Source organism: Pantherophis guttatus, chromosome 6 (genome assembly GCF_059756535.1).
Source record: "Pantherophis guttatus breed Tessera chromosome 6, ASM5975653v1, whole genome shotgun sequence".
NCBI classification, from domain to species: Eukaryota; Metazoa; Chordata; class Lepidosauria; order Squamata; family Colubridae; genus Pantherophis; species Pantherophis guttatus.
The window spans coordinates 53065068-53137156 of record NC_142068.1 but is presented as its reverse complement, the minus strand read 5'-3'; the positions used below and the strand labels follow the sequence as shown (position 1 = coordinate 53137156).

General features: G+C 34.6%; 1 long non-coding RNA gene across 1 annotated transcript; it reads left to right on the top strand.

Annotated features, from left to right (window-relative positions):
• The first annotated feature begins 16681 nt into the window (after positions 1-16681).
• On the top strand, positions 16682-41706 carry LOC148113117 (uncharacterized). Its single transcript, XR_015728653.1, has 3 exons — positions 16682-17194; positions 20003-20058; positions 40497-41706. It is a non-coding gene; the product is annotated as an uncharacterized LOC148113117 (long non-coding RNA).
• Positions 41707-72089: the final 30383 nt, after the last annotated feature.

Here is a 72089-nt window from a genome sequence, read left to right as displayed (position 1 = left end):
CTCTCTCTCTCTCTCTCTCTCTTTTTTTAAGGTTGAAAGTTAAAGCAATTCACAGGTTAAATCCATCTTTGTACCCACCCACTCCTGAACACTGGGGGGGGGGGTGTATCTAAATCTTTATTGCTATTTTAATGAAATTTCACTCAGAGAGGATTTGAAAATAAAATACATTTCCTGCTGGAGATCATAGGCTGTGAGCATAAGCAAACATATAGCCTTTGGCTTGGCTCAGCTTTATATAATCACTTATGTTCCAACAAGCAGCTCTTATTGGCCACGGTTTCTCAGCACCTGCAGTTAGAAGAGCTCTAGGCAAGTCCAGCGCTTCATTCAGATGTCCCTTATTACAGCCATACCTATTCCTTGTAGCCACAGGAAATCTGATGCTTAACCCATATGTTTTTAAAATTAAAAAACATAAGACGACAGACAGTGTTTCAAAAAGAAAGAGGACAAGGAATACATTAAGGTATGGAAAATGTTGTATAGCACATCTTCCTAGTTTTACCTATTTATGTGAAACTAAAAGCAAGTCAATTAACAAATACTAAAAGAGAAATGTATCAGTAGAATGGTCATTAAAAATTGTTTCAAGTTTCTTTTTAAAACTGAATGAAAAAAGAGAAAGGACAAAAGAAATAAAAAGGGATGAAAAATTACTGGCTAGCATCATATTAGAAATACTTTCCAAATTTGGTGTAGAAGCATTTTTACAGTTTCTTGCACTTACGTTATAATGCTGTTACTATTGTCTCCAGGTAAAACTAATATACATATATGAGATGCTAGATTAGAACAGGATGGATTTTCTAATTTTAAAAAGTGTTCCATTAAACCTTATATAATCTAAACCTAGATTATAATACTTTATGCCAGTGGTGAAATCTAAAATTTTTCACCACCGGTTCTGTGATAGTGGCTTGGTGGGTGTGGCTTGGCGGTGACCGGGTGACCATGTCCAGCATGATGTCACTCATGTCACTCTTTCTTTCTTTCTTCTCTCTCTCTCTCTCTCCCTTCCTCTTTCTTTTTCTTCCTTCCTTCCTTCCTTCCTTCCTTCCTTCCTTCCTTCCTTTCTTTCTTTCTTTCTTTCTTTCTTTCTTTTCTCTTTCTTTCTTCTCTCTGTCTCTCTCTCCCTCCCTCCCTCACATACACACGCTGGTCTGAGCAGTGACAAAACATTCTAAAATGTTTTACTATCTGTTTGGTGGGTGTGGCTTATTTTGTGGGCATGGGTTGGTGGTGGGGGTAATGTGACTAGATGGGCATGGCCATCTTTTTTTTTTTTAACTTTTAAAAGCATTTTTTTCAGCCGAAGAGGTTGCAGAAAAAAATGCTTTTAAAGGCCTCTGACGATCCCAGCTGAACCATGCGATCATCAGAGGCTTTTTTTTTAACTTTTAAAAGCATTTTTTCAGCCAAAGAGGTTGTAGAAAAAATGCTTTTAAAAGTTAAAAAAAAAAGCCTCTGATGAGGTGGGCGGGGTAAGCGAGCTGTGACCGGGCCGGGGACCGGTTCGGGGGCGTGGCCAGTCAATGTTATTACCAGTTCTCCGAACTACTACAAATTTTTACTACCGGTTCTTGTGAACCGGTGCAAACCGGGAGCAACTCACCACTGGTGTGTTGTCAGTCTCTTATGCAGATCAGATCAGATGAATTAATTCTACTTTAATGTTAGATTAAAATACTTTAACTGGAAGTACAGATCTCCAACTGTCTCTTTTTATTACATGATTACTTAGGGCAAATTCTTTCCAAGTTTTTTTCTCTGCCTAGTAATCTGTTGCAGGATTCTTTTCCTGCTGTCTGATTGTTCCTATCTCTTCCTCTCCTCCCTCTCTCCCATCTTCCAAGATCATTCTACCACGTGTGTTTAATACCAGGTAGCTCCAAATGCATCTGGTATTAGATTTTCATGCAATTTCTTACTTTGATTTAAAATAAAAAAAAAATATTGTGCTGTACCACGGGTTTGTCAGGACATGATACGATATTTGATAAATATATCAATTGGCAGATGTGGGGAATGATGATTTTGATGAGGGAATTCTATGGTTTTTATGTGAAGGATAGGGGATGGCAGCGTCAGTCTTCATTCTTGGGTCTTCATTTTGTACTGTTGGAGTGAATGGAACAGAACAATACTACAAAGAACACCAGAAAGGTCAGATAGATAAGATGAATAATCAGTTAGTTCTCTGAAGAGAAAGATCATGTTGAAAAATACCCCCAACTATGCTTAGCAAGATCTCAAATGTCTTTAAAGAGCTTCTAGTGCAAAAAGAATGAGTTTCCTATGACAGGCATACGTTTCCTTTTTCAGAGGTGGACCAACACTGGTTGTTTTCACTGTTGGAATTTGATTGTTGTGAGCCTGTGATTTTTTTTTCTGTTTAAAATAAAATATAAAATCCCAGAATACATCCTGCAATGCACCTCCAGGGCTGGTGTTTAAAGCTTTGTTTAGACACTCTAAATTTGCCTTGTCTTGGACAGGTGTTGGAATGTCTCTGTCAAAGAATTTGGTGAACATCTTTTCTTCTTTCTGATAAAAGAGAATAGGATAGTTTCCTTTTTTGTAGAGTGATCTAAGATCTTATCTTTTTTTTATACTTTACACACACAGAGGCACTGTTCTAAATGAGAGGAAGGATTGTTTATTTTTTCTGTTTAAGTGTAGGATTTAGTACTTGGTTATTTGGACTCAAAAATCTGCTGCAACTGAATATATTATCAATGTCCATAAATCATTATTCTCAAAATTCATGGTAACTAATTTTAAGATGCTGTAAATACCAAAGTGATTTGTACAAAATCTTAATAGGATGGGGTAGAAGGAACATTAATACAATGGTTACATTAATGTCTAGAAGTAAATGACATGAATTCCTGCATATAAATCTCTTTGTACAACTTCCTGTCCTGATCTATTCTCCATTTTTGGAGAAAATGATTTATCACTATATCATATTCAAATGAAGAGATGCAGGCAGTGACTGAAACCATTATTGGCCTGTCACTTTTCAACAAAGCTGCACAAAACACTTACTACCTTTCTAACAAATGAATATATTTATATATTAGGGAAAAATCCATACACAATTTTGTTACCAGTATTAAAAATATTAGCTTTAGAAAAAAGTAAGATTTTAAATTTATTTTAAAAATTGATGCAGAAATAAGAGTGATAGAACAAAATGTCAAACTTAGTGAAAAGTAGGCTTCTTTTAAGCATCTCTCTCTGTGGAAGCCTACTTTCACTAAGTTTGACATTTTGTTCTACCACTCTTATTTCTGCATCAGTTTTTAAATAAGTTGAAAATCTTATTTTTTCTAAAGCTAATATTTCTAGTAACAAAATTGTGTATGGACTTTTCCCTAATATATACATTTCTGCAACCAATTTCCCTCAATATAATGTAATTTTACAAGGTTTTTACATACATACATACATTGTTTTGTGCTTTTTAGTAGGAATTTCTTGACTGGACAACTACACCATGCAGTTCTAAAAAATATTAAAGAATAATGCTATACAACACTACAACACAATTTGATTTGAGTTAGGTCTATACTCAACTGGAGCAATTGGGATATAGACATAGCTGTCCTTTAAATTGCTGTGAAAGTCTAGGAAATACAATATTGTAACATGCTAATGGAAGGATGTCTTTGGGGCATCATTATTTCTTACTTCAATCTACTCTAGACTGGACAAAATTGGGAAAATCGTTCATCCAATTTCCATATACACAGATTTGATAGAAAAATTCAAAGGACACTTGTACAAACTAGCATAAGCAACAATGGAACAATGTATTAAATCAATAGCCTATTTCAGAAAGCTCAGTGTCAGTGACCCATAGTCTTTCCTTAATATTGTATCTACTTTCCTACAACTTTATGCCTACATAAACCATTTGTACTTGGTTGCATCTCTCATTATGTTTGTGGGGTGGCGTTGACTGGAGAAAACAAGGTGCTAGCAGATTCTGTTCAGGGCTGCCAGCTGAAGCAAAGCTTATTTTTGTGGTATCATAATTCTACTCTCATGGACATTTATAGACAATACTTTTTAGTTTCATATCTACAAACCTAACCTGTAAACCATCCTTTTTGAGGTCTATACCAATTATAGATAATCACCTCAATGGTTCCTCATTCTTCCAGGATTTCCCACCATTGTATCTGTTTCACTGAGATGGTGGTAGCCTTTCACTGAAGAAATTACTCTAACCAGTGGCTTTTGATTCAACCCAATGAATCTGGAAGTTTTGACTTCTTAAACAAATATTTATTTATCATATTTAGAAACTGCCCGTCTCCATCATAAAGATATTATTGCTTTCTGCTAGGGTTTTAGAATTACATTCTTTACTAACAAACAGTTAAACATTTGCAACACTGTAGAAAAAAAGAATTTTTCATATCCAGTTAACTGCTTCCCAGAACATCAATAGTAAGAATGCAAAGGAAATCTGATGTGACTTGTTTTTAATTGTGAAAAGTCTTTTTACAGAATCCACCTATTCCAGATCTATGAGCAGCGAATTGAAAACTTCTGGTAAGCTACTTATATCTACTCAATTAATGCAAGATGAATTATGATATACTGTATAATTTGACTTCTAAGCAACTATCAAGACAAATTACTGCTAGTTGTTCAGAGAATAAGCTATTATGTTGGCAATTTATATTATCTTGTGATCATGTAGTCTAGGAAAGCATGGTAGATTACCTCACATACATCATTTGTCTCTTAGTTATACAACATAGAATAGCTGGGGCCCTGGTGAGAGAAACATGGTGAGTTTTAGGTCAAAGCATTCCTGCAGAGATCAGGAAGGGGTGGAAGACACCATGGGAGTGGCTGGATCTGATACAGTCCCTTGACTGATTGGAAACAGCAGAGCTGTTGGTGAAGAGAAAAGCAAAAGGAATGGAAATTTGGGCTGGTGTGATATGGTGGGGAACTGTGAAGTCAAGGAGTCAGAGCAACTCTGAAAAAATTGGTGAAAAGGCAAAGCCTAGTGTTGGGGGGGGGCTTGGTTCCTTACCTGCTTCATTCCCGTGAAACTTGGGTGGGAGCACATTGGTTTGGCATTCCTTGGGGTACTATTGATCTGAGAATAAAGAGCTGGAATTGGTTCCTGAATAGGTGGGATAAGGTGTTGGGATGCTGCTAAGAATGCCAGACTGACAAACACTTAGTCCAATTAGAATCTCTTTGTGAAGTTGAAGAACTGGACAAGAACCTCTGAGCTGTATGTTTGGCCATCTGCTTGTTTTATCCTTCCTGGATTAGGAAACACAGAAGGTAACCTGTGGTGGGTTTATGCAAAAGTATCAGCCTCTTTAAGGGAGTGGATATTCCCCTACCATTGAAGAAAGTGAGTGGTACATCACTGGACTCCTGTGTTCTGGATGAATTATCATCCAGTTTTGAACCTTCCTTTTATAAGAAAAGCTGTTGAGAAGTTAGTTGGATGGCACTTGGACGAATGGATAATAATCCCACTCCAAGTGCCATCCAACTAATAATAGGATATAATATAGACACAGCATTGCTCATGCCTATGGATAATCTGTGTGGGATCTGGGATGGGGTGGTGCTTCTTAAACTCAGAGTCTTTTAATACTATTGATTATGATATCGTGCTGGACTGGTTGTAAGCATTGGGAGTTGGGACTGGAAGAGCAAAAAAACAGCTTTGGTCCTGAATATCTTTCATTTAACTTTAATAAAGGTTGACAAATTCTAATATTGTCATCTGAAGGATCACAAAGTACCCATAAATGCACAAAAGTGCCAATGTACAAAAATGAAGTGTAGTATTTAGTATAGTATGTAAATTTATTTCCACAGTATAACAGCTGGATTGATTCTGCCTCAAAAGAAAATAAAAATCCTGAGGCTTTTAACATCTGCCTTTGTAGAAACTACTGAAATTAGTATTATAGGGGTCATATAAGAAGTTGCAAAAATAGCTATTGGCAAAGAACTGTACTTTTTGATAAAGTCATTGGTTGCTTTCTAGATCTTGATTTCTTACTGAATCCATTGACTGAGGCAATGTCTCCTGAAACAGAACTTTGGTATGGCAATGTATTATTTTAGTGGCACATTAGAAATACATTGTTAATATATTGCTTAATAAACCTTAATAAACATGTTTTTTTTCCGCAGAGATGTTAAGCTATCTATCACCAGAGTGATTTTTCCCCCTTTCTCTTATTTTAGGCTATAGCTTAATGGAGTGAAATACTTTCCCCAGCAGATTTCCCCTACAAATTGCTTTTCAATAATCTAAGCATAGCCATGAGGATAACTTGCTCACAGACCTCTTCTGCATAACAATGGGAGCTCACAAATGTGTCACCAGCAATTATAATTCCAGTTTAGACAAGTGATGGAATGAAAGATATGGTAGTTCAGCCTAATTAGTGACAGAGTTGAACTATAGCAGAGATCAGCTTTTCTCTGGGCTGGCTGAAATGAGACATGCACAGTGGAAAAAAGAGTTAAGAATGGGCTATTATTTGAGTTGAAATCAAAGATGGTAAGGAGATGCCAGCCCAATTTGCAATTTTATGGACCAGAGGGGAAGGAATTGGACTGATTCCATTGCTTCATGTTTACTACAAGGACCTCCCACCCTTTTGTCTGGAACTGCTGCCATGGGAAGAAATTGTTATACACATCACTGAGCTCATCTCTACCTATATATAAAAATCTACCTATAGGTGACATACCATTTTATAATAGCATGAGTTATAACAGGACAGTTCAAAGTCCATCACTGGTAAGTGAAGTAGAACTTAAATATTGTATGAAAAGATCCAAGACATGTTGCTTTTCTAAATTCCCCAGCATCAAACTGCTTCCTTAGTCTTATACAACTGTTCTGCAAAAGGAAAAAAAATATTCACAGATGAAACCTGCTCACAGAAAACTGTAGTCATAGTTAAAGCTGCTCCTAAATTTTGCCTTCTGTCAAAGGCTCATGGTAGAATATATAATTCCCATTTAATTTCATAGTAAGTCCAACATGGAATGAGCTTTTGTTTATAGATATACATTAGTTTGATATTCTGCCAATTGTTATATACTTAGTATGGTTATTGCCCAGTACAAATACAGAATCCAAGCAGTGCTGTAGTAAGTTTCCATAAGCTTCTGAATTCCCCAGATCTCCATTTCCCTCCCTTCTTGCATAATTATTCAAGCTTGTTGCTTCTAATAGCTGGAAAAGGCAAATTTGTAAGGAAGATATCATTCAATAAATAAGTTCTTTCTGATTAATTCTAGTCAGCAAAACTGTATAAGTTGTAATTTACACAGTGATGGAGTTCACATTGTGCTAAATAATAGTGTGTTTCATTATGATTGCTGAATAAGCCATAGTTGCACTTATTAACACAAAAAGGAAAGCCAGGACTTTGAAATTACAATAATTGAGTTAATACAACATACTGAATCAAAACCATGCAGTCATAGTGTAGCTTAGCATAATGTTGGAGCCAAATATCTGGTCTACAGTATCAGTCTTAGGGACTTTGTTTAGGAAATTATAAAAGTACTCCTAGTTTAGCAGAATAGACCAAAGTGTTATCTTTGGGAAAAATGCAAAAAATATGCTGAAGGCATAGAAGCCATCATATCATTGATGAACAAAGCTTAGAGCAATTTGTAAATCAATATTCAAATGTTTAACACATCACATTTCCATTTTAGGTCTAAATTGATTGAAACAGAGCTAAACAAATGTGCTTGCATGGCAAACTAAGCATCCTTATGTAATAAAAACCCAATTAAAATTTTAAAATAAAACTTGGATACAGCATTCTCTTCCTCATTAGGCTGAAAAACAATAACATAATTCTTCATTGTCATGCTAGGATTGAAAGTTAGTCTCATTCAAAATCCAAGCCAAGTACTTTCAAATTATGTTTTATGAATGGAACGAGGAGGTAGAAAACAGGAAATCAGGAAGCAGCAGATCCAATGTGTATGTGGTGATAGTGGCAGACAGGTTTTGGACCTGTAACTAATGTGGCAATACACTCATTTTGTCCTTCTGCCATTCTTTTTTTGGGGGGAATTGATTTGAAGTTGCCATGATTAGAAAAGGTAAGGAAGCAGAAGAGAGAAAACATTGTTGAAACAATGCTAACATATAATTAAGATGGGATAAAGCAACTGGGTGAGTCTTGTTCGAAATGATCTATACCTATTGACGCAATGAGAGCTAATGAACCAAATCTGAAAGCATCAGCATTGGATTTTGACAAATGTGTATGTTTTCCTATTGAGAGAATAGAAAATGATTATAAATGGCCAACTGGGCTTCTGTTCAGGCATGGACATTTCAAAACACCGATTTTAGGTTCTGGATTGGTTCTTGGCAGTGTAAATTATTTCACACTTCTGCTTCCAAATCAATTGGGCATCTCCTCTGCTTAAGCAATGCTGGAATAAAATCTTTTCCACTCCAGATACTTTCTCAGTATTTGAAACTGTTGTAGAGCTTTCAAAAATAGCTAGGTCTTGTGTTTGAAAGTGAATGGCCACAATATTTTAAATACACTTTGTTACTGTTCAAACTTTCATTTTTGAAAAGTCTTTATGGAGACTGCATTTATTTCTATCTACTAAAGTTTTAATAATCTTTATCCAAATGTGATTAGATATCTCTTAGAATGAGAGTCCAGTTCAGCAAAACACCATGATGAGAAAAAGGAAATTCAAGATAACAAACAGAATATTTGATTATGGATTAAAGAAGTTTTGTTTAATAAAAATTGTAACTGATATAGAAAATATTTAAAAAATATGCAGGACAAGAAATTAAGTATTTCCTAAAAAAAACCTTACAATTAGAAAACTTGTGCATCAATAGCAAATGTATCAGCCATTCTCTGGTATCTACTGTACGTGGGTAACTTGCATGAACGTGTTAGAAATTCTGTTTAGAACAAACAAAGCACAGTCACCATATTGTTCTTCGGGAGAGGGGGCGGTATAAAAATTTAATAAATAAATAAATAAATAAATAATAAAAAATATGCGTTACTGCTTAACTGTAACCGGAAACAGGAAACTATTTAGAACAAAAGAACATAGAGTATATACCATGTATGCAAATTTATAAACTCTACCATCTAGTGGTTGGCTGTAGTTGTTGCACAAAGTACATTCTAACAATGTATTCCAACAGAACATACATTTTTAAACTTCTTGGTGACAGCATTACTGGTGCCTGAGAATCGAGCCCACATTCTTGTAGGCTGATCTAGTGCTCCTCTGTATTTTGCAGTTGAGAAATGGAAGCCTGAAATGGCTATCTCAGCTACTGGATTTTAAAAGTTAAAGCAATGGTACATATACTACAATCATGCTAAATCACATCATGGCTTAGCTGAAACAAACATAATTTTGCCCATAGACATCCCCTCAGAGATATTTCAGAGAAAGTCACCAGAAACAGGCAATGGTTTCTTTTTCTTCTTTTTCATTTAATAAATTATTAGGAAACTCTCAGTCTTCTAGAGAGCTATCACAGGTTTCAGTCTTCTAGGCATTATTGTTAAGAATACACAGCCATATTTCAGTCACTGCTCTGTCTATGAATAGTTAAGTAAATCACGGTTTAAATGTAGCTGAAATCCGGGATTGGGAGGTGGAAATAAAACATATAAAGAATATTCTGCTACATAGATTTTGTAGAACTTTTCTTCAATCTGTTTGGTGAAACTTAAAAGCTTTAAATTCAGTATAAATTCTAAATTCCTGAAAGATTACAGGAACAGAAGACCAAATCTTTATATAAGACAATGCATGAAATTATACATTTAATTAGATAATACAATGTCTCAAAATGGGTTGAATAGATATTTACATGGTAATTCAGTGGGTTGATATCCAGTATAGCCTATGTTTCAATATTCAGTGTGACTACCAAACAAATACAAAAAACAAAGCAAAACACAAAATTAAGAGAGAAGGAAGTAAGGAAGGAAACATATCTGAATGTAATAATTCCTGAATATAATAATCTCAACATAGCATGAAAGTACTCAGAGTTGTATGGCTGAGACATTTATTTTATAATATTACTATAATTTATATTTATTTTTTCCTAGCTAGAGAAAGCATGCTGTAAATTATAACCCAGTCATGGAGTCACATGCCAGTCCCAACTCTGTAAAAATGGGCAGAGTTGAAGTAAGTTTTGGCAATCTATTTTATAAAAACCTTGACAAGAAAATGTTATGGAAAGACTCTCAAATGAATCAGATATGGTGCCCAATGATTAGGACCCCAAGTCTAGAAGATATGAGACAGCCTACTGAAGAGGAGGTAGGATTGCAATGAGTAGTTAAGCATTAATAATGCACTTGGGGCAAATATAATAGTAATCTCAGTTGTTAATGTAGCCACTGGTGAAAGCAAGGGTCTGATTTGTACAAAGGCACATTGGATAGCCTGGTGGCACAGTGGTTAGAATGCAGTATTGCAGGCTAACTCTGCCCATAATCTGGAATTTGATCCTGTAGGGACTTGAGGTTGACTCAACCTTCCATTCGTCCAAGGTTGGTAAAATGAGGACCCAGATTGTTGATGCAATCTGTTGACATTGTAAGTTGTTCAGAGAGTGCTGTAAAGCAGCATAGAGTGGTATATAAGTCTAAGTGCTGTTACTATTGCTATAGCAAGGCAGAATCTCTGAGGAATGGCCCAGGGTACTTGGGATATCATCAAATAACTGATGGCCATGTTGAAAATTAACCTTCTTGGCATGAGCATGTTACACTGGATAGGCAATATATATCTCCAGTCTTTGGAATTTTTAATCTATTATTCAGGACATGACACCAGGAAAATGAATGGAGTTCTCAATTACCACAGGTAGGAATGTCTTATATCTTAACCACTTGAGTTAGTCCCAGCTCAGTCACTTTTGTACCCAGGTTCAGACCATGAATTGTTGGTGACTAAGATCAGTCAAATTATGCAACATAAAAAACACTACCAAAGAAGTTTGGCATCGCTAAAATTCCATCCATGTATCTAAATGAGGTGAAAAAATTAGTGCTGGACACTGCTGAAAAGATGACTGACAAACTGGCAAGAAATTCAGTCAACCATCACTGAAACACAGTTGAACGCACATCATACGAGAAGCCAGAGAAAGAAGCGCAAATGGCTCTCAGATGAAACCATCAAAATAGCTGAGTGAGAAAAAGCAGCCAAAGCAACTGGAAAATGGGAGGAAACAAAGAGAATGAAGGCAGATTTTCAAAGAGCAGCAAGATAAAAAGAAGGCAAAGTTTACTGGTATCAGTGTTGCAAACGGCTATAAGAGGACTTCATGAAGGGCCATACCAGGAATTGTTTGAGCAGGTCAAAGGGATTTGAATATTATTTATTGTTCATAAAAATCATCATCAAAAACAGACAATGGAAATAATTGTCTGACTGACAAGATGTCAAGAACAGATGGCGAGAATATACAGAACAGCTGTATTCCACCAACAAAGAGGCTCAGACTTCTCAAGATGATAAGGAAAGGCAAGCAGAAATCGAACCAGCCATCCTTTAGGAGATAATTGTGCAGGCGAAGAGCCACATGCCAAACAACAAGGGCCCAGGTGTTGATACCATCCCTGCAGACTTGCTGAGTTCTGTGACACTCACGACCATCACATCTTTATGCCAAAAAGTTGGAAAATGAACACATAGCCAGAAGATTTGAAACAATCAGTGTTTATTATATTACCCAAAAAGGGCAACTCCAAGGATTACTCCAATTACTGCACAAGTGCGCTCATCCATCACCATAGCAAGGTTCTTCTTAAGATCATACAACAACATGTGGCACCAACCATCAAAAAGCAATTACCAGATGTTCAAGATAGCTTCAGAAGGGGTCATGGCACTCATGACTACAAATTAGAAATCTCCTCTGGATCATGGAAAGAATCTCAAGAATATCAAAAGAACATTTACACCTGCTTTGTTGACTACAAGAAAGCCTTTGATGGTGTTGATCATGTCAAGCTAGAAGACCTGGGGATGTCAACACAACTTTTCAAGTAGGTGCAGTTGCTAGAGACAGTGGAGACACTGGTTCAAGATAGAGAAAAGAGTGTGGCAAGTCTGCATTCTTTCATCTCTCTTATTTAACCAGCATTCCAAAGTGATCACAAGGAAGCTGAACTTGAGAAATCAAAAATCAGAGTAAAAATCAGCAGAAGGACTATTGGCAATCATCAATATGTTGATAACATAACTTTCCTTTCAGAAATCAAAGAAAGTCTGAAAAATCTGATCAAAGGATTAAATAAGAAAGTGAGAAATTTGGCCTCTTTATCAACATCAAAAAGACCGGACTCATGACCACTGAAAAGAATGGAAATGTCACAATAATAATTGATGGTGAAGAGATTGAATTCATGCAAAGGAAATGCTCTTTCCTAGGATTGCAGACTGATGAAACCAGTGGATACAGTCCAGAAATAAAGCATTGAATCACACTAGGTTGCACAGCAAGGATAAGCATGAATCAAGTATGGAAAACCAAAGGTATACATGTAGATTAGTATTCACTATTGTCTTTCTCATAGCTATCAACAGTTGCAAAAGTTGAACCATGACAGGAGAAAAATCTATTCATTCAAGCTGCGGTATTGGAAAAGTTCCTACAAACTCCTTGGGCAGCAAAGGTGACAAATAAGTACTTGAATGTATAAAACCAGACATATCACTGGAAGGCAAAATCACAAAATTCTGCCTTGCTTATTCATGTAACTCAATTCACTCAGTTTTTCAAACTCAATTGAAAAAGCACTTATGCTTGTGGTGACCAAAGAAAATAGGCAACTAAAAAGCATAGTGGTTAGATACCATCAAAACTGACACGAGGCACTGCATAAAACTGAAAATTGAAAAGAAACCAACAAAATAAAAAAAGATGGAGAGAGTCAGTCCATAGGATCAATGAGAATTTGATAAGATTGAATGGATGACACCACCATCATCATCAATTCAACCTTAATAATAACAGAGGACTAAAAAAGAAATAACATAATCACTAAATGGGGGAAAGAAACTAACAATAACCAATTAGAATAGTCTAGATAACTCTTAATTGTACATTTTCTTTTTCTGTCTTTGACCTTAAATCCAGATGATGATGATGATGATGATGATTTTAAATCTGTAGCAGGTATGTAATTAATGGTCACAATGTTTTAAAATATTTGATATATGTTCTGCTATGCCCATCTTAGTAGCTTTCATGGCTGCTAAGCAGAATTTAGTTACTGAATGTCTAACATTGATCTGATATCCTGTCAAGAAAAATTATCTGTCTGTCTGTCTGTCTGTCTGTCTATCTATCCATCTACCTATCTATCATCCATCTATATATTGATAGATTGATAGATTGATAGATATAAATATAGGTATAATAGGTATAGATATAAATCTTTTTTCCATAGCAAGTTTTTGGTTGTTTTTTTTTTTTTGCAGGATCCTATGGAAATTACAGCCTTTACTGTAAGGATTTTATAAACTAGACAATATCATTTTTTCATACGCATAGCTTCATGAGATGTATAGAGATACATCACAATATTTCTGATCAGAGTTTCTAAGGGCCTTCTACAAGATAAAACACAGTAATATAAATAAATTAAGTAGTATACATCAGTAAAATCTTCAGTGTTGATAGTTTTACAATTGTATGTGGCTCTTATGGTTTATATACTTTCTCTGGCAGTATTTTTTTAATAATATACCCTGTTATCAAGTGTCTGTTCTAGTTGATCATAAGGATTTATGCTAAATCACATATTTGCACAGAAACATTGGATATGAGACCAACAAATCCTTCTCCTTGTTATGTGGAAACTATATGGTATATACTAATGAGATTCAGAGAAGGGAGCTCACCACTTCTCTGGAAAATAGATTTCACTGTCAAACTGCCCTGATATTTGAAAAATTTCCTAACATTCAACCGAGAACTGAATCGGTTGAAGTTTTAAGCCATTATTCTATGGCTACATAGCTACAATTTTAAGCCATTATTCTATGTTCTATTCTCTGGAATAATTGAAGGGGTATTTTTGGATTTCTTCTGTGTAGCACAACCTTTCTTCATTTTTGAAGGTAAAATATATTTACCAGGTTTTACATTTCCTATATGTTTTTCCATCTGTCATCTTCCGAGTGGTTTTATTCTCAGGTTTATTCTTGAGAAACTAATGTTTTTAAAGCAACTAGAATGCTTTAAGCAATTCTCCTCTCTTTCATGCCAATTTTGTTGCAATTTATTGTATCTCTTTCTAGCTATCTCTTATGCTCATAAAGTTGTCAGTCTGCTTCATAGTCTCTATAAATTGTCATCAAAACTGTAGACGATTTGCTACCAAATCATTTAGACAAGGGAGTCAGTGGTCCTTCCATCTTAAGATAGTTTGAAGATTCACCCTCTTAGCACACTTCATGGGTGACATGTGCCATTTCCTTTTTTCAGTCCTAAAATTCTGCAAATCACTATGGAGAATTCCTAAAGCCACATTTTATAAGAACTTTGAAAGAAACTTGGCAGATACCAGACACATTGTGAATCGTTCCCCCACATCCAATCATTCTCAAGCAGGAACATGCAGGAGTGTAAGCTGAGCTCATAGAGGTCAGTAATGGCCTTCATTTAACCTCTCCCATATGACTTCACTTTCCCAGTCTGCCAGTCTGTAACTTCTCTCATTATTGGAACTAATTGCATGAGAACAAATCAAGAGATGGCAGAACATCTGGTTTGCATACTGTACATGCCACTGTAAGTTAACCTTTCACACTCTGCCAAAAACTATGTGAAAGTATGTTAGAAGTGCAGCTGCATGTGGAATTTCGCACAGAGAAAGTATCTATGGATAGAAAGGAAGAAGGAAGGATACATTCCTTTTATTTATGTTATTTTTCAGAGAGAAAGAGAGTTCTAACATTTCCTTTGTATCAACAATAACTTTGGGGGGGGGGTTATTAAGTTTAGATCAGAAGACCGTTTTTTTTAAACCTGTTGGAAATTTTTAGTAACTGGAAAAGTTTCCTCTAGTGACTGTTGCCCAGTTTTATTTAATGAATCATGCTTTTTATTTACCTGTTAAAAATATATCCCAATGAACATTTTCAGAGTCCAAAGTGGCATCTTCTCTTATTTTAAGCTCATAATAACTACCCTGTGATCTAGATTGGACTGACAGAATATGACTTACTGAAAGCCATCTTTTGAGCTCTATGGTCAAGTGTGAACTTAAACAGAGCTATGCCAAGTTTAATACCTTATTGACTCAACTATACTCTCCGAAAATAAATTTAGAATGATGTAACATGACGTGGAACAAAAATACAAAGAGAAATACAGTATAACATGCTGTTTTGCATTAACAAATAGAAGAGAAGGCTTAGTCGAATAACAGGAATATAAATTTCATAGAAATATATGTATTTATGTAATGTATCAACTACTTTGCCTCAGTGATACTACACTTATGTGAAAAAATAATTATTGTTTTTGTTTCCATAAGGAAATCATATATCTCTCTATTCAAAGAAAGTCTTTTGTAAATTCAGGACAATTGTAGCTTATTTTATGATTGAAGTAAATGCCTGCAAATAAGATAAATAAACGAAGGAGTAAAGCTTTTTCATAGCTTTTTAAAGAATTTAAATCTATTTACAGTGGGAAAGAATTTTATGCCTCGAACATAAAAAAATATTATTGTATTGGAAGATGAATTGGTGAACAAACAAAGGTCAGTGTGAGTTTATAAAGTACATGTATTTCAAGCAATATGAACTGAGCTGAGTCAAATTTCCTTGCAAGCTAAACCAAGCCCATAAGCAGCAGTGTTCAGGCTTATAGTATAACAGGGAAATTAAAGAAGTTGTAGGGAGAGCACAGCTGGGTGTCTCAAGGGAAAAATTTGCAACCAGTCTAGGAAGAGGAAAGGGAGTTAGGAGTTAGGGAAAACAACAAAAGCCATTGTTAAATAAAGAGAGAGACATATGTAGTCAGACTGCTCATTTTTCTTCCTGTCTTCTGGGTTTTCATAAAATCAGTGAGTGGATCTTAACACTGATATAATTCTTTCCGTGGGGAATATCAGATAAAATTGAATGCTGAATCAATTACAAATATTGTTAATTTGAATAACTGCTGAATTAACTTAACAAAAGCATTTTTTGGTTTTGTCTATTTGGAGACAAGAATTAGAGTATTGTTCCAAAGAAGGATAGCATATTAAGGAAATGTAGCTGTCCACTAAAATGTTAAAAGTTAGATCCATTAAAGAACAAATGTTGGTTTTCTTGATCAATAGATCAATATCCTGCTAACATTTTACCAGTTGCTCCATTGTTCATTTTGTTCTATGGCCTCTCGATTGTGGAATTTCCCTATAGGTCACCTTCAGAATGATTCAAATACTTGTAAAAAGGACAGCTTGATACCTGGTGCTTCCCTGAAACAATTCCCTTGGGTGGTTGGCTCCTGAGCAACTACCAAGTCAATTGCTCAGGGGCAAGTACCAATTGCCCAAGGGCACTAAGATTTATACTGTAAATACTTAACCATTGCTATTCAGGCATCTCTCTTTCCCTCCCTCTCTCCCTCTCCCTCTCCCCACCTCTCTCTGTAAGGCCTAAGGCAGAAACAAAATCCTAACATCACAGAAAAACATGAAGTCTGTGGGTAAACCATAGCTGACAGCTGATCTCTGGACTGAGTTCATGTCTCCAAGGGTCCCAGGACTCCCTCGGCCATATACTGCTATTGCAAAAGTGAGTTATCCATCAATAGAAGGAGGAGTAAAATTTTAACAAAAATTGTCAGCATTCATTTGCTAGATCAGATATTACAGAATAGCAACATACATTTTTATCTGAACAGTCATTTATAAGTGCACCCAGAATTGCCCCTGATCTTGGATTCAACTTAGAAAAAATATGAAATAATTGCAGAATAGATCATTGTGAACTGTACTACTGTTGCTGCTCTAATTGTTTGTAACTACAATATTGTTGAGGAGAAGGATTGCATGGTCCTGGGGAAATTCCATCAAGTGGGGGTGCTACTTCAGCCACGCTACTCTCATAGGGAGCCAACAACTATTCAGAAAAGGTTGGTTTTCTTTGTCCAACTTCATTATAAGATATCAGTTTGCCTTGTGAGCGTCATCTAAGGATGCCCGATCAGCTGTAATACTTTCTCAAGTAGTTCAAAAAATCTATGAGATTATTTTTTAAAAAAGAAATTTGCAGATCTCTTGGAAACATGGAACCATTTTTATTCTAAGGCTAAAATCAAAAGTCATGCTATAATTTTTTATCCTCTATTTATTTTTATTTTTACAATTGTAATGTTTTTTAAAATGCTTTTTATATTGTAAACTGCCTAGAGTTGTTGGATATGAGATACATGGCAAATGAATTTTATAAATAAATAAATTGAAATCAAATGTTTGGTTTTGGAACTGAATTGTTGTTTCTTTGGTGTGGAAATTTCATTTTTAAATTGATTCTTTGTTTTTCATAAATTTAAAGCAACAGCAGTGTTAGCTGTCTGATTAACTGTTTGATACTATGTTTATCTTAAGATATCTTTTCCAAATCAACCAATATTTAGGAATGCTAGAAAACCAATCAAATCTAGGAATACTGCTAGTGAATTCTGCACCATTAAGAATGTTTTGGATGGTCTTCATCCACAAGTTTTTATTCTTTAATTTCAGGGATTTCATGGTATTGAGTTATGGGAATGTTTCCTCTGTCTACTCACCTTGAACGTGTCTAAATTGATTGAGTCAAATTCTTCAATCCCAGCTCAAATGTTTTTAAGAAGGTTGAGTAGGAAAACAGCAGAACAATGAAAATATTCTTTGCCATTCTATTGAATGTAAGCACTTCTATTTTTCAGACTGGAAAAATAAACCCTTTTCACTATACTTTCGGCATAGCCAAATAATTAAAAATAAGAACCTCACTCAATAATCACAGCAGTCCAATACATGTTTATTCAGAAGTCAGTTCTATTGACAAGCTAGATGCTTGCAGTCTTTCAAAAAACAAAAACAAACAAAAAAACTCCTTTAAAAAATCCTGAAGCTCTGCATCTGCAGGTGCAAATCAGTTTCCTAAAACATGATTGATGGGCTTTGTCTTCAGCAATTTTAGAGAAGTTTTTCTTCCCTTCCGAGTGAGCTTCTCTGTGTTTCAAGGATTAAAGCTATTCTTTAAACAACAAGAATGATTCACTGCAGAGCACTCTTACATTCCTTAAATACAGCTTGTTTTTTACATTTCCATTCTTCTACTGGCTCCACATTGAACACAGGAAGCAAAGAGAAGTTAGGCAGAATGTTTGCAATTAGATTCTGCACTTAGAGGGAGCGTGGAGGAAAATAAAGAAATAGGAGGGCAGAAAGGGTCATGTTGTTTCCAGGCTGAGTCCAATGAATTTTGCAGCTGTACCAGAAAATCCCAAATTCCTACCTAATTCACTACCCACATGTGCAAACTCACAGACAAACACACATGCGGCGGGTGGGGTGGGGGGGAACCATTGCTATACATCACATTTCTGCATTTGGCATTTTAGTTTTGTACATTTTAATTGAATGGTTTTTAATGTAGAAAACTTGATGGAAAGAATGTCACTGGTTTTCTCTGAATAACTGTATGGGAAATTTTAGTCTGCAAATATTTATCCCAGGATAGCACATGAGTTTTATTAGTTTCTGCTATATCCAGCATGTACTTTTCATGTGGGGAGTTATGCCAAATATTGTAAATATTTATAAAGTATTCCGTTTTGATAGTATTTATTCAGGTATAAGTGATTCTAGTTATTAGACTTATTACAAATAGGGAAAGGCTCAAATACAACATGAACACTGACTAAAAACCTGACTAAATGGAAACATTGTGACATAACCATATCAATGGGCATAGATATACATTATCCATTAAAGTAAACATAGCTTCAACTGATCTGTTTAACTTTTTGTCCTGGAATTTTAGAAAATGTATTTTAAGAATAAGAAATTATTTCTGCATTCTTTCTTTAAAATTTTTCTTATTAAACATTTTTTTAAAAAAACAAAAAAGAATTTTTTACAATTTTCTTCTTTTCAACAATTTTGTATCAGTAATTATTTCTTACATATCCATTTTTAGTTACACATTGAGCTTCAATTTACTTGATTCCTTTTTGTACAGAAATTCTCCTTAACTTGAAAAACTGCAGAGTTGTGAAGTTCCACTATGTTTGGTCCAGTGTCAGTGTAGGCTGCTTCTAGCTGGAGCTGTTGGTGCAGGTCAACTATTGATATAGTAACACTGACAATTCATCATTTTGAAGGCATTCTTCGCTCATAGAAAATCCCTCATAATGATTTTTCTGGTGATTGATTGATTCATGGAAAGCCATTGGGGCTCAATGACACTGGGCAGATAATTGTGTTTCAAGGCATAGGACATTTTGTTCTATGCCTCAAGATGTTTGTCTCTCTTCCAAAAATTTATGGATCTGTTTGATTTCTTTGTGATTATGTTAACATAGGCAAGTTATTATATTTTGGCATTGATCTAATAGCCAGGAAAAGTTATAACTTTTTGTTGTTGTTGTTTTATTATATTTTTAAAGCAAACAAAGAAGCAGGTAAAATTGTTATCAACTTTGTGGTATTTTCCTATTTGCAAGCTTATTGAATTTTAAACATCGAAGAGGAAATAGCTGCGGTCATCATAATGACCATATATCGTCTTGAGGAAACATACAAAAAGGGTATTTTTATCTTGGTTTTTCTAAATACATAAGCAATGACCACAATATTAAAGCTCCATTTTTAGCTAATATTAGAGAGTTCCTTACTTTGGTCATTATTGTACAGTACTTCTTTTAAATCTTTTCTATTCCTGTTTCCATAAGGGAGTGCTGGAAGAAGGCTTGGATCAAGATGTCATCAAGATTTGTAGAATATGCAGGTATCTCCATTTAATCCTGAAGTGGCAGTTGCAAATACTAGACTAGTGCCTGGATGAAAGTTAATAAATTGCAGCACTGGTTTGGATGGATTGCATTTGTTCCAAAGGTGCTTTTTCAGGAGGCAACTGGATTTTCTTGTTTTTCTTTGAAGACGTTTTGCTTCTCATCCAAGTAGTAAAACGTCTCTTCAAAAAAACAAGAAAGTCCAGTTACCTCTTGAAAAAGCGTATTTGGGACAACTGTGACCTGGATGACTGAGAATCTCCATAGACATGGATTGTGTTTGTTTCTTCACTCATCAGTCTCGATGTTGCCTTCAAGGTAACAGCACTATTTATAAATGAATAGGTCAGAGACTTGGGAATCCTCCTGAACTCAGGGAAATTACTGGTAGGACCATTGCAGCTTTACCTGCAGCATCAGGATCTCACAATAGTGATTCTTGCCTTCATAATTTAGACTAATACGAAGTGTTGTATATGGGAATATTTTGAAGACCACTTGCAATTAGCACATCTGGCAGAAGTTATTATCCAAGGGCACACTAATCATGAAATGATTGTCAGTATTGTTGGCTTACAAGTACGATTTTGCACTTACCTACTGTAATTCACCAATTGGAATTGGTTCATCCAGTCAGTTTATCCTGAGATAAGCTCTTGACTGTCCTATTTTATGCAACCAGAAATTTTACAACTGTTGCCAAGTTCTAAAAACTGCTTAAGATAAAGCTGATACGCAAAGCATTTGGTTGTTATTATTATCGTTTATATTTTTTTCATGTATATCAATAATTATATTCAATGTATCACTATTACTTAGGCATATTATATGATATCAACTTTGTACCAATTTAATTATAATATGGGCTTGGGGATCTATTTTTATCATGGATACTTGAATTAATTGATTGTAAAGTGGCTAGGAGTCCCTGGTATATTTGATGGTATATAAACAAATTAGTATAACTGAAAACATCAGTTGTAACTGAATGTTCCCTCTGCATCACAGTTGTAACTTTATTAAATTATGTCCTAATGGCACATTTTATTTAATGCCTTTTGAGAGTATCCTTTCCTCCCCCCCGCATTAGCTCATAATACCAATAAATACTATTTAAGGTGTTGCACTTTACATAAAGGGAGTCCTGAAATCTTCCTTAGTGCTATTATTCAATTATTTTCAATTTAGATTCTTTAGACAGGACTATGTACTACCTACACTTAGGTTAGTTAAATTACCACCAGTTGACTCATTTCTATCATTCACAGCATGTTTGGTTATTTTCTTTTCCATCCAAATAATTTGTAGTAAATGTATCTGGTGTTTGAGATTAATGACTCTGGTTAAAAAAGTTGTTAAGTATCCCAAGCACTTTATTGATTGCTTGATTGTATACCTTCAAGTCATTGTTGAGTCCTGGTGACTGCCTGACAAGGGCTTTCAGATTTCAGAGATGGTTTGCCATTTTCTTCTTCAAGTTACATTTGGAATATGACCAAGTTATGACACTTTCATTTTCTTTGCTGCAGCATTAAGTGAATAATTTGTCTATATCAGGACTGTCAAACTCGTGGCCCATGGGCCAGATGTGGCACATGCTAACCATACCCAGGTTTAGCAAAGGGCAAAAAAGTCCCAATATGTCATGTGCCACCGCTGTGACGATGTGAGTTTGATACCCCTGGTCTATATCTTGTGCTTGAATTAGAAATGGCTATTGTTGCGGCATCACAGATACTAACTATGATGAGAAAACTGTTTTCTCAAGATGGCTACTAGGTTACCAACTGTAAAAAATTACATTTCTCTATTTTCCTAAGTAAATTGCTTCCAGGGCAATGTTTGGGTTTTGGAGAGGAAGGAGATAACAATAATGTTAGACAACCATGAGCATCTCCATCGATACCATTAGAGTAGTGTGGGAATCAGATACTTGAAACACGTATAGATTGAAAGTAATTCAGATTCTGCTTATTCCCCTCACAGGAGGATAATAGATGTCTCAATCATAGGTGTTTGTAGCGAGGACAAGAAAGGCAACTGACAATATGTGCATTGCAATCTCATAGTGCAAACCATGTGTTTTGTGCCAGATATCAGAACACAAGTATGAGAAGCTGGGATTTACATCATAACATTGCAACCCACATTTCTCTATTGCTTTTTTATTCAGTTTGTGCTAAAGACATATGGTCTTGATTAATTTTGAAATTAACCAAATGTTGATGTCTTACAAACAGCCCAATTTGCACAATCTGGTTCAGATAAAGTGAGTTGTCTATCACTATCTGAGAAAACTCTATTGTTTCTTTGAATGTCATAAAAAGTTACAATTGAAAAGCAAGCATAGGAGTATTTTAATGAAAATCTTGCAACAGGATATAATACATAAATGTAAATAATAATCTAGGATCAGAATAGGTTTTGGTATATGTGCAGCCATTATCCAAGCTCACTGTTAGAAGTGCCTTCAGAATAGATTCAAAGCACATGAAAAACATGCTAAAAATCCATAGAAACCACTAAGCTTCAGAATGATAGGATTTATATTTTTTCCCTAGTTCAATAGTTACTTGAACAGATATATGTATTTTTATAAAATACTGGAAGTCTTTTATGATTTTTTTATGAAAAGAAGAAAAAGTGAAATGGTGATTTCTGGATTTTTTACTTGAAAAAAGTTTTGAATATTGGATAGAAGGGAACCTTATAACGGAATTTCAAAGAGGGAGAAAGCATAATATGTTTGTTTGTAATTATAAAGAAAATTGGAGATAGCTTCTTTAATTATCCTAAAGATGTTTTTCAAAAGGCAACTGGACTTTTTCCCTTGAAAATGTTTCACTTCTCATCCAAGAAGCTTCTTCAGTTCAGTTCTCTTTTCTTTTTTGTATTGTATTAATATTGTTTTTTGTACTTTTTCTTCTACCTTTTTTCTTCCTAATTTTTCTAATTTCTACCTTTTCTTAATATGATTTCATGCTTATCTTTTATGAGGAATATTCTTGGCATCTGTCAGATAAAATCATTTGACTTCACTGTGAACTGAGCTCTGGCTGGGCAGATCTTTTGAAACTGACTGAGAGATAGCTGAACCAGTGATGGGTTTCAATTTTTTTTATTACCAGTTCTGTGGGTGTGGCTTGGTGGGCGTGGCATGGCTTGGTGGGCGTAGCAGGGGAAGGATACTGTAAAATCTCCATTCCCTCCCCAATCCAGGGAAAGGTTACTGCAAAATCCCCATTTCCTCCCAATCAGCTGGGACTTGGAAAGCAGAGAATAGATGGGGGTGGGGCCAGTCAGAATTTTTACTACTGGTTCTCCGAACTACTCAAAATTTCTGCTACCAGTTCTCCAGAACTGGTCAGAACCTGCTGAAACCCACCTCTGATCTGAACCCTGTTATCTGGAAGGGGTTTAAGTCAGTTGATCCTGAGGAACTAGACAGAGCTCACCTACCTATGTTCTGGATCCAATGCCTCTCCTGATTGGTTAAGGCCCCCAGGAGGTGACGTGTGGCTGGATTCCAGCAATGTTTAATGCCTTTTTGAGGGATGGGCTGGTTTTGCCTGCCTTGAAGGAGATGGTGGTGTGGTCCTTTTTCAAAAGACTATCGTTGAACCCATCCATATTAGGTAACTTTTGTCCAGGCTCCAATCTTCCCTTTTTGAGGAAGATTGTTGAAAAGGTGGTTGTTATGCAGCTTCAGAGGCTCTTGGATGAAGTGGATTGTTTGGACTCTTTTCAGTTTGGGTTCAGGCCAAGGATATCATCGAGATAGCATTAACTGTATTTGTTGAAGACATTTGGAGGTCTCCAGCTTGGATGGTGCAACTGTCTTAGCTGTTCTGGGTCTCTTGATAGCTTTAAATATCATTAACCAGCTTTGGGGGTTGGAAATGGAAGGCACATGTTTGTGGTGTTTCTTCTCCTCACTCCATGACTGGTTCCAGGCAGTGATGGTGGGTGAGCAAAGATCAAACCCTAGACTCCTACAGTGTGGGGTACTTCAGTTCTCAGGTCTCTCACCTCTTCTCTTTATCATCGACATGAAACTGCTAGGTGAGGTCATCCAACAAGGGATATGGTATGCTCAGTGTGCTGATGATACTTGGCTATGCATCTCTAGTCCTGACCAGACAGGTGATCCCATTGTAGTGCTGTCCAAGTGCCTGGAGGCTCTACCGGCCTAGATAGGCAAAATAGACTGCCACTAAGTTTTTGGTCCCCAGGGTCTGGTGACTCGTCATCTTTGTTTCAGGATGGAGTTGCCCTCTCCTGAACAAAGCTGGCAAACAAAATGGGGATCCTGGACTCATAGCTCCTGGTTGATGAGCAGATGGCAGCCATGGCTAGGGAGTCCTTTGTATGGATCCATCTTGTATGCTAACTGTGCCCTTTCCTGCATTGGAAAACCTTATTCGTGATCACTCATGCTTAGTCACTACCTATTTGGATTACTGCAATGTGCTTTACATGAAGTTGTGCTTGAAGATATGTTCAGAAGTTATAACCAGTTCAGAATGCAGCAGTGTACACAATATTGTATGTTCATAGGTTGCCACATTATACCAGTGAATTGCACTGCTGCCAGTTCTTCCAGATGTAATTCAAGGTTCTGGTTATTATCTTTAAAGCCTTATATGGCATGAGACTTGGATATTTGAAGGAGCACCTCTCCCTAAGCATATCTGCACATTCCAGTATATTGCATAAGGTAAGCATGATCCAGATCTCATCTCTGAACTCCTTCTAGCAGTGAAACCTAGGAAACATCTGCTTTCTGCCCCTACCTTATGAAACACCTCCCTCCCCAGTGATTCAGGAAGTCCCCACTTTTAGCCTTTCAGAAGGCCATCAAGACCTGCCTTTTTACCAAGGCACTGGGATAGGATAGAATGGAATAGAAATAATGAAATAAGGGCCATTGGAATTTTCTGCCATTCTAATGAGGTGATTAAAATTGTTTGATCATTTTACTGTTTTATAGTTACGTTTTACAGTTACTGGTTTTACTGTTGTTGTGAGCTGCCCACAGTTGTTTAAGATGGGCGTTCGTACAAATCTTTTAAATAAAGAAGTTTATTAAGTATTTTAAACCATCATTGATCTACTTTTTCAATCTCTCTCTCTCTCTCTCTCTCTCTCTCTCTCTCTCTCTCTCTCTCTCTCTCTCTCTCTCCCACACACACTCTCTCTCTCTGTTAAAATATCAAATGTTTAATATTTTGTGTTTTTAAAGCTCCCTCCCCTCCCCACTTTTCTACTTTATAAATCTGGAGGGTTTGTCAGCAAACTTTCCTAAACGGAACAGTAATCCTCACTTTTAAAAACTTTTTATTCATTTGCTCTATTTTCAGACCATGGCTGGCTACTAAAAATAAAAGTGAAATAATATTCAGGTGTGAAACAGATTATGGCTCACAGCTGGAGGCAAAGAAATTGCAACTCTGTCCCAATTATTCTAATTTAATTGGGTGTTAAAACAACCTGGATTCCCAACAGGAGTGCTTAAAACAAGAACTGCAGATGTCTAACTAGGAAAAGAAAAGCCATCCTTACTTTTTAAAGGCTTCTTTTAAAACGAGACAGTTATTCTATTGTGTTGGCTTACTTATTGTAATTGGTGCTTTAGTGAATCATGCTTCAGACAAGCAATGTATTTTTCTTTTCAGAGCTAAGACATTAGCTCTCTTCTAAGAGTTTCAGTTAGTAAGGAAGGTAGAAACTCTGATTTACAGAATAGATTGGTTCAAGTTACTGGACTACATTTTTCTATACCTCCCAGAACTCAGAATGTATTTTTCATGAGGTAATGGAGGGCCACTGTGGAACCTTAGTGTTCACCTGTGAAATCTATTGTGAATAAAATGTATTTATGCTGGTTATGAATACTGGAGAATATTGTTTTTTTTTTTAAAAAAAGTGAAGATCATTGTAAGCATGATAGTATAAAATACTTTGCTAAACATTTCTTTGATACCATTCTTCATTTTAAGGCTTCAATCAAAAGATTGTAATATGATGATAAATGGACTCCCTCCCCCTACCCTAATGTGCATTTTTGTGATTCTGTGCCAAAAGTCCTTGTAATTCATAAAACTTATACAAACTACATCCAGATGTAAATGAGTTGCTGAACCATAAGACCTTTTGTTTCTCCAAAGTAATGCATGAAGTAATGTATGAAGCCCCCAGAACCTTCTGGAAGGTGCCACATAAGGGAAGACTGTTTTTGATTATTGCAGGAAGCTCGTTCCAAGTAATGCAGCATTCTCAGGGCATGCAGTAAATTTACCAGTTCTATAACTGTTTAATTGCGAATTAAAATTTTGGGATTATAGTATTGATTTTATTAAAGTCATAGAACAGTTTATCCAAGCTAGTTTCTCCTAAATACGTTGAACAGTTGCCATAATCCAATCAATATGGCCATTGAGTTTCTGCCTGGGCATTCTTTATTTATTGTCAATTGATTATCCCGCTTTTATTTAAATATGACGGCACTCTGATAACTTTTATTTATACTGTTTATTAAAGGATTGAGATAATTTTATTTCCTTAAAAATAGCAATTTTTATTATAGTATGTATTCATTTATCACAAATGGTCAATAACAATCATTGACGAGTTATTTTTTATAATTTATTACCTATTTGCCATAATTTACATTCTTGGGCACTGGAGCCATTAGAAAGATTAAGGCAACACTCATGGATTTGGATTTTGTTGTTGTTATCTTGCACATTAGTTATCTTACATGTTGGTCTTTAGACTTCTTCTTACCCCTTTCCACAGTATTTTTGTCCCATAGTTTTAAAGTCACATTATTAATATTCAATTTTTAAATATGTGCAGATTTTAGTGATTTCATATTCTATGTTAGCCATTCATATGTATGGTTCTTTAGTCATTTTTAGCATTATACATAGTTTTATAAAATATAAGTCTAAGTGCTATTGCTATTAGACCAATTACCTAGATTTATATAGCACAGCATGCAAAATTTATCTTGTATTCCTTATTGGATTTACAATCTTAATGGTATTGGTGTAACCTTTTATGGTAAAACTTTTTCTCCCAGTATATCTAGTCCCAGTGGTTCTTAGAGATCACACTATGTTAATCTGGGTAGAAAATTATAGATATATAATATAGCTTTACTTCTTAAAACAATTGTTGGAAAACATTTGACCATTAGAATTTGAGAATGCCAGAAGTATTCTTGGGCAGCGTATTTGGCCTATTGAACTTCAACTAATTTAAGTTTTCTTTCATACCTAAAGCACAAGAAACCTTTTCAAATTTGTATTTTCTACATATTTCTAATATTCTGCTAGGCTTTCATTTGGCTAGGCTGGATAAATCCTCTCCTCTCCTCTGTTCCCCTCCCTTGTCCTCTTCTCTCCCCTCTTTTAGCCTTTAAAAAAAAACTGTTTTATCTGCACATGATGGCTGCGTTATAGCCATAACAAAGATTTGATTTTATTCCAGAAGCTTCATGTGATCAGAATGGCTGAATGGTATTAACACTTTCCTAACATTCTTATCCATGACAAACAAATATCATTATATATAAGAAAGCTGGCAGAGCATAATCATAGAATGAAGTGATTGTTTCTATCAAGGGCCAATTCTCTACAACTGTACAGACAAACGAATTAGCAGTTGTGTTTTTACTGAATCCCTTTCAAAGGCTGTATTTTAATCAAATAGCACACACACAAGCTATTTTTCCAAACATTTTAAAAGTCTCCTACTGAAAGCTTACATATTATATAATTTTTAATAGTTAAACCAATCAATCTGAATTTATTAATGAATTTTCTATATACACAGTTCATGCTATTTTGAACTTGAGATTTACTTAAAACAGACTATTACTAAACTTAGTTCAACTGTTCAACAACTCTTTAAATTGAAATTGAGATATATTCTGCGTGTTATCACTGTCATATTTTTTAATTGATTAAAACTGATGATAGCAGGAAAATAAATGAATAAAATAAGGACATGTTTCAAATATTATAATAATATAGAGAAAAGGGGAAACAATATGATGTAAAAGGCAGTTATGATATCAGCGTATAATCGACATTCAGAAAAATACTAGCCAATGTTGACTTCAAAAAGCAATTGGAGATTACACTGAGATATTTCCAAATAACATGTTGCACATAAAATATTTTAAATCTGCCTTATTTATGTGTCAAAAACATGAGATGTGAATGGATAGCTAGCTGCCTTTCTGTCTGTCTGTCTTTTTATGTATCTGATTTAAGCCTGTTGAATGCAGAAGAAATCTGAGTATTTTACAATATAAAATAATACAAACAATGGTAAAGAAAGAAAGTATGTTATGTCCAGACAAGGCAAACTCTATGCATAACACAAAAATATACCTGACGGGCTCAGTGTTTCATGTCATGTGTAGATATCTATAAAATGTCTATATAAAATGTCTATCAATATCAATTATATTTTATGAATGTTAGTGGATTATGTGTTTAGAATTAGAGTTTAATTTGGCAATGGAACTGTATGTGAGGTTCAAATAGGTGGACTTGTTTTCTGATTTCTAATAATAAGAACAATATTGGTTAGATAGACTGTGTATAATACCTCTTTATAGTCGAGTCGAGTCGAGTCAAGTCGAGTCGAGTCGAGTCAAATAGAATAGAATAGAATAGAATAGAATAGAACAGAACAGAACAGAACAGAACAGAACAGAACAGAACAGAATAGAATAGAATAGAATAGAATAGAATTTTTATTGGCCAAGTGTGATTGGACACACAAGGAATTTGTCTTGGGGCATATACACTCAGTGAACATAAAGAAAAGATACGTGTTATTTTAATGTTATTTGGTTCCATAAACTGGGAATATTATACCCACTTATTGTTCTCCAAACTGGCTTTCTCAACTCAAATTACCATATCTTGTTTGCTCACTTTTATTTCCATAAATCTTTACTTTTTTTATTACAAATCACAGATCCACCAAGTCTATTAAAATAGTCTAATAAATTATAGTAAAACAGCAGAGGAACACTACAGCATCCTAATATTCCACATAATATAACCAATAACCAATCCCAGATTAATTTACTGTTAGCTAAGCATGAATTCAATAATCTACAAATGTAAATTTAGCAACAACCAATGTTGTTTTGTAATCTTTGTTTGCCAAGAGAAGCTTCACGTAAAATTTATCCAGTTGTCTGGGGAATGGCTTAATGAGAGGAATTGTAAGCACTACAAATGTCTCAATAGAAATGACAATAGAGTAAAACATGGGTCAATGGTTCAGTATTCGCAGACTGACAAGGGCAATCTTTTCTGAATAAAGATTGTTCTGGAACAACCCCTCTAGTAAAGCTGATGGAAAAAATATCAAACCACAATAAGATGACTAAAATTCTTGAATTAAGTTTTTTTTAAAAAATCTGGTTTAGCACAATATATACAGCCAACCATTTAATAATAACCAAAGGTTATGGCCCAAATTGGTAGACTTTGGCTTGGTTCAAAATGAGTCATTTAGTTTTGGAAGAGGCTAATATATGCTATTTTATAGCAATCTCAAGTGATTTTAGAGATTTTCTGGGTGAAAGATTCCAGTGGGAAAAAATTGGGTTGATGTGAGATTTGTTAGGTTATTTATTTCTATACAGCTACATATACACTGACAAAGCTTGACTGCCTCTTGAAATAATGAATTGCTTTTCTGGGTTTTGTAGTCAAATATTGGTTCAGGAAAGGTTGCTGAAAAATGTCTCCAGTGGGAACAGTCATCTTTTCCTTTCTTACAGTATTTCTAGGAATTGTGTTCTGTTGTGACACAACATCATTCCCACTGAATTAATTTGAAGATTTAAGAATAGAGAGAACTGAGGTCTTCAGCCTCGCTATTGCTTCATGCCAAGCAAAGAAATGCAAAAATGGTCTCTTGATAATATATCAAAAGTAATACAAGAATTCTAGTTCTCCATCTACACCTTCAAAATACTCACTTCTAGTTAAATGATGAAATAATGAATGTTCTTGCCTTAAAGTTTGCTTTGATAAATTAATAAAACTGGACTGGATATTTTTAGGCCCATTTCCCCACTATTTATATGAAAAATGTTTTTTTCTGTTCAGAGAATCTTTTTCTTTTTACTTGAATGAATAGTTTTATGAAAACATAGATTTAAGTTTAACCTCATATCTGAAAGATAACCCCCAGTCTTTATGGTCTGTTAGTGATTCCTACAACTGAATGACCTCTCAATGACACCTTCAATGGGCCAAATATGAAAAATAAAATCAGATAGAAAGGCATCCTCTTTGGCGGCTGTTCTGCAGCTGTACTGCTCTATTTTTCTGGATGTTTGCCAAAGTTTGGATCAGAGAATTTTCAAGAAATAATGTCAGATTACTTTGGAAGTTTGGCAGGATGTCAGTATGATTTTTTTAAAAAAAAAATCTTAATGTTCCAATGCATTTCTATTTCCTCTCCCCAAAGTGAATAAGTAATCTAATTGATCTAGTCAATACAGTTAAAAAAACCCCAGAAGACTGATGTTACATATTGCTGGACCAAGGTACTGATTCTCTCTCAGCTTTGGAAACTGACTGTGGCTAGTCCCTGTCATTCAGACTAACTTTCCACAGAGAGAGAGAGGGGGGGGGAGAAAGAGGGCAAGGGAGGGAGGGAGGGAGAGAGGGAGGGGGAGAAGGAGAGAGAGACAAAGAGAGAAAGAGAGGGAGAATGAGAAGGAGGAGGAGGAGGAGGAATTATTGCTGAATTTAGTTTCTTAGAATTAGAATTGTTGGACATAGCCTGTGAAAAAGATACAGATGGATAGATGGATGGATGGATGGATGGATGGATGGATGGATGGATAGATGACAGACTGATAGATCTATAGATTTGTTTTATTTATAGCTGTAAATTAGTTATATTATCACTTCAAATGTAATGTGTCCTGTGTATATATAATGTTGTAATGTAGATACATAAGTCATTCAATAGTAGCTTTACTATTACGTAATAATCATGCAAACATATTATTCTATGGCTATGATAATCTTCTTCAACCTAGGAAATCTCCAAATGCAAGGTTTCAAATCCCAGAATGGCCATACTGGAAGAATTCTGGGATTGAGGATTCCTACATTGAGAAAATTACAATGCAATTGCAGATAGTAGTTTGGCTTGCCAAGCTACTTGTCCTGTTGTTGGAAATGTCTACATGTTTGCCAGGGTGGACCACAGGAGGGTGAACTGGCTTTGCACCAGAGAGAAAGATGAGCAGTTCTTTCCTTCAGCATCACCCAAGGTTCCCTCCCTTCTGGAGCTTCCCTGAAAATGGGTACCATAACTGGGAAGGTTCAGAGCCATGAAGAATCTAACTCCTTACACAGAGCAGCAGCTTGTCTTCCACCGAAGTGGTACCTATTTGACTACTTGCATAGAACATGCTTTCAAACTGTTAGGTGGGCAGAAGCTGAAGTAAGTAACAGGGGCTTGCCCTGCCAAGCAGTGATAGGACTCGAACCACCAGAGCAGTGACCATCTCCAGCAACATTATGCCACTAAAGTTTTTAATAAGTTGTCATTTTTCATAATTAACATAAATATTCCCACATTCTAAAATACCTCAGCAAAGATATCATAGTACTCATTTATTTTGATGTAATATACCAAGTATGATATCATCAGATAATGTTTATACATTCTGTACATGTAGTTCATTTTAGTGAGTAACAAAAATAACCATATGAGTGCATATTTGGTGACAACCCATTATAGAGAGAAAATGAAATCTTGCACCTACTATGGCCAATGTAGCTGTGGCTATTTCCCTGGTGTCCACTGAACTTCATAACCCAACTAATTGTATATTTAATCATTAAAATGTATAAGGATATGATACTGAGCAAAGTCTCTAGCATCATTTTTATGTTCAAATATTCATATAGACCCAATATAAGCATCCAAGGCATTTTTAGAAAACAGAGGTTTGTGCTATGTATGAAAAAATATGCTCCTTAAGAAGAAAAAGGGTGTGGTAAGCTAACTGGTAAAAACAATCATGGATTCTAGAGGAAAAATCTGAAAAAATGTATCTTTGTTGGCCATACCTTACCATAGCAAGCAACTTTATAAACAATAGCTGCCAATTGTGAGAGCCTCCATTATATGCTTTCAAAGATCAAAAAGTGGTCTAGGCCTAATTTTTATGTACTGTTCGTGGTCATTTTAGGCTCATAAAACTATGTAAATATAACTGAGAACCAGCCTTTTATGATAGAAGGAATTTAAGACACAATTTTTAGAAAATGGAAAAAGAGAGTGAATACTATAGTGACAAAATATGTTTTTGGGTGTGTGAGGGAGAAAATATTTGGATTATTGGGTTGCATTTTTCACAAGAGTAATAGCTGAGAAATGCAATTATGAATTTTCAAACAAAATACCATTTAAATGTCAGAAATCTGTCAGCCTTGCTTCTAGTTTCAAATGCCAAGCCACAAAAATTGTTTCAAAATTGTATACTAAACATGTTTCCAAGTTCCTGAGAGAACATATTTTACTATATCATCAGACACTTGAGCAGATATTTTATTAATGTCCATGGACAGTTTGACAGATGCTTGTTATCAAAAGTTTTCATTTTCTAGGAAATTTGCTATAATTGTTACTTTAGACATGTCCGTATTATATTTTTTCCCTCTCTTTCAATTGGTATCTTTGACAATTTTTTTTAAAAAATAAGGAGGAGATAGGCCTATGGACATTTGTTTTGTAAATATTGGTTATACATTTTTTTTTCTTCTTTCTATCAACATTAATTTTTTGGTCTGAATTAAAGAATGAATGAAATAGCCACAGAATCTTTGAGAGAAATGAAATAACTACAGAATTCTTGAATCCAATTTTTTGCTTTCATCAGAATGCAGCTTGTGCCACGATTTATTCAAAAAGCTCAAAAAGAATTGTATTTTTAGTAACACGTAAGCACAGCCTAATTGGAACTAAATATATGAATCCTAAAGCCTTTCCTTGTATGTTTTGTTTTCAATGGACTTATTAGTTGTAGGACACTGAAACAGAAGGTGGCAGTAAAGTATAACCTAGAATGAATACCACATTTGGAGCTACTGTGTTGTAGAATAACCAAGTATACACTTCTTACAATTTGTTTATAGTTCTGCAAGTCTAAGTTACAAAGCACAATTTTGTAAGTGTTTTTGTATGCATAAATGAAGCTACAATTAGGCCAAAGCTTTTATTAAAAATAAAACGCAGAAATAAAATCATTTTAAAGTAATGTTTGAAAGGGTTAATAGCTAGAAAGTAAAAGCGTTTAGAGATAGAGTTCAGTTATAATACTATTACTTATAAGTCAAGTATGTTTTATTTATTACAACAGAGAAGGAATAACATATTCTATATTGTTAACACTACCAAAAGCCTTATTTTAAAAATTCAGTTCACACAGTGCTCTTCTATGTGATTTTCAAAGCTCCATTAGGTGTTTTGTTCAGAGCATTTCATCTCATTTCAATTATATTTATTTATTTGGTTTCTTAAACAACTTTCAGATCAAGCACACAACAGTTTTCAGAAGAAAATATTCTTCATTCTTTGTAGGTACTTTTCTCTGAGCCAATTAAACATGCTGTTCACCAGAAAGAGTTTGATATTTTTATTCATTTCTGATTTCAAAAACCTACCTCATCTCTTGATTTCAAGTTCCTCTTGTTAATAGCCAATAAACAACTACCCCCTTTGCCTGGCATTGAGGAGTTAGATAATTTTCTGAAAGAAGAATTCACATTGTGACATCCTTACTCTTACAGCCACAACGTCACCCATCACACGCAGGCATCACTGTCACAATCTCTGCTATGGCTAATATTATTTTAGGATTTCAGTCATTTCCATCCTGTTGAAGGTAACTTCTAATATCTCTTTTTAAAGAACAGCTGCTTCCTGCATCCATGCTTTAGAAAGTCCTGAAGTGAGGATTAGAGGAGAATTGAATCCATCTTTAAAAGCTGAGCATTTTACCCAGGGCCTTAAAGAACAAATTGTTCATTTAGTGTGTAAGGACAGCACTTCACAGTTTACTCAAAAGAAAGAGTTCTGAGGCAAATTCTTCATCCATTATTTGCAATGATAAGTTTATCCAAAGCCTTTCACCGCATGTCTTGTAATTGTCTTTATTACAAGAAGTAAGAGCAATACAAAAATAATAACATTTCTTACTTTCTGTAAAAGGCCAGCACTTGGATTCAGGTGCATGACTGAAATATTTGGAAAAAGGGAGGACTTACTTTTAAAAGCTCCTTTAGCATTAGAGGCAGCTCATCGACACACGTGCCCCCAAATAATTTGGGCAATATCATTACCTTAATTGTCTTCAATCTGTTTCATTTGTTCTGTCAATATAAATCTCTTTAAAAGAGGAGTGAATAAGGATAATCAGAAAATGGTGTGTGTGTGTGTGTGTGTGTGTGTGTGTGTCTGTGTGTGTGTGTGTGCAGTGCGGCTTGATGACTTAGTTGGTATTTAACCTAGCAATATGCAAGGAAGCTGGAGAAAATATTTATTCCTGAAAGAGCACTAAGGGATGATAAAGTAACAGAAGCAGAGCAGTTTATCTGTGTCTGTTTAGAACTAAATAAGAAACAAATAAATGTCTAGTTTTTATTCTGTGGCCAGAATATTCCACTGTTTCATTCTGTTGGCAAACTACAGAAGGTTATAATATCAAACAACATCACTCGCAAGAAGTTCATTCTTTTCTTTATCTATTTGATAATGAGATTAATGCCGTTGGCTCTTCAGCTACATGAAGTAACAAATCTATATTTCAAATTATAACACTGCTACAAATGATGTTAGTATATCAGTCTCAAAGATATTGTTTAAAAAAACCACCCTGTTTTATTTATGAATTGTTGCTTTCTTTGATTTTTTTTTATGGTCTTGTAACTAACTTTAGTATTAAAGAATCATTCAGCTGCAATTCTTGTTTTTCTCTGAACATTTTTATGCCAGATAGCTAAATTTGGGATGCACTTAGCACTAGCTTTCAATGTTAACTTTTAGAGGAGATATAGATTAGAAAAATGCAGGAAGGATATATAAAGAAGCATCTGTATTTGATTTTAAAGGTATTCTACATGTATTTTTGATAAAATCAAAATAAATACAATTAACTCTCTTTCCTTACAGTATTTTAAAATTGTCATATGACACAATTTTATCAAATACTTTAAGGGAAAAAATATCACTTGGCAACTATCATTTAAAATAAGAATGACTACTTCTTCAGAGTTAGATTGCCTTTGTGAATTAAAATGGCAGGATTTGTTTTTTAATATTATTAAATATTCTATTTGCAGTAAGTTGAATTGAATATGCCAATATTATGTTTTTAAAAAATCATTTAAAAACTTTTGAAAAATAAGATGTGATAAAAAAACCCCACAATACTAATTAGGACATTCAATTTAAAAATCAGGCAAATTCTTTTTATTTGCTTTATAGAAGAAAAAAGGAAAAGGAAAGCAAAATTATTGCTTAATGGAATTGTAGTTGCTAAAAACTGATCTGACTTCATCATAATTTGCTTGGCTTATTTTAATCTTGTTTTTACCACATAAATTTAACTAAAATAGTTATGCGCAACTGGATATGTCAAAATTCAATATCGATATAAATAAATTTATGATTTATTTAACTCTCTATGTCCAAGGTAAAAAAGAGATTAGCAAGACATCTACAGATTTTATACTCAGAAATATCTGCATGAATTTAAAAGCTGATTTCTAGGCAAATGTTCACAACTATGCACTATTGCTCTCCAAAACCAAGACTAAGTCCTTCAACCTTAAGGATTTCTTTTAATAACGGCCAAAGTTCCAGACAGTGCTCAAACACACACACACACACACTCACTCACTCACACACACACAGACACACACACACATCCTATTTATTTGTACACTTATAATATGCAATATAAATTTCAGAATAAAATTTTATCCCACAGGATAAGATTCCTCACCGATGTTAATGTTGGAGATATTAATTAGATATTAATTAAGGACACTATGTATTAACTTAAAATAACTGTTTTAAGAAGCACTACTTAAGAAATGTTTACACATCAAAAGCACAATTACAAGAGGGAATCTTATTTTTGGTAAGATTATACTTAATGGACTAATTCAAATCCAACGATTATATTACAAAGTTGCAATTCAATTCTGTACTCCTTCACCCTCTGTGATATGAGATAGAAATTTTATTCTGCAATACCCATGGCCCCAAAGCTGATATATTTTACAAGACTTTTTAAAATGTGTCTTTTTATGTTGGTTTTTTTCCTAGCGAACAGCTGTTCAAGTATTTGTCTTGCTTTTGAGAAATGGGCAACTTTTCTATGAATCTGTACTGAATTGTTTTTAAGGTTTGAGAGTCACAATGAGTAGTAACATAAAGGAAGCAGAGCGCATTACTCTGTGTGTGTGTGTGTACACAGTGTGTGTGTGTGTGTGTGTGTGTGTGTGTATACGTGTGTGTGTGAATGTGATATTTTATTCATTGTTTATTGTTCATCTTGCTATTTTACTATGTGAGTATTTTAATCAATTTTCATGTGATTCATACTTCAAAATGCTGAGAAATGTACAAGCAGTTAGGGAACAGACACACACAAACACAAAATGATTTGTAGGTTTGATGCAGACAGAGATATATATGCCCATGTGTATGGGTATGTATATTTTGCAATATCGTATACTGCAAATATTGTCATTTTTCAAAAAATTTTTAAAAAGAAAGATGAAAAATCAATACAAATTTATATAACGTAAGAAAAGAAAAGAAACTAATCAAAGAGAAAGCTAAAAGTACAAAAAAGGGAGTTCATTTTTTTCTGTTTTATGCAAAATATCTATAACGGGTTTCCAGTAAACAATAATGTAATTATTATCTTTTATATGATAATTTTTATTAACTACTTCTCAACTTTATATTAATCTTTAAAATTCTCTGAATGTGTATTTGAATCCATAATAATATAGCTTAATATTAATAGTGTAAACTTAATCAATTTAGCCTGCTTTATGATACATTCTTTTACTTGTTCTGTATTGTTTCAAATTTCAATAAAATGTATACATTTTAGTAAATATATGTTTATAATTTGTATGTTGTTCTGTTTCAAACTTAGTCTTACACTGTTCAAAAAGATGAATTCCTTTGTCTAATTTTTTCTATGAATTGTAAATAAGCAAACACATTGCAAATTATATCTACTATCATCAGTTTTTGTCTTGATTTTATTTATAATTTTCCTTGACAAAATTCTAGTATCTCACAATAAGCTAGCCATTTGTATTTGCCTATTATTTCTGCTGTTTATGCTGAGATCCATAAAAATCTTTTCAGGAACCACATGGCTTTATATCTATTCTGTATTATCAATATGGTACATCTAACATAATGATTTTTAAAATCCACATTAATCTTGACTTTATTATACCAAAAATATCCATGCCATCCAAATCTAGTTTCTGTCCTTCAACTTCAATAGCCTTCTATTTTCTGTATCACCCACTCTTTCTTTCAAACAAATAGTGACTTGCAAAGTATAATTTCAAATCAGGTTAACCCAATCTCCTCTTCCTTTGCATTTTGTCCATCTTATATTTAACTCATATTTTTTCCTCAGACTCACAAATTTAGATATATCCTTCTACCAATTTTTAAATGGTGCATCAGTTGTCAAAGCAAATATTGTCTGAAACAAAAACATCATTCTAGGCAAGACATTCATTTTATTACAGAAATTCTCTCCAGCAATGACAGTTGTAGTTTCTCCAATCTTAACATATCTTTTAAAACTTATTCCATGACTGAACATATTATTTTGAAATCACTTAGAATTCACATTTGTCATAATGATACCTATTCTTCTTCTTCTTCTGAATCTTAAAATCAGTCTTATTCATCAATTCTGTTCAATTTTCTATTTTCACATTTTTGTTATTATCTTAACTTTTTGTTAACATCTTCTGTTTATTTATCTTGAAACCTGCTAATGCTCTAATATCTTTTAATTTGTCTATTAATATGTCAATTTCCTTTAAAGAATCTTCTAGTACCAACATCAGATCACCCTGGATCTCCCTTAACAGTTATTTGTGCTTTTGCAAGTGTAAATCAATCTTACCTGTTTTAAAAATTTCTCTTTAAAATTCATATCTTCCAAAATCTTGCATGAGAAAGCCCACTTCAAATTGTGAAAGGTCTTCTCTGCATATAAGAAAATTAATGTCGCTTGTTTTTCAGTATTTTGCTCCAAACATTAAAAATGTCAAGCACATTTCTAACATTGTCTTTTAACTGTCTTTTAAATAAAAACCCATAAATTCTTGCAAAATCATTTTCAGTGTTTCAGCTAGAATTGTTGTGAACAACTTGTAGTAATTGTTTAGCAATGGACTATAATTTCTTACTAAAGTCAAATCATGTCCCTCTAGGTGTCAATGCTATATTGTCTTCCTTCCAATTCTCTGGCATATTTTATCCCTGTAGGATAGAATTTATTGTTTTGTAAATGTTGTAAACTTTCATTCTCAAATAAGAGTCATGTATTAGAAATAGGCAGTGTGTAGAATACATTTTTACTCAATTTTTATTCCACATTAAGCAATTGTAATCCATAAACTAAAATTTTAGAAAAATTGATGTCTGTAGCATCTAGTTCAGTATTATTGCTTTCAGTTTCCTGTCTGTTGGAGGTTTTGTGTAGTTTCCTCTGACATCTCCATTTGAATCGCCTTCTCCAATTCCTCTTTGAATTTTTCTAGAATTCCCCTTACTTTGTGAGCAGAATTTAATTGAAACCTTTGCTGTTTAAAAGTAAAAAAATCAACAACACAATTTCTAATTAGCCCCATTTAATGGAATCTTTTTCTGCTTTAAACTTCCAGTCAAAAAAGAATACTCTTTTCTGTAATGCAAGATTCTAGCTATTATTTATTTAAGAACAATTATCTCTGTATTATCAATCCTCAGTATTGTATTGAAATACTTCTGCAAAATATGATCCCTTGTTTTATCCCTGACAAAGATGTTGCACCCAAACATCTCTCGGAGCATTTCTTATTCTCATAAATCTTGTAACTATTCTATATACTTTTATCAATTACTGCCTCTATATCCACCATGTCCCAATAAAAAAAAATGCTAAGACTTTAATAATCTTTTCTCTAATATCTTCACCAGAATCCTCTCAAAGTTTCTTTACTCTCAATTCCAATAGAGGCAATTATTTACCGTAGTTCCCTTTTCATTTATCTGTCTATAACTTCTGTCTTACTCTCCAGAATTTCCATTTTGTCATTAATTTGTTTTATATCTCCAGACACATTTTTTTTAGAACTTTTCATCTTCTTAGCTCCTTCTTTCATCTCCTATTTCGAACTGATAAGTTTTCAAAAGCTGGCAATTTAGTGACAAGTAATTCAGCTAACTTACTGCCCAATTGCTCAAACATTTCATGAAGCAAATCTGGTGTAAGCCCTCCCTTTGCTCAAGCTCTCCCCCCCCTCCATTCTTACTGGTTTGGATAGTGGCTAGTGAAAGTCTGAATAGTGGGCCTGGCAGTACCTGGAGTTAGCAGAATAAAAGGGATGAACTATAGAAAATCACAAAACATAAGGAATAGTAAATAGAAGTAGAATGACTGTGAGAAAAGATAATACTAATAGTAAGAAGCACTTTGGGTGCAATACTAAAACATTTCGAGTACTACTTGAACACCATTGACAAAATCACAACCAGTCATACACAATAGGTAGCTTTACTTGGAACAATTCACACCCTTCAAGGATACTTTTAATGCCATCAAATAACAAATTACTGTAGTAGGTCCTTGGAAAAGTACATAATAGATAAAATAAAATAAAAATGCCAAATTTTATCAGTCTGACTATGCAATGAATCACAGCAATAAACTATAAGCAGATATGCTAATTTACTTTGTTTTCCAAATCACAGCTGTTTCCTCCAATGAGGAATTCCAATGTAAAATTGAGTGAACCAATCAGCCAGCTCCTATTGCATTAAGTTTTATATCCATGGGGTCCCACTAATCTCATTCGTTATTTTTTAATAAAATAGTTATGAAAATTTTATCATATTTTATATGCAACAACCTTCTTCAAAAAAGAATACTTCTCACCCATAAAAAATTCTGCCCTGTACTTGTGTATGTGTATGAGTGTGTGTGTGTACTTATGTATATGGGTTCATTTGAATATGAATATAGTCCTATACATGCATGGCAATTGTACTAAAATATGTATCCCAATTCTGGAAACTATCTTGTCATAATCTGGGTTTGTGTTTTCTTGTTTAGGCACACTTGAAAATCTGGAGGAACCTGTTTGACTAGACCCTGTTTCAAGACCAGGAATAAGACCAAGCCAGAATAAAAGATCTACCTGTTCCTGAACAATAGACAAGTCTCAGGATAAAGAATTCTGTGGCTCTTGAGGGGAATACATTTCATTGCAGTGGGCTATAATAGGGTTACAAGAATGCTTTGTTTCAGTCCCTCTTTCCCTTCTTGCCTGCAGCACAGTGTGCTGATTTAAAGTCTCTCTGGAGGTAAAGACATGCGTGCACTTCCTGCCAGTTAAATGCTGGCACAAGGAGAACTTCTTTAGAATTCTGGGGATCAGGCTGTCTGGCTATTAACCAGATACAGTTTTGTGGGCAACCTTCAAGTGTTTATGGTAAAATAGTACTTAAGTTATTGTACTGAGCACCATGTTGGGAACTGGCAAAAGGCCTTCAGTGACCAACTGTCAAGGCAGGAAACAAACATTTCTCATTTATAATAACTAAAAGTTGATGCAGTAACTGAAATAGTACCAAAAGTCCAAAGGATGTTTTTTTCACCATATAATTGAAAACATGAAAATGGAAACCCTTTTTTCATCATAGGCTAGTATGAAAAAGATAACATCGAAAGTATAGTGAACGAGGAATATGGGACACAACGAAAGCCACCCATTCAGATCTTCTTAGATTTCCCTATTGAAATTCAAAGTATTATATAAAGCAGGCACATTGTATTTGATCTGAGAAAGGGTAACTTTTCAGTGGTCTGTTTCTAAAATAGTCGTATAGCACTGGATTCAAATGCTATATTGTCATTTTGACAATATATACATGACATTGTATGTGTCATAAAGACTACAACTCAGAGCAAAGGTAACTCAGTACAATTTATTTTTGAGAAAACATGATAAGACTGTGCTTGCATTAATGATGGATAGCTTAGAAATAAAAAAAAGCTGAGAATCAAGTAATCTGTAAAATCAAGAAATGAAAATCTGAAAGATGTCTATTACAAAGGCTTAGTGAATCATTTGGAGTGTATATGAATTGTGTAAATATGTTCATTTATCCAAATAGGATGCTTTGGTAACTCTAAGTTTATTTAACAAGTTTATTATTTTTAAAACTAGATGATGCTCATTCATAAAGAGATGATGTAACAATCAAAATAAGTCTTTCAGCAGTGTAATCAACAGTAGTGTAATAAAAATACTATGCTCGTTCTCTGGTGAATGATTCCAAATTGTACATACTCCTTTCAAACTCTTAGGCTAGGTGAACTTCTGAATGAGGATGTCAATCCTTGAGATATTTTGAAGCTTGATACTAGGAACAGCCCTAATTTTCCATTTAAAAAAACTTAATGGTAAGTATGAAAGTATACTCTAATCCAGATAAAGTTTCAAAACTCTTTACCGGAACCTTTGTGAAAGGTGGCACAGAATATGTGAAGTAAAAATAAGCAAATATATATATATATATATATATATATATATATATATATATACAAGTAATCTTAAAAAATCAGAGTTGTGAATGAACATAAAGCAGAATTGTTGCAAGCTACTTTTCCATACAGTTGCCAATTATATTTTCAAGGTTATATGCATGTAGTCACTGTAAAATAGACTCAGCTTAAGGGCATTTATCTCTTTTTTCCATAAGCAAGGATGGATCGGAGTTTAATTTATATAGGAACCATAATTATTGAGGATTGTACTCCAAACAAGAAGCATTCACATAATTATTACATTATGAAGAGAATTACAATGTCCTGGGATGAAGAATACCAGAGATCCATCCAAAATTTTCAAAGAGGAAATGTCATATAATCCCATGAAAGTTAATCAGGTATCATATCACAGCCAGAGATGAAAACAGAAAATAGTAGTGTGTGATTATATCTATATGTAAACTATTTCCCAACGGAAACTCATTAAAATTCTTCTGTTAAGTGTTTTAAGTGATTAGTAAAGGTTTATACATTCTACTGTTTTTCTAAATTATTTTTCATTGTAAATAAAACACGAATACAGGCATAGGTTGTAATTTTCAACTGTCTTCAAATTCTTAATTGGTTTGTTTTTATGATACCTTTAACGAGTTTTGTTTTGTGTAAGCTATTTGAATGCTATTTGCTGGGAAATTTATGTGCACATTTAAATATTCATTAAATTAATTAGGTCTATATGTGTCACAGTTTGTGCTTAACCTCATATCCCATTAACTCTGGTATGAAGATGTTTTGTTATCTGTTTTTAAATGACATGTTTTATGACATTGTCTTTCTCTCATTCCCAACCAAATGCACATTCAACCTGAATTCACTTTCAGCTGTGTAAAACAGAATGTAAAACTGAATGGAAACTTGTTATATGAGTGATCTATGATTACTCATGATAATGTTGATGTTGACCTAATCCAGCCTGGTAACCACCAGCCAGCTTCATGATGTGTGATCATGAAGCTGAGGACTCTGCCAACTTGATCCAGCCAAAAGTGTTACTGAATAATTACTGATAGATACCTTCTACTTTCTTTCTTCTCCTCCCACAAACTTTTGGAGATTTGCTCTATGATCAATTCTAGAGAATATGAATGTTCAACAGAAATATAAACTAATCCTCCCCACCATTCTATCTTCTACTACCATTGGTTAGTTGAGTTTGCAGTGAGCTCATCCCTTTCCTTTAGTTATTGGCCATAATAATTTTGGCTTCCTACAGAAGAAAATGGAATTATCCTTCCCAATGCAATATGCTTTTTTTAACTTATTTCCCAAAGTTGTAATGAGAGCTCCACATACCAACAGACTACAATTCACCTGTTAACCGAGAATTCTGGTGATTCAGGGATTAAGAGAATACATTTTATTATGGCCATAATGAAGAATCCTTTATATTTTTGTAGTAGAGAATTTTATAGTACTAAAGAGAAGCTTTAGTCAGTCAAATCAACTGACTAAAGGGCGGTATATGGCAGTATAGAAATATGAAAAATAAATAAATAAATAAAAAGCTTCATTTTCTCTCATGATCATCATCCAGTGGAGTCTGAAAACTGGATCTGCAGGTTGAACCAACACAAACAGCAAAGTACAATCTTGTGCTGTATACTCAAGTTTTTCTTGTAAGTTCTACATTATCTCAGACTAAATCTGTCAGGACCTATTTTCCCCAATAGTCAGAGGTACAGTTTCAAAATAAGGTAAAATTATAGACCATAGAGCTAGAATTAGAAACAGGCTATTTAGGTCAAGTCAGTCTCTTCATCAATGCAAAAATCCAAACTGTAGCATATTGAAAAAATAGGTACCAGTCGCTGTTCGAACCCCTGAAGTAATGAGGAACACACTACTTTAGGTAAGTGTTAATTCATTTCTTCTAAAGTTTAACTGTGTTTTCATGTCTTTTGTCTTAGTTCCAAATACAGTTAGTTGATGGGGATATTTGCACCTGATATTATATTTCCTCAGGTTGATCAAAATTTCCCTGTGTAGCCTTATACAGTTGGTGGATGTAATAGCATGGATTAAATAATAATATCAGTAGCCAAAAGTCAGTATTACAAAAGAAATAATCCATGAAGTTCAGTGGGAATGAATTTACTTGATCTGGCAATATGCACACTAGGAATAGAGTCATTGGATAAAATTTAACAGCATCTAAGTTTGTCCAGTTAAAAATCCATACAAAATCCCACAGCAGTTTTTGAAAAGCATTGGGAAAAGAATGTCTCAAAGTTTGATACAAAAGAGAGAGTAGGTAATTAAAGAGCTTATGCTGGTTAATTTACATTTTAAAAACCTGCATTAAAAATATTTACTGGAGAGAATTACATCAGGAAATTTGCATTAAAAAGATTTCTTTGGGAATTCCTGTTAACAACTTTGTTTAAAAGAGAAAACCTGGAAATATAAATGATATGCATTTTCCCCTTTAAATTGCAGATGTATAATTTGAAATAAAAGTTTAAAAGATCTACAACCAATAACATAAGACAAAAGACCAGTAGATTTCTGATCTAAATCTACTGTATTTCCAAAATATAAACTATTTTAAACCCTTCCTTGATTTCTGTCATGATGAAGTTAGAGAACTAAGAATGTCAGATTATGCTACTTTATCAATTGTTAGCCAAGCTGCAGAAGGTTGTAGGAAAATGGTTCTCAAGATCCTCCCAACACACATACACAAACAAACACAGATAATATATTTTTAATATATTACTAAAACTTTCCTATTTGTCTTGTTCGTAATCTTCAGCTGGGTGAAATGGTGGATCATAGGACTACAATTTTTGAATTAATGTATCTCAAATGGTCTAACGAAGAATGTGACCAAAATAACACACAGCTCCAGTGGGATTGAAATTAGGCAACGTTGTTGCTTTAGCTCTGCCATATCACTGCAGTCAACCACAATCATGTGAATATTGTTTCCAAAGCACTCTACTCCCTTCTCCCTACTTTCATAAGGGAAGTCAATGGGAAGCCAGCAGGAAGTCAGAAATCACTCCAGCTCCTACTGCTTTTTTCTTCACCCATGACCATTCTGTTTATCATTTTAGGTAAGGAAATATATCTGAAATGAAATGATGAACCAATGTATTATAGGTTGGCTTTGGCAGGCAGGAAGGCAGGCAGGTACATATAAATGCAAATACCTATACACATACATACAGAAGTGTATATATGTGTGCATGTGCTTATATTTGTTCTCTCCAGTATTGAATGCACCTTTTCTAATTCTGCATATTCAACACTATTTTTTTTACACAATTCCGCTTTTTTTTTAAATCAACATAGTTCCAGCAATATTTTTTCACAAAATTTCATTCCATTTCACAAAAATGGAACAGAATATCAAATATGTAGATTTTTAAAAAAAAAAGATAAATTAGATACAGGAAAGCAGTGAATTTTAGGATTATTTCTTTCATATTTTATTTTTTAAATTAATAATTATTTAATTATTTATCTAAATAATTCTCCATCCTACAGTTCTATAATCTTTCTTTCTTTCTTTCTTTCTTTCTTTCTTTCTTTCTTTCTTTCTTTCTTTCTTTCTTTCTTTCTTTCTTTCTTTCTTTCTTCTCTGCTTCTTATGTGTGTGTATCCCTCTAGCTATAGGGCTTTTTATTCTACTATCTTTTCTTTGATATCAATAAGGACTTCTACTAAAAAATTAATATGAGATGATAAGGCCCAAGGTATTCAAATTAATGGGATGTTAAATAATATGTTGCTTTATCGCTAATTAGATGACATAGATCAAGTATGATCCCAAGAGCATTTCACAATATTTACTATCATACAACATACAACTCAGTTCTGAGATGGACCAGTGGAATTTTCTCCATTCACATTTCATGGTACATAATCTGTTGATTTTTTTTCCCCTTCATTACAAAAAATTTGCTACAGAAATCTGCTTTTCTCCTCCACTCATTATTATAAACACCATTATCAGAATGGAAACTATTCTGTGGTTTGACAGAATTGGACCTGGTACTTTGTAAACAGGTAGTCTACAAACATCTTGTGGTAGAAAAAATGACAATAAGGATTAGACTCACAAAATTTATAATCTTGGAAAGGGACCAATTATGTTATTAAGCCCAATTCCTTTGCTCAGTGTCACAGCATAAGAATTAAAACTTATGTAATGAATATATCTGGATTTGTTTGAACACATCATGTGCATGGGAATTTGTTATTTCTCCCAGAAGGTGGGTCACCCTCAGATAACTAAAGTTAGGAAGCAGTTTTCTTTCTAGTATCCTGACAGAATCTGCATTCTTGTAACTTAATCCATTTCTCTATATAAGATTAAAGGGAACAAAAAGAAGAAATAACATGGAGAAATATTATCTAAGATTGAGAGAATGTTCTGGAAAAGGTGGACAGTTGGGGTGATAGAGTAAAAGACAAGAGAATGGTAGAAAATTAAACAGTTAGAAATTTGTATGAGATTTGTTGAAGTTCTAAGAAAAGTGGGATTTGGAAAAGATAGAAGACAAATTCTATCTGTGATAGCGAGAGAACAATGAAGGAGTAGAAATAAGAAAGTTGAGGATGATTTTGAGGATAAAGTCTTTGTAAATGAGTGGTAGATGGCCTGGGAAAGAATGAGAAAATAACATTTTGAATCAGTGTTTGTTGTAGTCCAAGTTCTCTCTGGACCTTAACACTATATATAATCAAGGAAGATTATGGATACAACTTAAACTATTATTAATCACAACCCAATACAATTAATTAAATAATACATTAAACAAATGATATAAAGACAATAATATGAATCAATTGACAATCTATGGGCAATTAGAACAAAGAATGTTTAATGCTAGCTTACAAAGCAATCAAATTAAAAATCTGAGAAGTGAGCATATTATTCAGTTCAATGAGAGAAAGACAGGAAGTTCAGAGAGTAACACATTTAATTCAGTAAGTTAAAGATGAAGCTGGAGTTCAGAGAGTGCAGAGGAAAAGAGAAAAGCTTTCAAGAATTCTATACACTTTATATAGCATTCAGCTATAGAAGAGGGCAGAAAACGAAACAAACTCTCATTGCAACAAAGTAAGTCAGAATTTTTGAGCTTTTCTGCTACAGCAAGGAGGGAAAAGTATTTCTAAGATGTAGCTTCACACATATACACACACATACAAATACAAGGAATACTTTTAGCACATGCAATTATTTCGCTTGTTAATGGAGAATAATTTTTTTCTGAACTGAAGAGATGAAGGAGTAACCTGTTGATTATAGCTTATTTGATCCTCAAAGGTCAGTGTTAGGGAAGGGACAAGAAAGGATCCCTATTAATGTCTGATTTGCCACTTCATAAACTGCTCTGCCTTTAGTAATTTTTCTCCAAAATGAGACCAGCTATGTAACTGTCATTTTAGGGTAGGGAGAAGCTGGACCATTGGGGACAGCAATATAAAAGTGTAAGGAAAAGGGCAGATGCAGTGAAAATCACTGTCTTCCTAAATTTTTCTTGTCTCTAGACCGTGTGAAGTCTTTCCTTCTTTTTTATCAAGATTTCACACTAGTTGAAGAAGATAAAAACTGAGTTGGGGCAGGGAGGCAGCAATCATCTGGCTGGAAGATGTAGCAAGATTACCAGCACTGTAGGAACAGCAACCTATTCAAGAGTTTTCTTTGAAAAAACATAGTTGTTGGGGAGGTTCTCTCTCTGCTGTATTGATTATTTTGTCCATGGAAAACTTTCTTTAACACATGCTTGAGATAATTCTAATCTTCTTCACTAGCAGGCTGGGCAAGAATTTCAGGCCAGCCGCAAAATTATGACTTTATCTAAAGACTATATTGGAAAGTTGGAACTGAGAAACAGAAGTCTCAGTTCTATAGACTGATCCTCTATCATTATAATCTTCTATCATTATTAACCTTAGATACCTGTCACTAAGAACCACAGTGTGACATCTTTATTTTGAAAACAAGATACAGGTAGAATGGCTACATTCACCTACATATCTTTTTTCCTTCCTTCCTTCCTTCCTTCCTTCCTTCCTTCTTTCCTTCCTCTCTCCCTCCCTCCCTCCCTCCCTTCCCTGATATCAGACAAGTTATAACAAAGGATTTTTTTTTACATTTCCTGCCAATTCTTCCTTATAACAAATTGTGTTTTCTTTTGAAAATGTATCTTCCAATAATGCATTTGCTATATGCTTTTTCTTCTTTTTCTATTTCCAAAAGGATTCTATCTACACAAATTCCAGTTCATCATAATATAGCTCATTATCTATAACAGTTGTCTTGGCAATTAGGATACATTTTCCAATCTAGAGACTTTCAGTATATTTGCTTAAATGAAAAAGAGAGATATTAAATCTTATATTCTATGTTCATATCGAGTCTTGTGTTTTGTTTTCAGGACAGTACAAGGTGAAATTAAGTATAATGATCCCCTAGAGTAATTTCTTCTTTAATTTAGCTGTAGAAATCCAAAACATTATTATTATTTTATAGCTAGCAGACTTACCACAGGTTACTTGAAGATTAAAAACATTTGGATATTTTTATGTCTTTGTACTGAAATGTCATTATTAAATAAGAACATCAGAAAATATGTTTGGAGGAAAAAATGGGAGTATCAAATCAAATAACACGTAAAGAAATATTCCATAAATTGCTTATTGAGGGATGGTGACCACAAGCAGCAATATGTTTTCGTGGCTTGAAACTCATCTCATATTTTTAGCAGAATCCGGTGCTCATTATTGCCGGGAGGAAGGAGGCTTCCTTCAAATGCTTTGATAGGTCAATACATCTTTAAAGGAAAAATGGGTAAATTGGGGAGAGGGTATGTTTTTGGTTATTTTCTCAGGAATAGGCTGTAAATCAGAAGTGTCTTTTTCAGAAGCTCAGAGACTGAGATATGGAATAACCTTCCCATGGAGTTTCACTGGACATCTACTGTGCTGAATTTTCAGCCGTAGCAACAAACTTTTTATTCTTCTGGATTTTTATAATCTGGAATATTTGCTGTTAATGTGGGCTTTTAACATTTAAATTTTAAGTATTATTGATCCTTCCATTCCCATTACTTATATAGCTACCCATCTGAAACCAGTAAAATTGGGTAGTGAACAATCATCAATTAAAAGAGTTAAAACAAATGGGGAAAAAAAAGAAATTAAATACAAATTATAATCTGTCAGTGTCAAGAAATACACACTCAGGACCCTAGACCATGGCACATGGTCTATATTCTACTTAGTTAACTTGAGTGTAGATGAGCATTCTGATAAGTCATCTTGACAATATTTATGGAGATTCTTGACAATATTTATGGAGATTCTTATGTGTCATGGTTGCCCAAAAGTGCTTTTTAAAAAAGCAACTGGACTTTTGTTGTGTTTTCACTGAAGATGGTTCACTTCTTATCCAAGAAATAGCCTCAGTTCTGATTGAAAGCTTGGGAATGGAAGGATTTATATTCCTTTCAATTATCTGGTTGTTAACACTTTGAAAGTGGGTCATTAACTCTCTGAGAGTTGTTTAGGTCCCTTGGGGTTTATCTGTGCCCTCAGGGTTACCTGAATGCAACTGCAGATGGGTGTGGAACCTTCTTGAAACTGCTGAAAGGATTGTGTTGTAAACCAGAGATAGGTGGTGTCATATCTATTGAGAGAAGACTGTTTTGTTTTAACATAGATGGCCTCTTTTACCGCAAAACATCTTCAAGAAAAATAAAGCAAAACAAAGTTACCTTTTGAAAAAGCACCTTTGGGACATATTGACAATACTTTCTGTATAGAATGAAAACAAGATTCTTAAAATGTACATTCTGAAAAATATAACAGTACAGTTTAGCTCTATCTACACCTAATTTAAACCATGAAGGGCTCAATGAGATATAGCAGTCTTTTTACGATGGTAAGCTATAATGTCAAAACATATTTCACACTAAGCTAAGAATGAACTAAATCAGAGTTTATTGTGTTATGTACATCCAATATATAGTTATTTCTATTTAAGTTATAGGATTTAAAACTTATTGCTGAAAACTTAATTTGGTTTCAGCAAACAAAGCAGTATAAAAAATTCTGGTAAAACCAAAATGGTGTATGTAGATGGGAATAAACCACATCTACAGTATATCTTTTAATTCAATAGATTTTATTCCCTTCTAATTTGCAATTGCTAAATATTAAAACTGTAAGCATTTAATCAGACTTGATGGTACCAAATGACACTGCTGATTTATTTAGATAGGCAGCTTTTGCAAAACATTGGTTTAGTGAAGTGCTAGTACTATTTATTTATGAAGACTGAACATCTAACAAGTTCTTCAGCCCTGACAAAATGATGTTTGTTTTGATTCATAGCCTACCTTTCTTTTCTGATGAACATTTCAGACAGCTAACGAAATTTTAAAATGGAAACAGTAAAAAAGTAAAAAAAAGAACAACGGCAATTAAATTTAATAGAATTCACATCTCAGTTTTATTAATCATTTATCTCTCAGTTCTATTTTCTTTGCAAAATCCTCTGGTATAGAAGATGATTTCTGGGGAAAGGAGGTATATAAGAGAAAAGGGAGTGCGTCAACCTTTATTCTGCTACCTGGTTGTCCTTTGACCCTTCCAAGCCCATATTTGTGACATAACAGCCCAAAAGTAAATACAGCTGCAATATAACAACATTGCTCTGCACAATTCATGCCCTAACCCCAGCTTTTGGCAGCTCTCCAAGAACTCAGTTATCTTCCTTTTTATTGCCTAGAGTATACGGAGTTACAGAGATAGATTGTCATGTAGCTGATCGATAGCCCACCCTGCATGACTGGTGTGTCACATACTATACAGCCGGTAGTAAAGTAGGGTTTTGTGAGAACTTGGCCTATAGCCAAAACAATATGGGTTTGAAAAAAAAAAAGGTAATTTTAGCACTTTACATTTTTAATTTTTGTCTTACATCCTAGCAAACCATAATGAAGCATAAAATCAATTCTAATTGTGCCTTATTATTCAATAACGTTTAAAAACTTTTAAAGTAATAAATGACACAGCTTAATAATCACTATTGTCATTTCAATTTATTTAAAGTAATCAAGAAAACATGAAAGATTATTTGGAAAAGATTATTTGGAACTAGCTATCAGAGTTTGAGACTTTCTGTGTCTATGGCTAGTTATTTTAAACTTAGCCTAAAATTAATTATGTTCTTTAAATTTTATACAAAATAGTTAACAAATCCCCCATGTTATCCATAAAGAAGCCTATAAACCAACTTTTGTATTGGAAGAAAATGCAACCATCACATGCTACCTTTTACATTTGATTTTTTAAAAATTCATTCAATAATATTTAAACCAAATTACATTATTTCATGGAGGTGTCACATCACATAATAATACTTTATGTTCAGAGTAATTGTATGGAAGGAAAAACCCATTAAAAAAGTATTAAAATTAATGAAATAAGTATTAAAAGTAATGCGTACTAAGTCAACAAAGCACTTCACAAAGCACCAATTTACAAGAATGTTACTTGGTAATTGTCAATTCCTTTCTTTCTGACTGGTTATGAACTTTGGAGACCTGAAGAAATTATACCAAAAATATCACATGTATTTGTTTTAGCCATCTTCATGAAGTCTGTGATAATTTGGCAGCTGTTGTTCAAAACTCAACCAGTATTTCTTATTTGAATGAACAAACTCACATTGGCCAGGGAAGTTTGTGTCTGTGTGCATAGATAAAATGTAAAGATAGTTAGAACAAGGAGCTTAATGGAAGCCATGGCTGAAAGTCACAATTTGGAGTAAAAATTCAACAAAATAAAATTAATGAGAATTTTGCACATGATAATATCAAGAGGGGTGAAACTGGGGTATGTGTGTTTTGTTTTTGAGTTAGCTCCAAACTGAAATACTTTCATAGAATGATCCCATTTGTGTGAACTATGGAATACAGGTAATGTTTAGGTCAAGATATGTCATTAATCCAAAGGAGGCACTCAAATCTGATGTGTGATACATAACTCACATTACTACAATAATTATATTTGTCAATGCCCTATGTAAAAAACCTCCACCTGCAAGCAGGACATTTATGCAACTAAAAGAATGGGTTACTTTTCCTTTTCTTTCTTTCTTTTTAAGTGAGAAAAAAATAACTTACCAGTGATCTAAAATTGTACAGTCACTCATATCAAATATAGGACATTACTTATGTACAGCCAGGACCAGAAAAGGCCTGAAAGTCTATTTGCTTTTGTAAAATTGAATGGTGGGACTTCAACCTCCCCCCTAAAGTTTCCTGGTAGTTTTCTTTTCAGAAATTCAGTATTTCTGTTTGAATAAACTATTTCTATTTCCATAGATCCAGGCTTGTCCATAAAGTATAAATTGCTTATATGTAAAATAGGTTTGCTTGCAAATTTGTAAACAAAGATATGTTTTTTACAAATGTGCATCCAACAATATTTGTAATGACATTAGTAAGTCTTCAGTAGGCTCCTGCCTTCAATTTCCTTTCCTTTCATTCTCCCCTCCCCCTCTCTACTAAGTATAAAGCCCATTACTCAGAGGAGCTAAGCTATGACCCAATTTGTTAGAGTAGCTCGGTTATTCTCTGCCCTCTCCTTTTTCCCTGAGTTTTTGAAAGCCATTTCCCCTTCAAGCTGCTGCCTGCCCTGCTAATAATGCCTTGTCATGCAGTGACAGAATTATGCTTTCACACTGGTTTCACATGTCACAAATAATTGCTCTCATTGCTTTTCATATTGAAGTTGTCAGGACTCTCTTACGCTTATAATTTGTGTGGGTTGATCATACTTTGGTAAATCAACAGGTCACGGCCTATGCCCTTTAACCCCTGTGAGTGGCTGAGACCGACCTACAAATCTTATGACAGGGACAACAGGCAGGCTACAGGAGCCTTGCTCAAAGCACTGTGTCATTTGGTGCATTTTTTCCCCTGCCTTTGGTCATTTTTTACTTCTTTATATTTTTCTTAGTTTATATTATTTTAATCTTTGAAGTTTGTAATTAATAAAAATTATTGCAAAAAATGTTTTACAAGTAGATGTCACACTTGTCTTCTATTTCTTCATATTGTTTGCTGTATGCATTAGAGAGCAGGGACATGTTTATCTATGCACCTAAGCAAATGCATGTTTACATGAAGTTCTTTAATTTTTCATTCATCTCTCGTTTCAGTCATAATCATCTGTGCCAAATGCTAACATTCTTCTTACATTTGAAATGTACCTTTGCTTTACATGCTTCTTAAGTGGCTATGACAGTTTTTTTGACTAACTTTCTTAAAGCATAAAGGTTCAAATATAATTTCAGGCTCAAACTCTGTTTTCATCAAGCTGCAATGTATGCAGTCTCACTCCCCCTAACACAAGGGGAGACATGATATTCTCGATGAAGACTTTTATCATGGATGAAAAGCCAATCCTGATATATTATGTCATTCCAGTTGTTCAGTAGTTCAATATACTAGAACAGTGTTTCTTAAACTTAACAACTTTATGATATGTGGACTTCTCATAATTCTAGGAGTTGAAATCCACACATTTTAAAGTTGCCAAGATTGAGAAACACTGCACTAGAGAAATGGAAGCTGCAAAATATCTCTTCTGTATAGCTGTTTACACGTGTAAAAAAAATTATGCCAGAGAAGGAATGAACAGAAATATCCTTTACAGATAGATATATCCAAAGCTCTGTCTTACCTCCCTCAGCTTTCATGAGTAATAGAAAGGGTGAGAAAAAAGGATTTGTCTTATGTACTTATTATTCCAATTGCAAAGACTACAGCTGCATTGCCAGGTGTTTGTCTGATGCCACATGTTTGTTTGAAGGCCTTTTGTAAATTGAATAAATGAAAGCAAAAGATTACCGATTTTTTCAGGTTTCAGTTTAAATGCACTGACCAAATCCATTTTGTTTTTAGGAACATTAAAAGCCCTGCTGATTAGTAATGCAAAGTGAAGAAGCTTATTGTAAGAAAATTTCTGTTTATTTAGAAAACACTCTTTAAACTTTTGGCCACTGATGATCAGTTTGGCTCTTCATTGGCATGGCCAAGGGGATAAATTAGGAGAATGTAAGATCCAGAAATGATTTCTAAATTTCTTGTCAAATGCTTCACTTTTGCAGACTTACGCAGCTTCTAGAGATGAAGTATTTTTTTAAAAAAAAAACACTTCTTTAAATTTGTTTTGGTTTTTAACTGATTTTTTTTCTATGACATTGTAATGGAGCATTTCCTGAAGCAAATAATGGTAACTTTCAAAATAACAGTTATATTGATTGAAAGAAGGAAAGTACTGTTGAATTAAAAAAAAAAACTTCAATAAGCCACATTGGGAAATACCTACAAACAGAAGTGACTTCTGTTTCTCTACTAGTTTTTCCAGTTTTAAGTCAAGATTACTTATGACCATTAACAGAAAACATTTAGCAAAAACAATATTTTCATAATGAAAAAGATACAATACCATCTTGTTACTCACTTCACTTCCTAGGATTATTATGGAATATTTCCTACATACTAACAATGTCAGGAGAAATGATCTGTAATAAAATAAGGATATGCACTACTTTTCATGCACTGCCTCCTCCATTCTACTGTCCCACACAGGGTTGTGCAAAAATTTATTAACACTGTAATTTTTTTATTGTGCTACTTTGTCTATGCTCAGGTCATACAGATCTGCACTATGACCTCTTAAAGACTCTTCTAAAAATTCCTAACCTAACTTCCTAATCTTTATACTTTTTCAAAAAACACAAAAAGTGTAGGTTTTCTTATGTTCCACTGCTCAAGGGGTAAGAGAAAGCAATTGTGGAAAAATAAATGTTTGTGTCCCTATGAATGATAGTTCTGGGAAAGCAGGCTGAATTTTGATCAGATAAGACAATGATGTCTTATCTGAAAAGACATGGCAGCTTGAGAAATAGGAACAATAGAAAGGATCCTCCTTTTAGTGAGAACAGGCTCTTCCTTGAAGACAATAAATGGAAAACCATGGTATACAAAGAAAAGAGACTTATTTAAGGGGAGTAGGAAGAAAAATCTAAATCCATATATGTAACTGGAACATTGCCAAGTGGTACATGAGTATAAGTGAACCACAAACCTTAAAGACAGTCTTGTAGTGTATAAAAATAAAAGCGAAGAACTTTGAAGAAATGTAGTCTTTGTTCTCAGAGTTACATGATTAAGCATGTTTATTCTTTTATTCACAATTCCCAAGAGCAATTGAACATAACTTTGTTTAATAATAGCTCTGACTGAAATTACAATTTATCCAACTTTGTATGTAATGTTCTCTCCACTGATTGTTTCCAACCACATCCACTGATTGTAACAACAAAATACAAGCATGTAAAAAAGAGAAATAACTTTGTGTAGCACACTTGAGTTTCTAAATACCAAGCAATTTCAATAATGCTGAAGAATAAGAATTTGAAACAGAGATCAGTAGGAAATTTTCAGAAGCAGGATACTGTAGATCATTGTATCTTGGTTTTTTCTCTCCACATCAATCCATATAAGTTGAAAAGAACACCTTGCTTATTTCACTTTCTTCCTCTGCCAAATTTTTTCCCAGTTGCTATATCCCAAGTGCCTCTTAAGATTTCTAGCTTTATTGAAGGCTTTCCTGAAAGATTTTTAGAAGTTTACCTGGACTTAATTCGTCTTCTATCTTAGCTTTTTTTCTAAGAGGTTCAGAATAGTGCTGAAATTAAGCCTGAAAATCTGCAATCTTTCCAAGTGTTATGAAATAATTTTAATGTGACAGAAGACTGATATTATTAAATAATTTGGAGGAATAATATATAGTCAAAATTAGAATTTAGCCTTGCTTTGATCACTCATTACAGTACTTGTTATAACCAGTGGTGGATTGTCCCTTGTTCGGACCAGTTCTATAGAACTGGTAGTAAAACTGGCGGGACGCTCTGCCCATTGACCCTGATCTCATCAGAAGTGATCTGCGCAACGCGATTCCATTGCGAACCAGTAGTAAAAGTAAGTAGAACCCATCCCTGGTTATAACTCAAAGTGTACTCATACAATCATAGAAACTTACAATGCCAAGGACATAACACTCATTTGAACATCTGCAGTCTATAGGAAAACCAATTAAACCATCATTGAATTGTGGTTCTCTGGGTCCTCAAAAATGCCCAGAAAGGAAAAAATCTATAAAGTCTAAAGTAGACTATTCCACACTTTCAGCTCTTGCCATCAAGAAGTTTTTACTTATATTTAAATAAAATCTAGATTGCTGCAACTTATGCTCACTGTTTTTGCTCTTAGTTTCTGCAGCCAAAGAAAATAGTTATTGACAATCTTCTTTTAGTAGTTTTGCTTTATGTACATAAACATGACTGTTATGTCTCTTCTCAATCTTCTTTTCTCCATACAAAATATCCCAAATTCCCCAGGCTAGGCTCAAGGACATCTCCTAAATTCTACCATCTTTATTACTTCTCTGAATCTGTCCTAATATGTCAGATTTTGTATGACATATAAATGTCATGTATGTTCAGACTGAACACAGTACTGTAGTATAGTCTCACCAGTACTGAATACAGAGAAATAATTACTTCCTATATCTTCTTCTTCTTCTAATTGAGCCATGAATCTTGCTTCTAATTCAGGCAAGAATCATGTTAGCATTGTCTCACATCAATCAATGTCTCACATTGCTATTACCTTGTTATCAAAGAACACACTCAAATACTTTTCAGAACTAATATTTCCAAGCCACAAAAAAGTATGTTCATAAATTAAAAATAATTCCAAAACAACAAAAAATGCCCTTTTCCATTAGTAAGTTCAAATATTTATTTGAAAAACTGATTTGGAAGGAAATGTGTTATCATGAGCTAAGTCTGAAGTCAGATAATTTTGAAAAATTAGAAAAGTTAAGACTTTTTTTTGCTGATCTGTTCTATATATACTTATTTCAAAACCTTTCACTATTGTAATGATCTGTGTTTAAAAGTGATTAATATTTATCAATACCAAAGAAGATGGCGGCCAACTTATGCAAAATTGTAGAATAATATTGTCTTAAGTTTGGACAAATTCTGCTAGAGAGAAGTCCCCTGGATGCGCTCCAACATGATTCTGAAAGCTCAGAAGACTAAATTTCTGGTCCTGGTGACAGATCCAGATAAATTTGGATGATTTATTGATATGGCATTTCATGATCACTTTTTAACATTGATGTATCAATGTGATTTACCCATTTAGTTCATCCAGTCCAATCCATTTAGTCTTTTTAATATATTCAGGAATCAATATAGATGGTTGTTTTTGTAGCCAAATGAAATACCATGTATATTTTTTTTATAATCTTGCACTAAAGTAGTGTAACTGAACCAATACATTTATTAATTTGCTGAAAAATTAATAGAGGCTACAAGTTTACCAGTCAGATGGTGGGCTTGCTTCTGTGAAGAAGTTTCTAGGAAGGCAGTATAACTCAAAGTTTACAAAACTAAATAGGTGTGATGTTTTGGAATCTCTCACAATATTATTTGAAAAGTTTTCCATCCATTACAGCATTTCCACATAGGAAGAAATTCATACATGAGTAGAGAAATAATCAGAGTTTTGCTTGATAAATAAAAGATAATCTGGTATTTCTATAAATTAGTACCAAAAGTCCTTAATTATACAACAAGATTAGTCAAAGTCTTGGAATAAACCATTACAAATACATAGACATTGACCACTAATCTGAATAAGTTTGTAGAACTACATTACCAGCATGTTTCAGAGTTAAGCAGAAACATAAATCAGAATTTGCAAATGTCATTTAAGTTTTCACCTGTCTCAAGATTCAGAATTATTGGCTTTTCAATAAAAAGCATATGTGTGTCTTTAGTCTTGGGAATAGTAATGAAGTGAAGCAGACACTCTCCAGGTTTCCACTACCATCTCTTCTCTTCTTTATTTCTCATTGAGTCAAAATAATTACTGTATCCTAGAGGGAACATTTCTCTCACTCTGCCGATAAATGCTGCCATCTTGACTCTTCATGAACTGTTCTTCTTCCTTGTGGGATTATGACTTGATTTATGAGAAAATAGAGGGCAAATTGCAATGTCCATGTTGATGGATGACATAGTTTGGACTGTTTGCTGCTTGTGTATAGATAACTTTTTTCATAGTGTTCTTGTAATTGATCAACTGCAACATAGCAACTGAGAACAAACAAACAAGCAGGATTTATTTTCTGTTTCTTTTTCAAACTCTCCTTTTTCTTAGTGCTGTATAATCTTCTCTGCAAATCTCCTCCTAATAGTTCACTCATATCTTTCCTATCTCTAAGGCTAGCTCTACATTCCTTGACCTGGGACTGAAGGAAAGTATGTGGCTCATGGTCATCCAGCTGGGTCCCAGATCTAAGGAAGCCTAGATCTTCCCATTCTTAATCCATCAGTGAACCTCTGGTGCTTTTGCTCTATTTTGCTCAAGTGTAATACAAATAATATAGGGCACATGTTGTCTGATGTGTACTGATTTACGTAAGACAGCCTAGGGTTATTTCTATTTCTAGGACTGGGTTAAACCATTTGGAGAGCCACTTTGCAAAGTTCATCTTCTAACAGTTCTGTATAAATACTATTAATTTCATTGACACAGTATGAAGGAACATCAAGTCAATCTTGCCAATCTCCAAAAACAAAATGTTAAACCTGAAAGTATTAAGATGAGAAACAACCAGAAAATGTACAGTTTAGCTTAAATAGGGAAGTTGAAAAAAAGTCCCAGAGATTGAAAAAGTCATAGAAACAGACTATACAGACTATATCCACCTGTAGTCAAGAAATACATAGTTGGGAATACATAGTTAATTTTATCACCAATTATCACAAAAATTATTATAGTTAATTTTATCACCAAGAATTAAGCTTGACTTTAACCCCAACCATTCAGTTAAATATAGATCATTGTTTTGTGAGTCATTCATCCTGAATTATAGTTCAGATTGTGGAGAGTTTTAGGGTTACAATTAGAAATTAAAAGTTGTTTAAATATTTAAAAGCATTACAGGAGCAATTATGTTAATTTGTTTTGCAAAACTATGTCCTTTATAAAAAAAAGAATCTTCAACAACTTGGGAGACTCATTAGACTCTTGTCATGGTTGGGGTCATTTCCTGTTTGCTTTGATGTGTTCTGTGACTACTCTCCACTAGAGTGTTAAAAAATCTATTTAATCAGTCCATCAGTATCTGATGAACTTAATGAAGTAACAGATAGACTGTGGGATAGATAGGGATATACAAATTTAATAAATAAGTAAATAAAAATAAATAGTTCTTGAAGCTCCTGGAATGAACAGGTAATATTGACCTTGAATCAGATCACACCCAATTGGATTCTTTGTCCCTGCTCTATGTGGTGCCTCAGATATTAAGTATTTTACCTTTCCTACTTAATATCTACATGAAACTACTGGGTTAGGTTCCCTTGGCATGGGATTGAGTACCATCAGTATAGTGATGATACATCATTTACTTCTTCAAAGAATAGACTAATTTAAGGGGAGTAGGAAGAAAAATCTAAATCCATATATGTAACTGGAACATTGCCAAGTGGTACTTGGGTTTAAGTGAACCACAAGCCAGGTGTGGTCTTTGACACATAGATACATACACTTTATATATCTATTGTTTGCTTTTCTAGATTGGGAAAACTGCTCATTACCACTCAGACCTTCATCATCTCCCATGTAATACCACTGCTGCATGATCTCCCAGCAGACTTCCAGGTTCTAGTTATCACATTTTAAATCTTACGTGACATAGGTCAGATTACTTATGGGACTATCCTAATCTATCCTAATGATTTCTCCCCATTTTACTGGGTCTGGCAGGATGGGATACACCAGGTCCCCTTGGTGAAGCAATGTCAAAATATTGGCCATTGGAAGGATGCCTTCATCTCATCTGAATAATGGAACAGCATTGCCTCCAGAGATATGGATAATCCTGACCCACTTGGCCATCAGAAAAGCTCTGAAGACCTAGCTTTTTCTTCATATGGAGTCAATATATAGATAGACTTGGCATGGGGTGGTTTGTGTATATGTTTGAGCACTATAATGACCTCAGGGCTGTTTATTGTTTTAAATTGCCTTTTTATGCACTGTGTTTTTATTGTATTTACTGCCCAGATTTCCTCTGGCAGCTATATAAATCTAATAAACAAACAAACAAACTTGAGAAGAAACTGCTCACAAACATGGCTTTACTTGGAGATATTCCCAGATTCATTCTTTGCCATTTATAGTTTAAAAAAGTTTTTTAACATACCATCTGGTATAAATCTTTACTTGGTTTATGTCTCTGGAAAGCAGCTGTCAGCCAGGAAAGATAATACTGAACCAAACACCCAGTGTTATAAGGCAAGTTCTTAAATTCCTATGTTTCTTAATCTATTTAAGCTACAATTGGATTCATTGCAGATAGCTAGCATTAATACTTATTTTTCTTAATCTATTTTAGATATTTAAAATGAACTGCTCTACCAGCTGGTCCTTTAATTTTAACAATGATATCTTACAGACAAACATTCCGGGAAATGCAGATAATAAGGCATCATGTACATGGTGAAGCTCCTTATGACTATTGAAGAAGACTGGGAACTCAGAAGGGTGTAATAAGCATCTATGAGCCATAAAGTCATTCATTATCTCTGTTAGAACCCAGCACTGTAATTTAGACTTATCTGTTAGGTCAGAAAAGTCTGACCAATACATCCTCTGAGATTGGATTTTTTTGATTAGTGCAATGTTTCTGAGATTCATTAAGGAAAGCATTCTTTGTTTTAGGAAAATTTACAAAAATAGACAGGTTCAGAACCTGATGACTCAAACATGAAAAATCAAGAAAAAGCCTTATGCTCACATTAATAATCTACTAATAAAGGGTAGATTTCTAGAAAATCTACATACAATGTCCTGGATATCACCAAATCTAGATTGTGAAATAAGTGCATTATTAGAGATAATGAATATTCTTAAGTATTTTTAATCAGTGTCTGGGTTCTGGCATGAAAGATCTCAATCAAATTGTCATCTCTGCTGACACTATTGATATTAAATTGAAATTATCATTGACTAGCCAAAACATGGCATAAGCAATAAATGCTGGGTTTAGAAAATCACTTGAATATGACTTAGAAGTGCTTTTGCCTGCAATAGTTTGTTAGATGTGTCATGTTAATGAAAGTACACATATATCTAAGTTTATGTTTCATTAAATTATTAGGCTACCATCTCTCAATATTAGTGAATGGAAAGATTAAGGCTAATGTAACACATCATATGTTCCATAAAAACACATGACTACATAATCTTGATAGAAAAACAGAACAGAACAGAACAGAATAGAATAAGAGTAGAGTAGAGTAGAGTGTAGAGTAGAACAGGTACGTATTGATTTATGTTTTTTTCTATGTTGCTAACATATGCAGTGATGTGCAATCACTTTTCCCTCAATGTGCTTCTTCTCAAGTAAGACAAACATAAGGGGCCTCTGTTACTCTTACACATTGGAATTTAGAATTTGGTAGCAAATTTTGAAAGGCTTCTGGGACTGCATACAAGATTACTGAAGTCAAAACATAGTACTTGTCCTTCAGTTTTATATCTCTGGTTTAGGATGACAAGAGGAGTTTAGGGCCATACTCTAACAACTGATGCAGACACTTTAAATGCATGCTTATGTTGTCATGTTTAACTTTAACATTGAAAAGTTGTAACAACTCCAAACAAGAGAAATGCTGTTCATAGCCATCTCTAAGGAACTGTCAGGAAAATCCTGGATTAGTTATGATTAACATTATTAATGATTTTGGGAATATTACGTAATCACTTGAAGAGATGATAAGTCACAGAGGAAGCCAGAAACATTTCGCCTGAATGGGGATGATCTCAACATCAACAATGATGAAAGCGGAATGAAATTCAGCAATAAAACCTGTACCATGTGAAGGCCACGTGTTTAGGGATTACAAGAGACCTCATGACATTGAAAAAGTGGAAAAACATCTGATGAGCCTGGAAGTCATAAGATGATAGAGTTACCAGGAGTTCTATCTTTCACCCATGGATGTGTATCTGATTCACAAAGAAACAATTTAGATCTTCTGTTTTCGTGATGACAAAATTCATGATGCTGCTTTTATACAAAATAGAGAAACTAGTTAATGAAGCAAGAATGAACGATGCTAAGTATTGATGCACTTGGCACAACAACTCCTGCTCTGCTGAGTAGAAGTGTAAACTAATAAGTGTAAATCTAAAAATATTAAAGTCCATATGTCAAGTCCAGGACAACTGATTCCATTCTCCAACCTCAAAGACCTTGACCTTAATGCAGAGATACAGCTGAAGCTTCATTTCACACAACATTAAAGTCTTCTCCACAACTGAAAGAAGCTGTTTTTAAAACTGACCATTAGCTTACAAAAAATGGGAAAATACATTATGGGAGTATGTCCACATATTTAACTTTCACCACAAGCCGTATTATCTCAATCTTTAGGGTTTAGACTCTGATTTGGAAGAAGACACCTGGTTGCCCTGATAGATTATCTGTTAGTGGAGAGACAGAAGAAGTATAATGTTGCAATTACTCCTAGAGCTCTCACTAATTGACCATGACATCTCAGGTGGTAACTTCAAGGTTGGATTATCAAAATGTGCTTATTTGCAGTGAGAGACTGATTGCCAATTAGCATCTGGATGCTCCTACACTGTTATTGAACCATCCCATTTCCACCATAATCTCTGATGATTACAAGGAAGGCATTATCTCTCAGTTCCAGCCAGCAATTCCTTTTTGTCATTTCATGTAATGTATCCCTGGCCCTCTGTTAGATCATGGTGCAGGTGCAAGATTATTAAATATTACCAATACATTTGTAGTGTGGATTGGATTCAGTGCTAATGGACAATTCTCTTTTGACTTAAACCTGACTCTAAATCCTGTAGAAGCAAATAATTTAGTAGGATTGGCCTATACCAGGGGTGTCAAACTCGTGGCCCATGTGCTCAATGCGTCACATGCTGGCCATGCCAACCCGTGGCTTAGTGAAGGGGAAAAAGTTGCAATATATCATGTGATGACAATGTGATGCCATGAGTTTGACACAGGGTGGTCTATACAGAATCACTCATTACCAAAGAAATCCAGCACAACACACACACACACACAAAAGGATGATATCATTAAGGAATGAATAAAAAAATAGGTGTGGTAAATAATGGATAAAACAAGAGGAAGTACAATCAGAGGTTTCTTTTTCATTTTTATAGGGCATATATCTAAGTAGTTATGTTGATAGGTATATTATTTATATGCATGTTTTCTGCTCCTTTCCCTGCTTGTCATTTCGTTGCTTGAAATTTTAGATTTAAGTACCTTACAGGATCTGTTTTTCTTATTAGCTACGTATGGAAGTGAAAGAATCTTCTTATCTAATAAAGCACTTTTAGTTCCTTGTTTTATTATAGTCAAAACTAGTAAAAAATTTAATTTGGATTTTTAAAATGCTATTTTTTCTACATGAAATATTAATTTGCAATCAATTTATTTTTTATCTTTCCTTCATACCCAAATCCAAAACATACAATCTTATTGTTCTCAATGAAAAATCATTTTTTATTACTATTTGTATAATTAGTACCAGAAAAATGAAATAAATTGGTTAGAGAAAAATATATGTATGAATATTGGAATTTAGATTCTGAATCGCATCTTACAGTGATGTTACTTAGTTCTTGGTACCAGTTACTCTTGCTAACTAAAGATCACCTATAAAGTTGTCTCTGCAATTCTGATTGGCACCATTTGGAATAGATAATTTATCTCGAGTAGTACATTCATTTTGATAACTGCAGTTAATCCTAACCAAGATAATTTTAATGAACGAATACACATTTCAAGGTATAATTTAATCTCTATTCAATCTTACTTTGGTATATTTCTTGAGGTACAAACCAAGATATTCCACTGAGTGACACCAGACTCTTCTTGTGGAAAAATGATTTTTCTTATTTTAAAAATCTTGAAAGATTTTTGGTTTTGTATTCAGAATATTCTCCAAAACTGAATAAATGAATTTTCATTTTTGTTGCCTTCTTGAAAGCTATCATTTTCATAACATTTAAATTGATATTCCTTTCTGCAATTTCAGACACCTATTATTTGTTTATCACCTTAGAATTTTCTGCCAGTATTTCTACTATACTGAGAAAAATAGTTATCATTTTCATAACATTTAAGTAGATATTCCTTTCTGCAAAATGTTTTCCATATCCAAAGAGATAAATGCAGCTTTCTTTTTTGTTTTGTTTTAAGTTCTCTTGTATTAATTACAAACCAAACTATTGCCTTTTATATTTCTCTTTGGAATAAAGCCAGTTTAGTCAATACTTACAATAACTGAAATATATTTCTTCAATCTGCTTGCTAACATGTGACTATACTTTCTGACTATGCAATTATAAATACATGCTGTTGCTTCATAGGAAACGACAGGAAATTCCTTTCTTGCTTTTTAAATTTGCATTTAACCTTGCCAACTGACAACTTTAAGTGGCCCAACTTGATTTAAAAAATTGCATAGTAACTCGGTTCCACAAATGCAAATTTGTTACTCAGCTTTCAGGCTAGAATCTACAAATAAAATATTGCAAAGCCAGTTATCTTTAAAAGGGCACTTTAAAACACTTTTGTGAATCATCCAGCTTTGAACAGAATTAATGGCTGTCAATCTGAATGGCTGGAAGCATTGATTTTAACAGTTTACCATGGCCTCATTTTAAAAAGTAATTAGACTTTTTTGTAAATGTGTAAACAACTCTACCTGGTATTTTTTCATGAATGAGAATATGATTTTTACTGTGAAATAATTACTGTTAAGTATTGAAGGAGTTGTTGAAGACAGAGGAATTGGGAAAAGTGCAAATGACTATAGACACTATATTGCAAAACGTGGGGTACCTTTGAGGATTAGCTGTTATTTGGATGTTAATTAAGTCTATTTTTCTTTTTCTATATAAATCTTTTCATTTTTTTCCTTCTTTTTCCTTTCCTTCTATTTTCAATCCAAATTGGTATTCTCCTTCTCTTCCTTTCCCTTCCCTTTTTAATTTCTGTCTCCAGTCTGTTTTTTGTTTTTGTTTTGCTTTAGAAGAGTTGTTTGGGCTCAGAGTAAAGAGGAAACTCTCAGTGTTCATATCCATGTGTACTGCATTTGGCTCTGGGGACAGACTTGTATATCAGAATAGGAATTGATCAACTAATTTTTTTTAATAGAATGACCTCATTTTACTTGCAATTAATTGTAATTAATATCTAATTGAATTATTCAGGGAATGATGGTTTCCTGCCTATGTTCTTTTTGTGGAATTGGATTTCCACCAAGTACATGCATACTAGTGTGTCATTTGTGCACAAATAGTCGCTGCAGATAGTGAAATCCTTTAACTTTAGGATAAAAGAGGAGAAAAGTTAGGCATACTCTTAAATGTTCTTAAATTGAGATTTTGTTCCTTTCTCATGAACAAAACATTCCTTTCTTACATTTCTACTTATTTAAGGAAAGAACATATTTTAATCTTTATTTCAATTGACAACCTCATACAAAGGAAAAATCTAAATTGTTCCAAACTATGTCATTCCAATCTTCTCAATAAATTACAGCCAAAATTCCACTAAACCAAAACAAACTTATAACATGTTTTAAGGGTGGAGTAAATCATGAAACAATATTTTTCTGCTTTCCTAATTTGTAAATGTATTCATTAATATTCACTAATGCATGACAAGTGTGAGTATTAATACAATTCTACCAAGAATAGTTTGCATTTTCTTATACAGGTAATTCTTGACTTACAGTGATTATTGGAAGTTGCAATGGATCTTAAAAAAAGTGACTTATGACATTTTTTCACACTTACGACCATTGCAGCATCCCTGTGATCACATCATCAAAATTTAGATGCTTGGCAACTGGCATGCATTTAGGATGGTTGCAATGTCCTGGTGCAATTTGGTCACCTTTTCTGACTGTCTGACAAGCAAAGTCAATGGAGAAGTCAGATTCAGTTAGCAAACTTGTTACTAACTTAGCAACTGCATTGATTCACTTAACACCTGTAGCAAGAAAGGTCATAAAATAGGGCAAAATTCAGATAGCAACTGTTTTGCTTAGCAACAGAAATTTGGAACGCAATTGTGGTCTTAACTCAAAGACCATCTTTATAGTCTAGGCAAAAAAATGGGCATGCAGGCATATTATCAACAGGTTGTGTTGAGAAAAAGCAGATGCAATGTAGCCTACTATAAAATGGACTGTCAAAAATACATGCCTAATTGTGTCTGCCCATCATATCCAGCAGGAAAGGTATGTTCCATATCCTGTCTACTAAGGTCTCATTCAGCAGGTTCTAGGAAGACAGACTTGCTGTTGTTGAACACACTAGTTGGAACTTCATCTGCCAGAGACAAGATTAACCCCAGATGATTTGGCCTTTTGTAAGGCCTTGAAGACAAGCTATGTCACAATGCATAGAGGTCATGTATAATGTATAACATACTCCATGAAATGGTTATGTTAATGCTGATTTAATGAAGGGGAGTTGGGTTTTATCTTAACTATCAGTTATGTATTTGTTACTGTATAGCTGTTTCTTTAATTGTTAACCATAGACAGTCATTATTTTGAGTTGGGCAACAGTATAAATTGAAATTAACAAATAAATCCCCTATGATTCTCAAACTGCACAAATCAACTTACTCTCATTAAATTGCTCATCACCTCTTTGGATATACCACGAAACCTTATGTTCTATATTCTTGAGTATAATATGGCTGCAGTTATTCAACACTGCACTGTTTCATCTCATGCATGAAAACAGGCTCCATATATGAGTCTTGTTACTCCCCGCCCCCCGCCCTTCGTCTCAGCTACAGGCTCACATAATTCATAGACAGAAAGAATGCTCAGTAGCATTCTGGTGCAGAATATCATTTGTTCTTATTATGTATGATATTCAAGCAAAATGTCCTGTTGCCTGTGGGCCCAAAATGATATCAAAAAGAAACAAACCGAATGTGCTTAGTGTGCTTAGTGGCATGGAGAACCAACTTTGGTGCAGGAAAGGGAGACAGAAGTATAGGCTAGAGGGATTGATATACTGAATACCAAATAGTAAGGACCTTACAAAACAACATTCACTGGTGTACTATTTAGTATATTTGAATTGCCATTATTTTTATAACACTGCATGTACATAGAATAAGAAGGCTTTCAAATCCAAGTTGATTTGATATAATTGAAGGACTAGGATTCATATTTCAGTTCTGTCTATCAAGCTTATATTTGCTTTTCCTAACTGATATATATATATATATATATTATTTATTTATTTATTTTATCAGGCATGTATAAGATAACAGATATAAGCATAAACATGGTTATGAATACATGTAGTGGATACGAATAAATGGAGACAGTAGAACAGGGACGGTAGGCACATTGGTGCCCTTACAGACCTCTTAGGAATGGGGTGAGGTCAACAGTAAACAGCCTAAAGTTAAAGTTGTGGGGTTTGGGGAGGTAACCACAGAGTCAGGTAGTGCATTCCAGGCATTGATCACTCTGTTGCTGAAGTCATATTTTCTGTGATCAAGTTTGGAGTGGTTTACCTTAAGTTTGTATCAGTGGTGGGTTGCTACCAGTTTGCCCCAGATTGGGTGAACCAGTAGTGGCGAGGGGCTCTGCCCACCCACCCGGACACTTCTGTGCATGCACAGAAGCGTTGTGCACATTGTGCACATATGCACCCATGAGCGAACCGGCAGCAACGGGTTTTGAAACCTGCCCCTGGTTTGTATCTATTGTGTGCTTGTGTATTGTTGTGGTTGAAACTGAAGTAGTCATTGACAAGTAGGATTTTGTAGCAGATAATTTTGTGTACTATGCTTAGGTCAGACCGAAGGAGGCCTATTTCTAAGTTGTCTTAAGCCCAAAATTTCATTTTATGTGCTAAATAAAATCAAAATATGTGCTGTTGAATACTTTGCTGGTGCACCCAGCCCGGTCCACCCCAGTCCACCCCATTCCACAACTTCTCCATATTGCTCAGAAAGATACTGTGCTAACTGTATAACAAATACCTTATGGCTTCATTCTTAGAAAAGGGGGAAAATAATGATTTGATCTCCAGAGCCTTAATTTAAAGGATTAGAATCAGTCTCCCACCCTAAATATGTATTGAGATTATATTTTGTCCTGGAATTCTGGAGTAGTCACTCTTAATATAGCCCCAAGCTGGGAAAGGCAAGGCACTGCTTTTACTCTCAGTGTCTCTCTAGTGCTCTTCTCTGTTGTGTAAGGAGCTAATAAAATTCCCAGGATTCCACAGTATGTAACAAGAACGAGTTCTTTTAGGCATGAAATTCTCTACAAGGTTTTTTTTACTGAGAAAAGAAAACAACTGCAGTGATTGTGAGATTCACATACAGTAACAGACAATTATTTTGTATGGAGAGCATACATCACATCAGTATGCATTTGGATGAAAAGGAACTCATTTAATTATGTATTGAGTTTCGAGTCCCCAAAGAAATGGTTATGTAAAAACTGGTGTTTGTTTATATGTTCAATGCATTCAATTGAAAAAGAGCAGCTCCCCACCAAGCTATCATTACCTATGCCTATGCATTTCTACAATATTTGAATTTTATTTGGCTTATATTGAAAGCTAGTTCCTTTGATACCAAAAATCTATACTTCTTCTATCTGATGACTTTTGTTGTTGATATTGCTGTGCAGTCAAAAGGCAACATTACATAGAGACTGCCTGATTTCCCTAGAAATTTATCATATGGATCAAATCTGTAATTGATAGCATTGCAAGGTGAAGGATGGATAAGGGAGAAGGAAATTCCAGAAGAGTATTATTTCTTTAATTTATGCCTTCTCTCACACTTTCTCTTTCCCTTTATTTATGGATGCGAATGTAAGTCCAGCTGATAGAAACATGTTTTAGGGTGGTATCTATAGGGTAACAAAAGCTGTAGGATAATAATTCCTTTCTGAAATATTATTATTATTATTATTATTATTATTATTATTATTATTATTATTATTATTATTTAAATTTGTATACCGCCCTACTCCCGACGGATTCAGGGCGGTGAACAGCCAACTAAAATACATATAATACAAATCTTAAAAAACCATTAAAATACAATTAAATAATTGGCTCAGAGAACGAAATTTAAAACATCCAAATTCATAAGTCAAATTTAAAATTTAGAAATTTTAAAAATTTTAAAAAAGTTTAAAAGAGAGGTTAGGCAGGCCGGCCTGCTGGAAAAGAAATGTTTTGATGGCACGGCAAAAACCGCGCAGGACCGGGATCCTCCGTATCTCCGGGGGGAGCTCGTTCCAGATGGCAGGTGCCCCCACAGAGAAGGCTCTCCCCCTGGGGGCCGACAGTCAACATTGTTTGGCTGACTGCACCCTGAGGAGCCCCTCTCTATTGGAGCATACTGGTCGGTGAGAGGCTACTGGTGGCAGAAGGCGGTCTCGTAGATACCCTGGTCCTAAGCCAGGGAGTGCTCTAAAGGTGGTAACCAAAACCTTGAAGCACACCCGGAAGACCACCGGGAGCCAGTGCAGCTCGCGCAGGAGGAGGGTCACATGGGAATGCCCCATCGCTCCCATAACCACCTGCGCGGCCTCATTCTGGACCAGCTGGAGCCTCCAGGTGCTCCTCAAGGGGAGCCCCATGTAGAGAGCATTGCAGTAGTCCAGGCGGGAAGTGACGAGGGCATGAGTGATCGTATTTAATGAGTCCCGATCCAGAAAGGGATGCAACTGGCGAATCAGGTGAACCTGATAAAACGCCCTCCAGGCCACAGCCGTCAAGTGCTCTTCTAAAGACAGCTGTGAGTCCAGGAGGACCCCCAAGTTGCGATCCCTCTCCATGGGGGCAATGACTCGCCCCCAATAGTCAGTGATGGCACCAACTGACTATATTGGGATGTCAGAAACCACAGCCACTCGGTCTTGGATGGGTTGAGCCTGAGTCTGTTCCTCCCCATCCAGATCCGTACAGCCTCCAGGCATCGGGACATCACTTCAAGGGCATCATTGGGGTGGTCCGGGGTGGAGATGTACAGCTGGGTGTTATCAGCATACTGATGGTACTTCACCCCGAAACCACAGATGATCTCATCCAGCGGCTTCACATAAATGTTGAACAGAAGGGGCGAGAGGACCGACCCTTGTGGCACCCCACATACAAGGGGCCTTGGGGTTGACCTCTGCCCTCTGCCAACACTGACTGCGACCGGTTGGAGAGGAAGGAGGAGAACCACCACAACACGGTGCCTCCCACCCCTAACTCTTTCAGCCAGTGCAGCATGATGCCATGGTTGATGGTATCAAAAGCCGCTGAGAGGTCTAATAGGACCAGGACAGAGGAGCAGCCCCCATCCCGAGTCCTCCAGAGATCATCAATCAATGCGACCAATGCCGTTTCCATGCTGTACCCAGGCCTGAAGCCCAACTGAAATGGATCCAGATAAGCCGATTCATCCAGGTACTGAGGGAGCTACCACACTCTCAACAACCTTCTCAAACAAAGCAAAGGTTGGAGACTGGACAGTAATTTGCCAATACTGCCGGGTCCAGGGAAGGCTTCTTGAGGAGAGCTCTTACCACTGCCTCTTTCAAGGCGGTGGGAAAGACACCCTCATTCAGAGAAGCATTTATAATCCCCTGGAGCCAGTCTCGTGTAACCTCCCGAGAGGCTAGCACCAACCAGGAGGGACATGGGTCCAATAAACATGTGGCAGCATTGAAAGTGAAAGTGAACTGAAAAAACATGGCGCTTAGCTTTAGAGTTAACAAGCCTGCGAGTGTGGATTAGCAAACCTACCTTGCTTTGTTACAAAGTTTTTAAGTTGCTACAAAGTTGCTTCATTTGTAATAAGAGAAACAAGAGAAAAATTTCTCCCCTGATTTTGTTCTATTTTACTCCTCATTTGACTAAATCTGGGGGACTTTTTCAGAAATCTTTGTGGAGGTGGGAAAGGAAGAAGAACTTCCCTTTTCAGAAAAACTAGCCTACGTGGCAGGATGGCCTCAAAGAAGCAGGAAGTGAAGGCAACAGGGGGGGATCCCCCACACATAAGCATGAAACGCAGCTTCCCCCTGCACAACAGATACAGACTCAGAAAAAAGATTTTGATGTGGGAGATTTAAAAGAATTTATTTCAAAAATTTTGGATGATAAATTTCAAAAATCCCAACAGGAAATAGATGATAAACTTCAAAAGTTTCAACAGGAAATTACGCAGGAAATTAATGAAATTAAAGATATGGTGGAACAGAATCAAAATAAGGTGACCAAAAAAATATCAGAAGTGGCGTCTGGCCTGGCAGAATTTATTATCAAAGTTGATTCCAAAGTTGAAGAATTTAAATCAGAAGTCAATGTTAAGATGAAAGATAATGATTATAAAATTTATGATGTAGATGATAAAGTGCAGAGAGTTGAAAACGAAATTGTTATGTTACAATTCAGGGCAATGGAATTCGCTATACGGCTTCGAGGAATTCGAGAAGATGATAGACAGGATTTGAGACAGATCTGCTCTGAGGCTTTGGCTGAAATTTTAAAAATTAATCCTGATCTGGTTCTTCACAAAATAGATAAAATTTACAGAGTGAATTCCTGGGTGGCCAGACAAAGACAATTGCCTAGAGATGTGGTCATATATTTTACAGATAGAGCAATAAGAAATGACATCCTGCAAAAATCTTTTTACACCTCTGTGCAAGTGGGGGGCTCACAAATTGGAGTGTACAAAGAATTACCACCTAAAATGTTGAAAACCAGAAAAGACTTTGGCTTTCTTGTTAAAGAATTGCAAAATCAACAGATACCATTTCGGTGGGACGCCCCAACTGGCATAATTCTGAGATACAAGGGAGAAAGATATCGATTGAATACTGTGGAGAAGACGGAGCATTTTTACACTACTATTCTTAAAGAAAGA